Here is a 72,089-nt window from a genome sequence, read left to right as displayed (position 1 = left end):
CCATCGATAATCTCACGATGGGGCCTATTATCAAGGACGGCGTTAAAAATTATTGTTGATTTAGCGGCAGAAAACTGCCGCTAAACCGGCGATAATGGGCTTGATAATATGCTCTATGGAATTCCCATAGCAGCCAATGTTCACACCAGAACATGGGCTGCAATGGGAATTCCATAGAGCATATTATCAAGCCCATTATCGGCGTTTTAGCGGCAGTTTTCTGACGCTAAAGCGGCGATAATTTTATCGCCTGGCTTGATAATATGCCCCGTAATGTGGCGTTAGCTTGCTGATAGCAACTCACAAACTTAGCCATGATATCCACCTTCCATAGGATATCATGGCTAAGTCAGTCCTGAAGCAGGCGTAAGGAAAGTAGCGATAACAGGGGTTATCGCTATGATGAATACAGGCCCCAGCTAGGCCCGCAAAGCACAAGGGTTCGCTCTCCTGTAACGGAATCTATAAGGAAGTTGGCACGGAAACTGCAAAGTACAAAAACAACGTTTATTAACCCTTAAGGGTGGTCCTACAATCCACACAACACTCTTCAGTATTGCATGGAGTAGCACAAAGAACTTGCGTACACAGTCCCCTTTTATACACGACAGAGGGGCTCATAGTGGGTGGATACAACATGAGGTCGAAGAACATTACCATTTATGGTCATTCTCGATACTGAATCAATACATGGGCGGAGCTAACATACTCTTTGGGCCCGTGAAAACACATGGTCAAGCAAAGCTAATTATAACAGATGTGGTCAAGTCTGGGCATGCGCCAGACGGACAAGAGAGAGCTATTTATAAACTGTTGCTAGGCAGATTACAAGAGCAACTAACACAGAGGTCGGACTCTCCTCGTGACGAACACGTGGCAGCATGTCAATACAAAATGGAGTCCGGACTTCGGTCAACATAACCGAAGAAAACACGATAACAGGGGAAGCATTAATGTTTTCAGTAAATGCTTAATCACATTCTGCTTTAATTTACAACAGACGACCCTTTCAGCATTTACTGAAGACATCCGGTTTCCAAGAATAATCATCATATATATCAATTATCATCATTCCCTTAACCTCTTTAGCTAGACCCTTCCGGCGAGCAACATCGGCAATAGCTTTCTTATCTGGAATGCAGAATGAAATGCATACGGAACAGCACAATGGTCCACATTGAATGCACATACAGAGAAAAAACAGAATTGCTATAATAATGCAGAGACCAGTTAAGACCTTCCATCCCCAGGTAGTAACCAACGCCCAAAACCATCCAGAAAAGGACCAAGTGCCGTTTTCTGTATGGATTTCAGCTGCTATTTTATGCAGCTTGTTAATGGCATTATAGACGGATGGCGTATGATCAGGGATGAACACACAGCAGCTACTTCCAATAATTTTACAAGCTCCACCTCGATCAGCTAACATTACATCTAATACCATACGATTCTGTAATGCAACAATCCTAGTTATTTGTAACTCTTCCGTAAGATTCCCAAGAGCAGCGGCAGTCTGATTAGTCACAGCTTCTACCACTCTTGTTAATCTTCGGATCTTCCTACTATTCAAAGCGGCTCCAACAAAGAAAAACAGTCCTAAGTTAAAATCAATATACTGTTGCAAGCTGGTATCGGTCTGATCCACATCATCAATTGATAGAGTACGTTTATATCTATTTACAGTCACATTATTCAACAGTTTCAAATCCTTATGATATGACGTAGGTGCTAAGAATACAGGAGGTAATAGGAATGATACATAGCATACCCCAGACCACCCGGCCGGCAAACGGTAATAGCCTTTATTTCCACATACAAAGTAGGTATTATGGGATGCTAGGAAGGTACTATTATTTAACCCATCGATGTTTAATACGGTTATGCAATCACTGACACCAACAGGGATAAAACCCACACTCTGGACACACAGGTCCGCTTGGGCTTGTGCTACTTGGATTACGAATTTGTCCTTCCCCACAGTGTCTCTGGTGTTCGTGAAGATATAGGGGATGGATTCATTGTCCGGTCGGTACTCTTCCCATTCCCAAATGGTCCCATTCGCTTGTGGATATCCATTCTTGTCCTGATGGCATTCTTTATTAAGTCTGAAAAGCAATCGTCCCACGGTCGGTTTCCGAGTGGCAAAAAGCAAAGTGTACCATGCTCTACAAGAGCCATTGTGAGAGAAAGGAAGTGGTATGAATGGCGTACCTCCTTTCTTCTGATGGGCTGGCATCATCCCACATATCCAACAGTTCGTAGCGTTCGTAGCAACGTGGGTATGATGCAACATCTGGATGAAAGTGTTATTCAAATAGGATTGTCGATGCTTCAACTCTTGATATGGCAACGTATAAAAGTAGTGCTCCGCAGGCACTGGAGTCGTCAACACAAGCGTCTTTCGAGCAGGAGTTGCCTCCTCCACAAACCATGTGGTTATACCAACGATAGCTACTGTTAGCATGAACCCCAACGCACAAAGAATTTTCTTCTTCTCCATGTCAAAGGAAATAATACCCTGATATCTTCCTGAAACTAAAAAGTCTGTCAGAACTCTTCCCCTTGGGCAGCGGTTGATTTCTTCACCAGCGGGCCAAGACGGGTGTCACTACACTAATGCAGGGCTGATCCCCCCCCCTTGCCTCATCGGCTCTCCGTTTCACTAACCCAAGGGCCGTTCTGACAGTATGTCCCGGTACTGGAAACCTCACTTCCTTGGTCGCAGATGATATCGCCTTCCTCCAGAAGTCGTGTGGTCCGGAAAGAGCTCCTCAGTGTCGTTTGGCTCTGCAGCACGGCCTGTTTCTGCTGCTAGGATGTCTCGTTGATCGGTCAGCACGGCAGACTCCACCAATCCGGGCGGTACCTTTCGACAGTGTAAGGAATGGATCCAATTCTTCCTAGTCGAGACTCGCACTGCCGTCCTCGTTGCAAGGAGGACTTGCTCAGGTCCGACCCATCTCGGCTCCAAACTGTTCGTTCTGTCGAAGACCTTCAGCATGACATGATCCCCAGGCCGGAGACCATGTCCTTCGCCGGTAGACCGATCAGGGAGCGCCTCTCGGACCTGTTGATGAATAGAAACCAAATTATCCGTTAACTGTGCCAGATAATCGCTCATCATTACACAAGGTACATCATACACAGCCTTAGGCCTTGGTGGACCCCAAATGTTCATTGGGCGTCCAAATACAATTTCGTATGGCGTAAGGCCAGTTCGAGAGTGTGGCACTGATCTAATTGACAATAATGCCAGTGGCAGGGCATCTGGCCAAGTCAACGACGTTGAAGCTTGAATTTTGGCGATCTTAAGCTTCAGTGTACCATTATACTTCTCAACTAGTCCTGCAGACTGAGGGTGGAACACGGCGTGGAACTTCTGGGTGATGCCTAGGCCCTTCAAGACATATTTTATAACATCCGCTACAAAGTGAGGGCCATTATCACTCCACAGAAGTCTACAGACGCCGTATCGAGGGAAAAACTCTTTCAGCAATAGCTTCGCTGTAGTCATTGCAGTATTGTCTTTCGTAGGGTACGCCTCAACCCATTTACTGAAGGCGCAGACCACTACTAGAACATACTTCAAATTGTTACAGCGCTCAAGCTGGATGTAATCCATCTGCAGAACCTCAAAGGGTGCAGTGGGTGTCGCAAATCCTCCTGCTGGAGTTCGAGTGCCTTTCCCTGGGTTATACTTCAGACAGATCATACAGGTCTGCACCACCCTCTTTGCCGTGCTAGCAATCTCTGGATGCTCCCAGACTTGGGTAAGCAATTTCACAATTGCGGAAGCTCCAACATGTGCTAGCCCATGTGCCATCTGAACCATAGGTTGTACAAAGGCCGTGGGTAATTTCCATCTATCCATCTGCTTATTTCTCCAGCAACCCTCGTCATCCAGTTCTCCTTCGCTAGCCCATTGTTCCCGCTCTTTGCCAGAAGCGGTCTTTTGTATTTCTCGCACTTCCTCCTTCGCATCATGCCATCTCTCCACCTGTGACTTCACTACATACATGGCAGTAGTACCGGGCTGCATCGCAGTCTCCCGTGCTACTCGATCCGCTAACGCATTCCCTTCTCCAACCTTATCAACCACTTTCCTATGGGCGCTACACTTAACAATGGCGATTTTCTTTGGGTATGTCAATGCAGTTAAAAGATTATGAACTAATTCTCCATGCATTATCTGTACTCCATGTGACGTTAGAAACCCTCTCTCCTTCCAGAGTAGGCCGAAATCGTGCGCTACTCCGAAGGCATAGCGGCTATCTGTATAAACATTCACACATAATCCTGTGCTGAGCTCACATGCTCGTGTTAATGCTATCAGTTCCGCTGCTTGAGCTGATTTCTGTGGTATGCGTGCTGTCTCCACTATCGTGTGTAATGTGGTAATTGCATACGCTGCTGAAGTCGTACCATCTGGTAGCTTCAGGCATGATCCGTCTACCCACAACTCTCCATCTACATCTGAAAAGGGCGTATCTTGGAGATCAATACGACCCTTTGTTTGTTCCTCAGTCACAAGAATACAATCATGCGCTTTCTGTGCCTCAGGCTGGGTCTCGGGGTATGGCAACAATGTGGCCGGGTTTAATGTCACGCACCTTTTTAACGTAATATGAGGAGCCAAAAGCGTCAACTCATATCCCGTTAAACGGGCACTGGTCAAATGCTGCGTCTTTGTTTGATTAAGCAGGGCATCAACAGCGTGGGGGACTAACACCAACAGTTTATGGGATAACACAATTCCTTCACTCTGCCGTATTGACACAGCTGTCGCCGCAACCGAGCGAAAACACCCTGGCAATGCTCGGGCGACAGGATCAAGTACAGCCGAAAAGTATGCACAAGGGCGCTGCTTATCGCCGTGCATCTGCACTAAGACTGATAATGCACATCCATCTTTCTCATGCACATACAACGAAAAGGGTTTTGCATAATCAGGGGTCCCTAACACTGGTGCTGAACAAAGGGCCTGTCGTAGTTGCTGAAAAGCAGCATCACACTCATCTGACCAAGGGATTGGGATAGGCGTGTCTTTTGTCAAAAGCGCTAGTAATGGCTTAGCTATGTGTGAAAACCCCAATATCCACTGTCTACAAAAAGAAACAAGACCCAAAAATGCACGCACATCCTTCTGCGTGGATGGCCTTGGTGTGTCCAAAATTACTTGGATACGATCTGGTGTGAGTGCACGTCCCTCCTTAGACAAAAGGTGACCCAAATAAGTCACCTTTGGTCTACAGAATTGCAATTTCTTCCTAGACACCTTATGATTGTGAGATGCTAAAAAGGAAAGTAAGGATAGCATGCTTTTCTCACACAACTCCAGGGTGTCAGCCGCCAACAGGATGTCATCGACATATTGAATGAGGGCGACCCCCTCGAGTAAAACAAAGGAATCCAACTGTCGTTTCAAAGCCTGACTGTAAATACTAGGGCTTTCTGTATAGCCTTGGGGAATTCTACAAAAACGATAAGATCTATTGTTTAATGTGAACCCAAAAAGAAATCGGCTATCAGGGTGAATGGGAATAGAAAAGAAGGCATTTTTCAAATCAATCACTGAGAACATGGTCGCCGTAGGCGGGACCAAGGTAAGCAACGTCGTGATATCAGAAACCACCGGGTACTGAGGTATCACGATCTTGTTTACCTCCCTCAAATCAATTATGAACCGATAGACCTTTGCATCCGTGTCCTTTTTCAAAATTGGGAGAATCGGACTGTTACAGATATTATAGGGAACTTCTTCCACTACCCCTACTGCGATCAAGTCTTGCACAATCTGTATGAGAGCCTCCTCGCCCTCCTGGGAAATACGATACTGCGGGAGGCGTGGTAGCACCGCCCCCTCCTGGACACTAATGTGGACCGGAGGAATCACCATTTGTCCCACATCTGTGTCCGAAGTCGCCCATAAAGCTCGGGGGAGGGTAGCCAACAACGCATCCTCTGATATCGTACACATCCGCCCAGACCTGGGATAGTTGTCATTTAAGATCACCCTCACACCCTCAGGGGAACAGCGGATTGTAGCCCTAAAGTACTTTAACATATCAAGGCCCATAATGTTATCCGGTGTGTACGGAGCAAGCAGAAACGGACAGGGCGCAGAAAAACAATCAACTTTAAATGCAAGGGGCTGTGAAAGAGGGCTTCGGGAGAGTGTACCGTCAAACCCTACCGATGTAACTATTGAGCCGGATGGGGGAGCCCCCGGAACCAAGTACCTAGACAATGCACTACGTGTCGCTCCTGTATCCACTAGGAACTGATCAGTAGAACCTAAAACCTCAGCCGATACATAAGGACCCGTCTGATCGACCGGCACCTCAACTGATTCGGACCCCCATCCTACGCATTCCTATGCATGCTGAGAATCATGATATCCCGATCGATCGATGTCCGATACATGATACTGGTGCTGGCGATCGAAAACATTTGAGCTATCTCGGTGCTGTCCAGCAGTATCGAAACGGACATTATCGTTGGAATTCCCTCTAAAGTTCGAGAAGCCCCCTCTACCTCTCGGGCCACCCGGAGTGTGCCCCTGACGCGAAGCACGCAACGCTGGGCAATCCCTGGCCCAATGGCCCAACTGCTTGCAATACGCACACTGGTTCCTATTCAAATCAGATCGGCCCGAAGGGGGACCATAAGATCCGCCCCTTCCTCTATTATTATTACCCCGTCGGGGCGGGCCATATACCTGTGCTAACATCACCTTGGTTTTGAGATCTTTCGATTTCTTCTCTTCCTGGCCCTTCGCCTCGTGCTCCTGACGCTCATAATACTGAGCGATAGTCAGAAGGGCCGTCGGCGTCGCGGAGGACCAGGAACTCTCACTCGCTTTTAACCGGGCCGCAACTGCCGGTAGCAGATTAGCCACATATTTGTCCGCGAAAAGGTGGCGGCCTGTGTCGTCAGTAAGCGACTGGCCACTAAAATCATGAAACGTCTCCTCAAAGCGCGTAAAGAAGTCCGCGACTGACTCGTCAACTTTCTGTTTACATGCAGCTAACATATTCCAGTCAATCTTTTTAGGGGGGATAATCGTCTTCAACTTAGTCACAATTGCAGCGGGGAGATCTAAAATATTCTGGGGTGGTTTCTGTGCGGGCTTCCGTTCCCTATCCTCATCCTCAAGGTCAGACCACCGGGCCTTAAAGGCAACTATATCATCTACCTTTCGTACAGATCGCCACGTATCCGGCGGTAGGATAAGGCCAAAGAACAGGTCTATATCCGCTAAGGTCATAATGCAAGAATTCAAGGCCCCCTCGACTTCTTCATAGAAGGCCGCTGGATTCTTGCGGGGGTCAGGCAGCGCATTCTTTAATGCCATAACATCGGCCCTATGCCATGGAGTGTAAACCCAATTATATACAAAATATCCCCTTGCATCGGCGGAGTTAATATCCGAGCTAGTCCCTGCTCCCTTAGGAGGAACATACAAAGGCGCCGCCTCTCGCATCGGTTTAGCATGCACTATGTCGTCCTTATCTGACTGGGAGGCGGATGGGTGGCCCCCTGCTGCAGACGAATCCGACTGCTTCTCCTCCTCCGTTTGTTGACGTGCTTTCTCTCTAAGGGCCAGCACCTCGTCCCGCAAAGCGAACAGCCGCCGAGCCGCCTCAGGAGCCTTAGGGGGAGAAAAAACACCATTACGTAATGCTCCGGCATCCGAAGACACTTCGTCAGGCTCAAGGACACTAGAATATTTTCGGAAAGCAGCAATTACTTCATCTGCAAAATGAGACAGAAAATACACCCTCCCTCTATCTTGCCACGACCCCCAAGTATGGAACAACTCCTCCTTAGACATCTTGCCCTTAAGTGCACGGAGGGAAAGTTTCCGAAGCTCAGCCATATGCTCGGCCGATAACATGGACCGTGTGTCGACCTTACCCGGAGCCGGGCCAGAATCTTGCGGCCGCGGAGCAGATGCGCCAACATAAGGGGGCGGAGAGCGATCTAGTAAATAAAAATCGTCATCAGGATTATTAAGGACAGGATAAAGTGGCTGACGAACAACATATTGACCCGAAACTTGTAGCCTACGCTCTTTCTCTTGTCTGTCCGTTTGCTCTTTGTCCTCCCGACGCTTCGCTTCCTGCGCTCGCATATGATCATTCTTTCGTTGCTCCTTATCAAACAGCGCTTTCTCACGTTTCTCTCGCTCACGCACTTCCTTCACCCATAATCGCACACACTCAAACATATCCTGACGAGCACGTCGCTTACACATACACTGTTCCACATACTCAATCTTACGTATATCAAACGATCCATACAAAGGCCATCGCAACTCAGGATCCTTCTTCGTGTATTTCCTCCACAACGTGCTGTACATTATGGAAGAAAGACCATGCTTCACGTACATATCCCTATTAGGAGTCCCCTCTGGGGGAGCTGGAGCAGATTCCTCGAGGTTCAACCGGTTTCCAAAACAGCAGCACCACTTACGGAGTGCGCTAAAAGCAGGCATGCTAAGAATAATGCAAAATATGCAATATTATAAAGAAAATGGCACTTAATCGTTGCGCCGTTCAAAGTTTACACAGCTCCTGGAGAAATTTCTCCACATTACCTGCCTATATGTGTTGCAACGCATATATTTTCACAAAGACAAATTCAAAATATGACTAGTCACCATCAATCAAACTCAAATAGCCAGACCAGGCTTCAAAACTCGGAGCAAGTACCGTACAACGGTTCTTACCAGTCAAGAGTCCAGGTTCCAACTGCCAAGCTCCACAATCGCCCAAACGGCTCTCACGGCAGGACCGACAGAAGAGGTCTCAGTCGATGACCGGCGCCACCCAGACGGTCAGCTCGGAAGGGAAGGAAGAAAAACCTCGGGATGCCAGGGCTAAGACGCCGCTGGCAGTGATCACGTCCCCGGCCAAACTCCTCACCTTCGTCGCGACCAGTCCTTCGAGCATCCGAGTCGCCGATGAGCCCCACGTGACGGGCGCCAATTGATGAATACAGGCCCCAGCTAGGCCCGCAAAGCACAAGGGTTCGCTCTCCTGTAACGGAATCTATAAGGAAGTTGGCACGGAAACTGCAAAGTACAAAAACAACGTTTATTAACCCTTAAGGGTGGTCCTACAATCCACACAACACTCTTCAGTATTGCATGGAGTAGCACAAAGAACTTGCGTACACAGTCCCCTTTTATACACGACAGAGGGGCTCATAGTGGGTGGATACAACATGAGGTCGAAGAACATTACCATTTATGGTCATTCTCGATACTGAATCAATACATGGGCGGAGCTAACATACTCTTTGGGCCCGTGAAAACACATGGTCAAGCAAAGCTAATTATAACAGATGTGGTCAAGTCTGGGCATGCGCCAGACGGACAAGAGAGAGCTATTTATAAACTGTTGCTAGGCAGATTACAAGAGCAACTAACACAGAGGTCGGACTCTCCTCGTGACGAACACGTGGCAGCATGTCAATACAAAATGGAGTCCGGACTTCGGTCAACATAACCGAAGAAAACACGATAACAGGGGAAGCATTAATGTTTTCAGTAAATGCTTAATCACATTCTGCTTTAATTTACAACAGCTACTTTTCCTGACGCTATGCTTCATAGCGTGGAGCTTGATGATAGGAGAAATGTCGCTTAGCGGCATTTCTCCTGTCATGTTAGGTCAGGAACGCCCACTTTGTATCTCATTAGAGATGCAAAGCTGGGCGTTAAGAATCCGGGCGCTAATGCAAGGTTTCACACGATAGCGTGACCTTGCTAATTAGGCGATAAAATTATTGCCGCTTTTTGGGCGAAAACGGCCACAAAAGCGTCAATAATTTACTATCGCCGCCTTGTAAATATGCCCCATAGAACCTCAGTCAACCCTATCTCATTTTCAAATAACCAGTAGCTGATTACAGCTCCTTTGGCCTCTGTAACAGTGGAAGCGAAGGTGCAAACTGGGAATATATGTTCTGAACCTTTATGAGAATGAACCTCTGCTATTAATTGGTCTTTGTTTAAACCAGAATCTCTTTTTAGCACAAATTGTAATAAATCAACACAGGATCGATAATTTCAAAGTTGAATGTCTCATTTGCTTGACAAAAATTCTCAAGTGATGATGCCTTAGCGGGTTGGGTTGGGGGGGGGGGAAGGTTTTGGGAGAGGGTGGAAATGTGATGTGTGGTGGGGACTTGGAGGGCCAGACGTTTCTTTTTGTTGTACTGCTAAAAACAATAAAAACTTGTTTATCAAAAAAAATTCTCAAGTGATGAGAGCACTGCATTATAGCACTAAATGTTGACAGTTTTATCTAAAAAACTGATCATTAATCAAATGTGAAATACTTGCCACATTTGAAGAGTGCATGGCGTGGCACGCTGTCTGCACCTCCTCTTACTGTGACCGCACACAGCCTCCGGAGAACACTCCTGCCGCACCCCCGGCATGGGAAGCCAGCACGTGTTGAGGACTCCTCTCTCCTTCATTTTCTCAAATTATGGTAAACGTTGTTGTACCATACCCTCTATTGTTGATCGTGACAAGTTGCAGCCTCACACTAACATTATCAGGCAATCATATTTTTCGGTTTGAAGCAACACCCACTGTTTCTAATACTCTAAACCACGGGTACTCATAGTACGGCCCGCGGGCCGTCAGCGGCCCGGCAAGCCTTCCTTGGCGGCCCGCGGACCTTGCAGACATATTGCCTGTGCCCTGTGCTTGTCAGCGAACACCGCCGGTTACAGCAGCGCGGAGCTGTGAGGCCGGGCGATTCTTTTAAAGGCCATTTACTTGTTAATGAGGCTTTGTTGTATTTCACCTCTTCTTAGCGCCCCTGCATCTCCCCTCTGATTGAGTGGAGATGCAGGGGCGCTAAGAAGAGGTGAAATACAACAAAGTCTCATTAACAAGTGAATGGTCTTTAAAAGACCTGTGAAGTACTTGGGTGCGGCGACCTTGTGCGTTCCCTGGAAGCCGTCTCAGCGCAGGGTGAGGTGACAGAGGACAGCAGGGTGAGGTGATGGAGGGCAGCAGGGAGTGAGAGCAGGGGGTGAGGTGACAGCGGGAGGAAGACAGAGTGTGACAGAGGGAGGAAGAGGGAGGGAGAGAGAGGGAGAGGAGGAAGACAGGGAGAGGAGGAAGACAGGGAGAGGGGGGAAGACAGGGAGAGAGAGAGGGAGACAGAGGGAGGGGGAGGGAGGGAGGGAGAGGGAGACGGAGGGAGAACGGAGGAGGGAGGGAGGGAGACAGAGTGAGAGATAGATAGAGAGAGAGGGCGGGAGACAGAGTGAGAGATAGATAGATAGATAGATAGATAGATAGATAGATAGATAGATAGATAGATAGATAGATAGATAGATAGAGAGAGAGAGGGCGGGAGATAGATAGATAGATAGATAGATAGATAGATAGATAGATAGATAGATAGATAGATAGATAGATAGATAGATAGATAGATAGGGCGGGAGACAGAGTGAGAGATAGATAGATAGATAGATAGATAGATAGATAGATAGATAGATAGATAGATAGATAGATAGATAGATAGATAGATAGATAGATAGATAGGGCGGGAGACAGAGTGAGAGATAGATAGATAGATAGATAGATAGATAGATAGATAGATAGATAGATAGATAGATAGATAGATAGAGCGGGAGACAGAGTGATAGATAGATAGATAGATAGATAGATAGATAGATAGATAGATAGATAGATAGATAGATAGATAGATAGATAGATAGATAAGATAGATAGATAGATAGATATGTGTGCATACCGGGTCTGGTGGCTCAGTGGATGAAGGCGTCCGCTGCAGTGGCCTGTGTTCAACCTCATGGTCATAGTTTTTTTTTGCTCTAGCCCCGCCCCCTCCCCCACTGGCCCCGCCCCCACCGGTGCGGCCCTCAGCCAGAAACCACACTGTAAATTTGGCCCCCGAGAGAAAGTTTGTGAGTACCCATGCTCTAAACTATTCAAGGGTGATTTTTCCGTATCACTCAGGTATGGCTGGATGAATGTTCCTTTTAAACGGCTGACAGAGTGTAGCCGTCGCAGCACTGGAGGAAGTGACGTAGACCCAGAAGTGGGCGTGTCGGCGGTGCAACCGGAAGAGGGTCGAAGGAAAGAGTGAAGCAAAAGCCTCCAGGAAAAGCTGTGATTACAGACGGGTACCCGACCACTTCTAGTGCGATATATGCATACCCACAATCCTATACTCTATACGCTATACTTGTTTTATCTTCATTTCATTACAATAGCTCCAATTTTTAATGATAGAGAAATACACACCGGTCTGCATACTCTTCCACATTGCGTCCGTTTAACATAACTAATCCTAATATTCGTAAAAAAACATTTAAAGATGAAGCCTTGTGAAGAAAAACAAAACAGACACACGAATTAATGTATTGTATATTAGCAGGCGGATGTATTCCTTTTAGAAACATTAACATGTTTTGCAGTCAGCTGACGGTCAATCTAAACAACTCTCGAGGCCCAAAAACCTTATGCAACAGCCACTTCCCCCACAATCCTTTGCGAAATATCTGCATACAAACTCTCCTCGCATTTCTCATTTATCTCTACAGGCATTAATATTCTATTTTAATGAATTATGTTTTCGCAAATTATGGTAAACGCTTCTCGGCCTTTTGGCTCCTTTCAGGTGTAGTTCACTTGTTCTGTCCCTAGAGGGAGCGCAATCAGCTGGGATGCAATGAAACTCTCGAGCACGATGACGTCGCACGTTTTTAGTAGTTGGACTGCCGGGCGGCTCACTGCGAAGTGGGCTGACTGTCAGACTGGCTGGAGGGTGAGTTTTTTCACATAGGTCAGCCAGGCTGACGACCTCGGTGGAACGGCGGCTCCAACGGCACGGCTGCAAGGCTAAATCGACTCCCTGACCGGCTAATGGCCGGCCGCGGAAGGGTCCCGCAGTTCGGCTGGGCTGGCTGGCTCGACCGGCTGACTGAGGGCTTGACGGGAAGATCAAGAAAAAAACACAACCCAAAAAAAGTCTGCGGGTCCAAAAACCGTATGCAACAGCCACGTCCCCCACAACCCTTTGCGAAATATCTGCATACAAACTCTCCTGCATTTCTCTTATCTCTACAGGCATAAAAATATCTATTTTAAAATAAATTCTGTTTTCTCAAATTATGGTAAACCTTTTTATACCATACTCTCTATTGTTCATCGTCAAAAGTTGCAGTCTCGCACTAATATAATTAGGCGATTGTACTTCCTGGGTTCACGCAACGGATAAAAAGTACCTGAAGCGGTATCGTCGTGTGGAGTGTTATGATTCACTTGCACCTTGTGTGGCAGTGATGATTACGTGTTCCCAATTTTTGTAAGACTTTCCAGGAGGAAATGTCTGTATGTAGTTATGTTAGAAAGCTCTATACAAACATTGATGTCATTGGGTGTAGTTTTGGTGATTTGAAGATTACTTACTGGTATCTATTAATGTTGTACAATTATAAAAATATAGGGATATCTCATCTTGCGAGGTTTAATCACTGGTAATGTAGTGATAAAACTAATAAGAAAGGCTTATCCTTGTTGATAGCCCATGGTGGATAGATCAGCCCATGGTGGATAGATCGCTAATAACACCCGTTAGCGAGTAAATAAAACCTAATCCCAATGCATCAACCCAAATACAGAATCGCTATTTAAGGAATCCTTAAATAGCGATTCCTTAAATAGCGATTCATTAAATAGCGATTCCTTAAATTGCGATTGCATTTAAGGAATCCCAAATTGAGATTCCTGAAATGCAATGCATGAAAGTTAAAAAAATAGCGAATTCGCTAATAGGGGGAGCAAATTACCATGAAGATGAACTGCATGGTAATTTGCTAAAAGTTTGAAAAATGCACTTTTGTGCATTTTTCAAAGTTTCATGTTGCGCACACACATGCCCTTAGAGCATGTGTGTGTGCAACATATGTGCACATATCAATTTCAGGGGTGCAATAGGGTGTAATTTTGACACCCTTGCACCCTTGAAATTGCATGAGCAATTTGCGAGAACCTACTGGTACTCGCAATTTGCTCATGCAATCTCCAATTCATTCCTAAGGGCCTGGAGGCCCATAGGAATGATTGGGACGGCATTCCTTAATTGCTACTCGCAATTTGCTAGTCGCAATTAAGGAAAGTTAAGGAATCGCTATTTGAATAGCGATTCCTACATGCATAGCCTTTTGCTATTCCTTATTAGCGATTCCTTATTTTTCGCTAATAAGGAATCGCAAATGGCATTGTTGATGCATGTGCCCCAATATCTGAAAATTAGCAGACATAACCATGGTTAGTGCTGCTTTTTTTGTCTCTAACTGAAGCTTTTGCTCTGGAACGCCCACTTTGCATCTCATTAGAGATGCAAAGGGAAGCGTAGTGAAAATGGGTGCTAACATGCGTTAGCACCCTGTTGTTGATAGGGCGATATTTTTATCTCCGCTTCTTTGGCTTTTAAAGACACAAAAGCGGAGATAAAGCACTTGTTAATATGCCCCATAGAACCAGCCTAACAACCACGCTCTTGCTCTGGAAAGAATAAAAATGATTGAATAAAGAGAGAAGCCGCACGTTCCCTATGAGAAGGTACATCGGGCTTTCGAGAGCAGCAGCATGAAACGAGTGACCTGTATAGGCTCACCTGCTGTATAATAGGTCTCTATTCCTCATTTTATCCCTGTGTTGTAGAAGGCGCAATGCACCCGGCCCCATTTCACTCTTCTGCTCTCTAAGGGGCATATTATCAAGCCAGGCGATAAAATTATCGCCGCTATAGCGGCCGAAAACTGCCGCTAAAAAGGCGATCATGGGCTTGATAATATGCTCTATGGAATTCCAATTGAAGCCCATGTTAAATGTGAAGGACGTCTAACATGGGCTTCATTTGGAATTCCATAGAGCAGATTAACAAGCCCATTTTCGCCGTTTTAGCTGCAGTTTTCTGCCGCTAAAGCGGCGATAATTTTATCGCCTGGCTTGATAATATGCCCCTAAGTTACAGCTAGGCTTTTTCATCCTTTCCACCCCTCGCAGGGTCTTGAACCCATGGCCAAAAGCAGGAGCCTGTTTCTGTATCTGGTGGTGGCGGCGCAAGCGCTGAACCCACCGTGCTACCTGTTTGTACTGAAGGAGCCTGACCTCTAGCGGCGGCACAGAGCATTGCACCGCCCCAGCCCCTCACCTGAGATGAGCCCTGCGCCCCCTACTCTCCCTGAGATGAGCCCTGCACCCCCCTCCTCTCCCTGAGATGAGTATTTCAAATGTGGGGTTTGCTGAGTAGGCTGCCAACATCTTTCTCAGGTCAGTTACCTCTCACAGGCATGCGGGTGCTTCATCCATGAGCTCGTCAGCTCAATGACTCATGGGAGAACTATTAAACAGGAACATTGTTGGGAGCACACCACTTCACCTCCCAGCAAGGTTCGCCCCTGGCATTGTGTTAAATGTAGTTTCGGTTACTTGCTTGCTTCAAGAGTGTTCGAGTGTTTCGCCACAGTTGGCGTAGATAGTGCTGATCTCTAGACACGTGTTTCTGGTTCTTTAACCGTCATCAGTAGAGATTACAGTCTTTCAAATTTGGGGTTTCCTGAGTAGGCTGCCAACATCTTTCTCAGGTCTGGTACCTCTCACAGGCATGCGGGTGCTTCATTCACAAGCTCGTCAGCTCAATGACTCACGGGAGTACTATTAAACAGGAACAGGGTTCGGAGCACACCGCTTCACCTCCAGAAAGGTTCGCCCCTGGCATTGTGGTAAATGCAGTTTCGGTTACATGCTTGCTTCAAGAGTGTTCGAGTGTTTTGCCACAGTTGGCGCAGATAGTGCTGATCTCTAGACACGTGGGGGTAGATTTATGTTAGACTTGCGCCACTTTTACGCCGCCGTTGCATCACTTTTGTGACGCAGCGGCGGCGTAAACCCTGCACCACGTTGCACCCCATTTACATCGTGACGCATCTATGGAGATGCGTCACGGTGTAAAGCCCTGCGCACATTAAACCAGCGTCAGGTTTAATGTATGCAGGGTGGGCGTTCCTTCGGAAAAAGCCTCGGAAAAGTGACGTAGTGAAATCTACAAGATTTCACTCAGACACTTTTCCGACGCTGCTGCGTCAAAACCTAAGCAGGCGTAAGGCATGACGCAGCATGTTAGGTATGGGCAGCCACTAAACATTGCTGGAGTTGCGTCGTGCTTGCGACATGACTCCAGCAATGCGCCGCCCTTACGCCATCAGATGCGTCACGCATCTGTTTATCCTTGCGCCACGATGCGCTGCATTGTAAATGCGGCGCATCTGTGGTGGCGCAAGGGTAAACTTGCGTGACGCATCTTTCCTGGCGCATCCCTGCTGATTTGCAGGGATGTGCCAGGAAACATAAATCTGCCCCGTGGTTTCTGGTTCTATAACCGTCATCAGTAGAGATTACAGTCTTTCAAATGTGGGGTTTGCTGAGTAGGCTGCCAACATCTTTCTCAGGTCAGGTACGTCTCCCAGGCAAGCGGGTGCTTTATCCACAAGCTCGTCAGCTCAATGACTCACTGGAGAACTATTAAACAGGAACAAGGGTGGGAGCACACCGCTTCACCTCCCAGCAAGGTTCCCCCCTGGCATTGTGGTAAATGCAGTGTCAGTTACTTGCTTGCTTCAAGAGTGTTCAAGTGTTTCGTCACATTTGACGCAGATAGTGTTGATCTCTAGACACGTGGTTCTGGTTCTTTAACCATCATCAGTAGAGATTGCAGTCTTTCAAATGTGGGGTTTGCTGAGTATGCTGTCAACATCTTTCTCAGGTCAGGTAACTCTCACAGGCATGCGGGTGCTTCATTCACGAGCCCGTCAGCTCAATGACTCACAGGAGTACTTTTAAACTGGAACAGGGGTGGGAGCACACCACTTCACCTCCCAGCAAGGTTCGCCCTTGGCATTGTGGTTAATGTAGTTTCGGTTACTTGCTTGCTTCAAGAGTGTTTGAGTGTTTCGCCACAGTTGGCACAGATAGTGCTGATGTCTAGACACGTGTTTCTGGTTCTTTAACCGTCATCAGTAGAGATTACAGTCTTTGAAATTTTGGGTTTGCTGAGTAGGATGCCAACATCTTTCTCAGGTCAGGTACCTCTCTCAGGCATGCGGGTGCTTTATCCACGAGCTCGTCAGCTCAATGACTCACGGGAGTACTATTAAACAGGAACAGGGGTGGGAGCACACCGCTTCACCTCCCAGCAAGGTTTGCCCCTGGTATTGTGGTAAATGCAGTTTCGGTTACTTACTTGCTTCAAGAGTGTTCGAGTGTTTCACCACAGTTGGCGCAGACAGTGCTGATCTCTAGACACGTGTTTCTGGTTCTTTAACCATCATCAGTAGAGATTACAGTCTTTGAAATTTGGGGTTTGCTGATTAGGCTGCCAACATCTTTCTCAGGTCAGGTACCTCTCACAGTCATGCGGGTGCTTCATCCACGAGCTCGTCAGCTCAATGACTCACGGGAGTACTATTAAACAGGAACAGGATTGGGAGCACACCGCTTCACCTCCCAACAAGGTTCGCCCCTGGCATTGTGGTAAATGCAGTTTCGGTTACTTACTTGCTTCAAGAGTGTTCGAGTGTTTCGCCACAGTTGACGCTGATAGTGCTGATCTCTAGACACGTGTTTCTGGTTCTTTAACCGTCATCAGTAGAGATTACAGTCTTTCAAATGTGGGGTTTGCTGAGTAGGCTTCCTACATCTTTCTCAGGTCTGGTACCTCTCACAGGAATGCGGGTGCTTCATTCACAAGCTCATCAGCTCAATGACTCACGGGAGTACTATTTAACAGGAACCGGGGTGGGAGCACACCGCTTCACCTCCCAGCAAGGTTCACCCCTGGCATTGTGGTAAATGCAGTTTAGGTTACTTACTTGCTTCAAGAGTGTTCGAGTGTTTCGCCACAGTTGGCACAGATCGTGCTGATCTCTAGACTCGTGTTTCTGGTTCTTTAACCGTCATCAGTAGAGATTACAGTCTTTCAAATGTGGGGTTTGCTGAGTTGGCTGCCAACATCTTTCTCAGGTCAGGTACCTCTCACAGGAATGCGGGTGCTTCATTCACAAGCTCATCAGCTCAATGACTCACTGGAGAACTATTAAACAGGAACAGGGGTGGGAGCACACCGCTTCACCTCCCAGAAAGTTTTGCCCCTGGCATTATGGTAAATGCCGTTTCAGTTAATTGCTTGCTTCAAGAGTGTTCAAGTGTTTCGTCGCTGTTGGCGCAGATAGTGCTGATCTCTAGACTCGTGTTTCTGGTTCTTTAACCGTCATCAGTAGAGATTACAGTCTTTCAAATGTGGGGTTTGCTGAGTAGGCTGCCAACATCTTTCTCAGGTCAGGTACCTCTCACAGGCATGCGGGTGCTTTATCCACGAGCTCGTCAGCTCAATGACTCACGGGAGTACTATTAAACAGGAACAGGGGTGGGAGCACATCGCTTCACCTCCCAGCAAGGTTCGCCCCTGGCATTGTGGTAAATGCAGTTTCGTTTACTTACTTGCTTCAAGAGTGTTCGAGTGTTTCGCCACAGTTGGCGCAGCTAGTACTGATATCTAGACACGTGTTTCTGGTTCTTTAACCGTCATCAGTAGAGATTACAGTCTTTCAAAAGTGGGGTTTGCTGAGTAGGCTGCCAACATCTTTCTCAGGTCAGGTACGTCTCACGGGCATGCGGGTGCTTCAACCACGAGCTCGTCAGCTCAATGACTCACTAGAGAACTATTAAACAGGAACAGGGGTGGGAGCACACCGCTTCACCTACCAGCAAGCTTCCCCCCTGGCATTGTGGTAAATGCAGTTTCAGTTACTTGCTTGCTTCAAGAGTGTTCGAGTGTTTCGTCACAGTTGACATAGATAGTGTTGATCTCTAGACACGTGTTTCTGTTATTTAACCATCATCAGCAGAGATCGCAGTCTTTCAAATGTGGGGTTTGCTGAGTAGGCTGCCAACATCTTTCTCAGGTCAGGTACCTCTCACAGGCATGCGGGTGCTTCATCCACGAGCCCGTCAGCTCAATGACTCACAGGAGTACTTTTAAAGAGGAACAGGGGTGGAAGCACACCAGTTCATCTCCCAGCAGGGTTTGCCCCTGGCATTGTGGTAAATGCAGTTTCAGTTACTTGCTTGCTTCAAGAGTGTTTGAGTGTTTCGCCACAGTTGGCGCAGATAGTGCTGATCTCTAGACACGTGTTTCTGGTTCTTTAACCATCATCAGTAGAGATTACAGTCTTTGAAATTTGGGGTTTGCTGAGTAGGCTGCCAACATCTTTCTCAGGTCAGGTACCTCTCACAGGCATGCGGGTGCTTCATCCATGAGCTCGTCAGCTCAATGACTCACTGGAGAACTATTAAACAGGAACAGCGGTGGGAGCACACCGCTTCACCTCCCAGAAAAGTTCACCCCTGGCATTGTGGTAAATGCAGTTTCGGTTACATGCTTGCTTCAAGAGTGTTCGAGTGTTTCCCCACAGTTGGCGCGGATAGTGCTGATCTCTAGACACGTGTTTCTGGTTCTTTAACCATCATCAGTAGAGATTACAGTCTATGAAATTTTGGGTTTGCTGATTAGGCTGCCAACATCTTTCTCAGGTCAGGTACCTCTCACAGGCATGCAGGTGCTTTATCCACGAGCTCTAAACTTAATAGCACATGAAGGACGAGTAATCACTACCACACATTTCAAACCTACAGCAAGGAATTGCTTACTAGTCTATGACAGCTTTCATCCCAGAAGTCTGAAAGACAACCTTCCTTTCGGACAATTTTTGCGCCTGCGACGCAACTGTACAACACGTCAGGACTATAACATTCAAGCAAATGACTTGTCTAAAAAATTGTTACGAAGGCAATATCCACAATATCTTATATCCAGAGCACAAAAAAGAGCTTTAAACAACAACAGAGAGGCACTACTGGAAGACAAACCAGAGAACAGACAACCAGATCGCAAACGACAAATTTGTATTACCACCTTCAATATTGCATCAAATCAAGTAACTAAAATAATAAACAAACATTGGCGGACCCTGAACAGTGGAGGTTTAGACTTACAAAAACCCATGTTCAGCCATCGGAAAGCTAAGAACTTGAGGGACTTTTTAGTCCACACTCGCCCCAACCCCACAAGTACCATGGGCCCTTTACGTTTGTTACATCCACTGCCTCAGGGCCACTACCCATGCAGCAACTGCAGTGTATGTCATTTAACCAAAGTGGCAAAAACAGTAACCTACAACAACGGTAAGACATGGGACCTCCGATCCTTTACCAACTGCAACACGACGGGGGTAGTATACCTGATCACCTGTGTCTGCAACCTTCACTATGTGGGGATGACCACAAGGAAGGTAAATACCAGGATAATCGAACATCGGAGCAATTTCAGATGTAAACGCAACAACACCAAAATGACCACTCATTTTTTGGAAAAACAGCACACACCTAATGACCTTCATTGGGTCATTTTGGAACACGTAAACAATCAGCCAAATATTGAGAAAAAACTACACGAGAAGGAACAGCGATGGGTTTTTAAGCTACGTTCTGATAGCCACGGTTTGAATGACGATATACCCTGGGGACAATTCACATAAAAATTGATACCCACTATGATAGTCTTAAACTGTACCATTGGCACCGTCATGGCTTTTTTCCATTGCCTTTTTTCTATTTCCTGTTTCCATTTGAGATCCGATTAATTCTAATTTTCTTAAACATCATACCCCTACAGGTCCTGTCTTAACAACAATTTTGTAATTATTTAACAACAAATTTGGATTTTTTGAGCAGCCTATATGGATGTAAGCTTAACACAGCACTTTCACATCCCTCCCACTATGGCGGCGCGCTCTCTCTCTTCAGCATATTCTGCTGTCCAGATCCATTGGATGTTCCATTTTTCGTCCATTATATTTCCTTACAATTCCTCATTTCCCCTGGTAATTTTTCATTTAACTCCGAATATTGTTTGTTTTAACCGTCATGTCCCAATCCAAGATGGCCGCACCCGGACGTTACTCTGAGTACGAGTCCCTCCTTCACTTTCCACTGTATCAATCTACATAAACAATACCACACCGGAGACACGCCATAATGGATGTAAGCTTAACACAGTACTTTCACATCCCTCTCACTATGGCGGCGCGCTCTCTCTCTTCAGCATATTCTGCTGTCCAGATCCATTGGATGTTCCGTTTTTCGTCCATTATATTTCCCTACAATTCCTCATTTCCCCTGGTAATTTTTCATTTAACTACGAATATTGTTTGTTTTAACCGTCATGTCCCTATCCAAGATGCCCGCACCCGGACGTTACTCTGAGTACGAGTCCCTCCTTCACTTTCCACTGCATCAATCTACATAAACAACACCACACCGGAGACACGCCAGAATGCGGTCCGGTAGGTGTTGGCCCAAGTAGGTGTTCAGAAGCGTGGCTGTCCGAGTACAAGTAAGTGAACGCTCTGGGATAGTTTCTTCATTTCATCCTACCCGCCTTACGGAGAACATCGATTCTTTCCGTTTCTGTTTCCTAAAAGGGCGCGCATTGACCACGAAGCACACCACAGCTTTAACGGCAACCCTTACATTGTTTCTTTAGATGTACAAGACCGCCACTGCCCCTCCGCTGACCATGAGGCATATTAATGTCTTGTAAAAAGTATGTAAAACGCGTTTTTATGTCATCTATATGTTTGTGTATGTGTGTTCCGTGTTGTGTCAGACATGGTATTTTTATTGAATCACAATCACTTTTTCAGCACAAACACCGGCATGGAGAGAACGAATTAACATTAATTTGTTTCCTTCTTTTTTATAAAGAACCCACAACGAGGCACATCACAGACTGAAGTGATTGATCACTTGGGTGTAGTGTGCTCACATTTTTAAAGGATAACAGTACTTATGAATTACCTTTTTCCAAATAATTTGTATCTCATTATATCCTACAGATATCGTCTGACGTACATTACGTATGTCTAGCAAAGGAAGTGTTACCTGTTGTTCCTCAATGGAAAGAGGAGGTTAGGAGTGGATCATCAAGAAAAGTGGATTAGACTCCAAGTGTGATATGTACGGAGTGGGTAATCCTTTTGTTGGATTTTAATGCCCTCACACACCCTTTCAGGTGTCATGCTTCATCATCTGGGCTGCTCCTCGTCGGGCCGGCGGTGCAATGCCCAACGGGCTCCCTTAAAAAGGGGCACTTTGTCGGAGTTCTTTTATCCAACAGCCGTTTGGTGAAGTGCGGGTATGGGGGCCTGATTGATGTAGATTAGCAAAAGTGATTTAAAACAGGGTCGAGAGTACCAATACAGGGAATCAATTTTATTCTAGAGGTCTCCTTCCCTGATTAAAAAGGTGTGTTTAACACTCGGTAGAGTTTAATGTCTCTAATTAGAGTGTTTAAAATCAGTGTAAGTGGTCAACATGTTTCTCGCTTAGAGCTCGTGCACTCGCGATTCGTCAGGACCTATAAACAAAACTATCTACAAATGGGTGGGGACTATCTAAATAATTAGTCTCTGAATCACAACAAGTAATGTGATAAAGTCATTCATCTAAAAAACCTGTCATGGTCTGGTGCTACCTGTAAAAAAGGGGGAAGCGGTAGGTTAAACAGATCAAGGTTAAATCAAATTTGATCACAGGTAAACGATAAATGAGGAACCAACAAAAAGGCCGTCGAGGTGATCCGTCTCGGTCAAATCTAAAAGGATCAGTGGTGGTAACTGATGCAAGAAAGTCAGAAACTCTCTGGTTAAGTGGTGTACCAACAAAGTGAACTAAGTGACTATTCACCTGTGTGGAACATATAAAAACATTAAAACATAGCAGCAGAGAAAATCGAAGGACTCACCCTATTCAGTAGGACTGTGGACCACAACAGTGCTGGGTGGGCTCTGCATGAGCCGGGGAACCTCTAAAAGTAGGTCTGGACCAAAAAGTAGTGATGGACTTAATGGCATAAAACAGGGGAAGGGAGGGGGGATCACAAATCACAACATATAGATGGACGTGAAGACAAGAAGGGCATCAGCACAAAATCAATGATAAACAATAACCACATTGGTGGGCTAGGTCTCAGAGGGTGTGTGGGGGATAAAAAGTAGTTAAGCCCTTCTGTTAAATGGCTAACGTACAGATTATGTATTGTGATATGTTGGAATGATAGTAAGTGTGTTGTAGCGCTATTTTGCATATTTATACATCCCATGGTATTCATTTTACCGGAAGTCCAAAATGCTAAAAAGCTGTCAGTTAGCATACAAAGTAGAATAATCTCGCCCTCTGCCAGTCAAATGGAAAAACAGGAGGTTAAGGGGAAAAGCTACCCTTTGGTGGCTATCGTGTAGTAAATGTAACAAGGTCCGCTGGACCGAGCGCTAGTGTGTTGTAGCGCTATCTCGCATCTTGATACACAACATGATGTTCCTTCTTGGGAAGCCAAATCTGCTCTAACGCTGTCTGTGAGCATGTGAAATAGACTAATATCGCCCACTGTCAGTTGCGGGGGATTGATTTAAACATTGGGAAGCCAAATCTGCTCTAACGCTGTTAGTAAGCATGTGGAATAGACTAATATCGCCCACTGTCAGTTGCGGGGGAGAGCAGGAAGGGAAAGGAAAGGGCGTACGAGTAATCGGCGCTTAACATCAGTGGGAGCTAACCATCGCGGGTCGCGCAGAGTCTAACAAGGTATCTAAATGAGAGAGAGGGTGGTTGAGATACTCACGCCTGCCCCGCTTACGCCGTGCCTGTAGACCTACCCGAGCCACCGAGTCTGGGAGGTGGCGTCTAGGACGTACTACAGGGAATTTAAACATCCGGTGAAGTCACGTGATGATGTCACGTGATCGGAACTGGATTGCGAATATGCAAGGGTTTAAAAACAACTGTAATGCGCTACAAATGTAGGGGTAGTGGGCTGGATTGAAGACTGGACGTAACATGATCCCGCCCAAGGAAACATGAAAAAAGGAGAGGTAGATCTTGCTCCGGTGAAATCGGGCAGTGAAACCGTGTCGGCCATCTTGGGTTGGGAGACCAGATTGAGAAATGGGCTGTAATTAAGCATGACTGTCAGATATAGTGAATGCTTAAAAACAAAAGGGGGTGGAAATAGATGCCTGTATGGAAGGTGGCATGGTAAGAGGTGGGTGTAATGGTGCCTCAGAGTTTAACATAGGGAGGCCAAAGGTATTTGTAAATTATACAGGTGTCGTTGGACTTGGATAAAGCACAAAAAATGGACATCTGATACAGGAGGTCAATTGAGAGATGTCAATTCAGCACTTGAGTGACCCCCATGGGATATCGTCAATTAGCCCAATGACATTTGAAGACAGACGGTGTATCCATCTCTGTTCTTTCTTGAACAGATTAGGTTGAGATGAATGGGGGTTGGCTTCTAGAATAAGCCATTCAACCGAATCTGGTGAGTGTTGTTTTTCTAAGAAATGGGCACTGATCTTAGTATTCTGTTTATGGCATCGAAAATTGCTGCGATGTTCTGAAATCCGCAATTTTATCGGTCTGGTTGTCATCCCCACATAGTATACATTGCAGGGGCATTTAATAAGGTATATGCAATTGCTGGTATTGCAGTTTGTGTGTGACCTCAGTTCCCAGACGAAAGTATTGTTGAGGGTGACAGTTTTATGTACGGATGTGAACATGCACGCAGTACACATACCGCACGGATAATGTCCCTTAACTGCTGGTAGTTGCCAGAGTGTGCTCTGAGTAGGTTTCGTTTTAGGTCTGGGTCTAGTGCTGATAATCAAATCCTTAATATTTTTGGAACGTTTGTACGCGAACCGAGGTGGTTCAAGATTCATAGATCCTGTATTAAGGATGTTCCAGTGTTTCTTTAAAACCTTAGTCACTTGGTTGGTGTTAGGTGTGAAAGTTGTGACGCAGGTCAAGATGTCAGAGGTAGTTGTCGTGTTTGCTCTGGGTTCCAACAGGGCTTCTCTGTTATTATTTCTGGCCCTTTTTTTGGACTGAGTGATGCTCTTCATTGGGTATTGTCTTTCCCTTAGGTTACGGGATAGAGTTTCTGCCTCATGTTTGAAAGCATCTATGGTGCTGCAATTCCTCCTCAATCTGAGAAATTGCCCAAAGGGTAAGTTCTCTTTAAGTGCTCTGGGATGATGGCTGGTGAAATGTAGCAAGCTGTTACGATCTGTGGCTTTTCTGTAGAGAGTCGTTGAGAGAACACCCTGGGTCAGTCTAATGGTTAAATCAAGGAAAGCAATTTGAGAAGGAGATGCTGTAACCTCCTCTTTCCATTGAGGAACAACAGGTAACACTTCCTTTGCTAGTCTAGCTGTTGGGGCACCCTACTTGTTTGGACCTCCTGCTCCTTTTTGAGCAGAAAAAGCCCCCCCTTCTCCATCCCCCTTGTTTGAAACCAATGCTTTGCACGGTCTAAACCCCCGTGGGATTTCCTAATTGGTGGGTGAGATTTGTTCTATCCCCCGACCTATCTGATTTCCTCTCGACTTCTTGCGAGACCCAACAGTTATCCATTGTATAACTGGTTTTATATCCCTGGCTCCACCCTACCCATCCAGCCATGGAGGGACAGGGCTTGAGCTATGGGGATGATCAAGCAGCAGAGATTCTCCGGACCCCCTCCATACTAGGCCTCGACCACGAACTGGCCACAGGCAGTCAATCAGCTGAGTGGCAATCACTTTCAGACATGAAAAGAGAATGGGTACGTATCACCCTACACGGTGCCCTCATGACAGAGTACTTCAGGGCCAATATTTCTCCCAACAGCCTCATAGTGAAAAATGTCCCCAGAATTTTCTGGGAAGATGGCCAATTTAAAATTGAATGGTCCCAGATATCATGGAAGTGCACCAGGGACCTTTTGATCCTAATTGTGAATACTGCCAAGAGATTGGCAGATGAACTACTTTCGCGCATTCAGGCTATCGAAAGCAGTCTCAAACAAAGCAATCCTGGTGCCCAGTACAAATCTAAACTAACTGAACTCAACAACGAGATAGCCGAACACAGAGAATTTCTAATGAAACAAAAAGTTGTGAAGCTACAAAAAGACATTAAACGCTTCGATAAGGAGAAAGTATATCCCTATCTTAAGGCAGATTATGTCCCACCAAACACCAACTATCCATCAGATATTGATTCGGACTCCTCAAGGAGAGGATCCTCCACCAATAGTGACTCTAGCACTGAGAATATGAGACCGAATCAGTCTAGAGGGAAGAAAGGCAGACGGGGATATAACTTCTTTCCCCCAACACCTTATCAGGGACCTGCTTTCTGGCAATATCCAATGTACCCCCAGTGACCCCCTCAATTTGGCCCTCATGGCCTACCTCAATTCGTACCCCAGGGCATGAACCAGCCACCACCTTTTTTAGGCAGAGGTTGGGGCAGAGGGCGAGGGCGAAGAAGAGGGGCCCCACAAGAGAAAAGAGTACAATGGGAAGAACCACCTCAACGGGGAATGGAGACCAGGAGTCACACCAACAAAAAACAAACTTAGTTGTCAACTTGTCATCCCGACAACTGACAGCAATGGAAGATGATGTCCTTCAAAAAGGATTAGGATTCGTTCCCACTCCAAAAGTAGATCTCTTTACCCAAACTTGCGAATTACACCAATTCTTCCGCAAGATCCGGTTGAGATTTTTCTTTGAGGGGAAAGACTACATACCTGACAATGATTCAGGGTTACACAATCCCTCGACCTTTACTCCCCATGCAGGGATGGTACCTAATGAAGTACTGACATATGAACAGGCTGTACTCAAGGATATCACAACGATTTCTGGTAAGCAAAGCAGAGAGACTTGCCATCACATCTTTGGCCAATGATCCTACAATCACCATAAAACAGGCCGATAAAGGCGGCGCTACCGTCATAATGACTGCAATCGATTATGACAAAGAGTGTTTGAGACAACTGGGTAACAGACAATACTACACTCCCATTCCCAGTAACCCTACTGAACGCCTTAGAAAGACTATCACTGGTTTAGTCGACTCAGCAGAGAGTCAAGTCTGGCTAAGTGAGAAGGAGGCTTCCTTTCTAATCAAAAAAGAAAACCGAGGACCCCCTATTTCTACATTCTACCAAAGATTCACAAGGGGGTCACTCCGGTGCCTGGACGCCCCATAGTATCGGGCATTGACTCAATCCTTGAACCCTTGTCGCAATTTTACGATCATTTCCTGCAACCCTTGGTCAAGCGTACACCGTCATACGTACAAGACACAACCGACGTACTACGCATACTAGACCAAACCCACGATACCCATAACATCAGCTTCCTCATCACCCTTGATGTTGAAGCTCTTTATACAAACATCCCGCAAAAAGCGACCATTGATGTTGTTGAGGAAGTACTCGGACGCGACCCTTGGGAATCACCAACTCCACTGTCCTTTATCATTGAGTGTGCCACCTTAGCTCTCACAGAGAACTTTTTTGAATTCAAAGGTCAATTATACCACCAGACCCAAGGGACATCGATGGGGAGCACTTTTGCTCCGAGCCTGGCCTGTTTATACATGGCCTGGTTCGAGGGAGTACATATATTCTGTGACACGAATCCATATCGCCACAATATCCGATTATGGAAACGTTTCATAGATGACATCTTGATCTTCTGGACAGGAGATTCTACGAGCTATGAAGCATTTTTTACATGGCTTAATCATCTGAATCCTCATCTCAACTTCACGATCACAGCATCTCCTTCTCAAATTGCTTTCCTTGATTTAACCATTAGACTGACCCAGGGTGTTCTCTCAACGACTCTCTACAGAAAAGCCACAGATCGTAACAGCTTGCTACATTTCACCAGCCATCATCCCAGAGCACTTAAAGAGAACTTACCCTTTGGGCAATTTCTCAGATTGAGGAGGAATTGCAGCACCATAGATGCTTTCAAACATGAGGCAGAAACTCTATCCCGTAACCTAAGGGAAAGACAATACCCAATGAAGAGCATCACTCAGTCCAAAAAACGGGCCAGAAATAATAACAGAGAAGCCCTGTTGGAACCCAGAGCAAACACGACAACTACCTCTGACATCTTGACCTGCGTCACAACTTTCACACCTAACATCAACCAAGTGACTAAGGTTTTAAAGAAACACTGGAACATCCTTAATACAGGATCTATGAATCTTGAACCACCTTGGTTCGCGTACAAACGTTCCAAAAATATTAAGGATTTGATTATCAGCACTAGACCCAGACCTAAAACGAAACCTACTCAGAGCACACTCTGGCAACTACCAGCAGTTAAGGGACATTATCCGTGCGGTATGTGTACTGCGTGCATGTTCACATCCGTACATAAAACTGTCACCCTCAACAATACTTTCGTCTGGGAACTGAGGTCACACACAAACTGCAATACCAGCAATTGCATATACCTTATTAAATGCCCCTGCAATTTATACTATGTGGGGATGACAACCAGACCGATAAAATTGCGGATTTCAGAACATCGCAGCAATTTTCGATGCCATAAACAGAATACTAAGATCAGTGCCCATTTCTTAGAAAAACAACACTCACCAGATTCGGTTGAATGGCTTATTCTAGAAGCCAACCCCCATTCATCTCAACCTAATCTGTTCAAGAAAGAACAGAGATGGATACACCATCTGTCTTCAAATGTCATTGGGCTAATTGACGATATCCCATGGGGGTCACTCAAGTGCTGAATTGACATCTCTCAATTGACCTCCTGTATCAGATGTCCATTTTTTGTGCTTTATCCAAGTCCAACGACACCTGTATAATTTACAAATACCTTTGGCCTCCCTATGTTAAACTCTGAGGCACCATTACACCCACCTCTTACCATGCCACCTTCCATACAGGCATCTATTTCCACCCCCTTTTGTTTTTAAGCATTCACTATATCTGACAGTCATGCTTAATTACAGCCCATTTCTCAATCTGGTCTCCCAACCCAAGATGGCCGACACGGTTTCACTGCCCGATTTCACCGGAGCAAGATCTACCTCTCCTTTTTTCATGTTTCCTTGGGCGGGATCATGTTACGTCCAGTCTTCAATCCAGCCCACTACCCCTACATTTGTAGCGCATTACAGTTGTTTTTAAACCCTTGCATATTCGCAATCCAGTTCCGATCACGTGACATCATCACGTGACTTCACCGGATGTTTAAATTCCCTGTAGTACGTCCTAGACGCCACCTCCCAGACTCGGTGGCTCGGGTAGGTCTACAGGCACGGCGTAAGCGGGGCAGGCGTGAGTATCACAACCACCCTCTCTCTCATTTAGATACCTTGTTAGACTCTGCGCGACCCGCGATGGTTAGCTCCCACTCATGTTAAGCGCTGATTACTCGTACGCCCTTTCCTTTCCCTTCCTGCTCTCCCCCGCAACTGACAGTGGGCGATATTAGTCTATTCCACATGCTTACTAACAGCGTTAGAGCAGATTTGGCTTCCCAATGTTTAAATCAATCCCCCGCAACTGACAGTGGGCGATATTAGTCTATTTCACATGCTCACAGACAGCGTTAGAGCAGATTTGGCTTCCCAAGAAGGAACATCATGTTGTGTATCAAGATGCGAGATAGCGCTACAACACACTAGCGCTCGGTCCAGCGGACCTTGTTACATTTACTACACGATAGCCACCAAAGGGTAGCTTTTCCCCTTAACCTCCTGTTTTTCCATTTGACTGGCAGAGGGCGAGATTATTCTACTTTGTATGCTAACTGACAGCTTTTTAGCATTTTGGACTTCCGGTAAAATGAATACCATGGGATGTATAAATATGCAAAATAGCGCTACAACACACTTACTATCATTCCAACATATCACAATACATAATCTGTACGTTAGCCATTTAACAGAAGGGCTTAACTACTTTTTATCCCCCACACACCCTCTGAGACCTAGCCCACCAATGTGGTTATTGTTTATCATTGATTTTGTACTGATGCCCTTCTTGTCTTCACGTCCATCTATATGTTGTGATTTGTGATCCCCCCTCCCTTCCCCTGTTTTATGCCATTAAGTCCATCACTACGTTTTGGTCCAGACCTACTTTTAGAGGTTCCCCGGCTCATGCAGAGCCCACCCAGCACTGTTGTGGTCCACAGTCCTACTGAATAGGGTGAGTCCTTCGATTTTCTCTGCTGCTATGTTTTAATGTTTTTATATGTTCCACACAGGTGAATAGTCACTTAGTTCACTTTGTTGGTACACCACTTAACCAGAGAGTTTCTGACTTTCTTGCATCAGTTACCACCACTGATCCTTTTAGATTTGACCGAGACGGATCACCTCGACGGCCTTTTTGTTGGTTCCTCATTTATCGTTTACCTGTGATCAAATTTGATTTAACCTTGATCTGTTTAACCTACCGCTTCCCCCTTTTTTACAGGTAGCACCAGACCATGACAGGTATTTTAGATGAATGACTTTATCACATTACTTGTTGTGATTCAGAGACTAATTATTTAGATAGTCCCCACCCATTTGTAGATAGTTTTGTTTATAGGTCCTGACGAATCGCGAGTGCACGAGCTCTAAGCGAGAAACATGTTGACCACTTACACTGATTTTAAACACTCTAATTAGAGACAATAAACTCTACCGAGTGTTAAACACACCTTTTTAATCAGGGAAGGAGACCTCTAGAATAAAATTGATTCCCTGTATTGGTACTCTCGACCCTGTTTTAAATCACTTTTGCTAATCTACATCAATCAGGCCCCCATACCCGCACTTCACCAAACGGCTGTTGGATAAAAGAACTCCGACAAAGTGCCCCTTTTTAAGGGAGCCCGTTGGGCATTGCACCGCCGGCCCGACGAGGAGCAGCCCAGATGATGAAGCATGACACCTGAAAGGGTGTGTGAGGGCATTAAAATCCAACAAAAGGATTACCCACTCCGTACATATCACACTTGGAGTCTAATCCACTTTTCTTGATGATCCACTCCTAACCTCCTCTTTCCATTGAGGAACAACAGGTAACACTTCCTTTGCTAGTCTAGCTGTTGGGGCACCCTACCTGTTTGGACCTCCTGCTCCTTTTTGAGCAGAAAAAGCCCCCCTTCTCCATCCCCCTTGTTTGAAACCAGTACATTACGTATGTATCATAAATTACGCATGCCTTACAATTGCAGCGTCTCACATTTTGCACCTTATTAAGGTTGACTAGGAGTGGCACAATCTCACTGGGCTGGTCCCGGTGTTGTCCTGACGAAGAGCTGGGGAAGCTCGAAACTAGTTGACCTGACAATATGCTAGGTACACCTATTCATTACAATTAGGGACTTTAGCATATCACCCCATTTTTAATTTTTTCAGCTTAGAGCATCAATAAAGTTTATTTGGCCCACTAGCTGATTAATTTTAAATTCCACTCCACCTTTTCACTTGCACTACACATAGTCTGATTTTAGTGCTCCTACGTAATTCGCAAGTTGCAGCACGCCTCAGTCCGTAGAGGACTGGGAGGACCCCAATGATGAAGCATGTCACCGTGGGGAAACCCTGGTGAGTGTGGGGACTCAAGAAAAATAATTTTTTTTCCTTTTTCTACATTTGGTGTATTTCAGAATCAAGATTGTTTTCTGACACCTCCCATCCCCCTAGGTTAGGTTCTTCTACTTGACTAGTTCAGGCTGTTCTTTTATCCACGAGCTCGTCAGCTCAATGACTCACGGGAGTACTATTAAACAGGAACAGGGGTGGGAGCACACCACTTCACCTCCCAGCAAGGTTCGCCCCTGGCATTGTGGTAAATGCAGTTTTGGTTACTTACTTGCTTCAAGAGTGTTCGAGTGTTTCGCCACAGTTGGCGCAGCTAGTACTGATATCTAGACACGTGTTTCTGGTTCTTTAACCGTCATCAGTAGAGATTACAGTCTTTCAAATGTGGGGTTTGCTGAGTAGGCTGCCAACATCTTTCTCAGGTCAGGTACGTCTCACCGGCATGCGGGTGCTTCAACCACGAGCTCGTCAGCTCAATGACTCACTAGAGAACTATTAAACAGGAACAGGGGTGGGAGCACACCGCTTCACCCACCAGCAAGGTTCCCCCCTGGCATTGTTGTAAATTCAGTTTCAGTTACTTGCTTGCTTCAAGAGTGTTCGAGTGTTTCATCACAGTTGGCGCAGATAGTGCTGATCTCTAGACACGTGTTTCTGTTCCTTAACCTTCATCAGCAGAGATTACAGTCTTTCAAATGTGGGGTTTGCTGAGTAGGCTGCCAACATCTTTCTCAGGTCAGGTACCTCTCACAGGCATGCGGTGCTTCATCCACGAGCCCGTCAGCTCAATGACTCACAGGAGTACTTTTAAACAGGAACAGGGGTGGGAGCACACCAGTTCATCTCCCAGCAAGGTTCGCCCCTGGCATTGTGGTAAATGCAGTTTCAGTTACTTGCTTGCTTCAAGCGTGTTTGAGTGTTTCGCCACAGTTGGCGCAGATAGTGCTGATCTCTAGACACGTGTTTCTGGTTCTTTAACTATCATCAGTAGAGATTACAGTCTTTGAAATTTGGGGTTTGCTGATTAGGCTGCCAACATCTTTCTCAGGTCAGGTACCTCTCACAGTCATGCGGGTGCTGTTAGGTTCTAGATCTGGAGTTCCACGTGGAACCTTCGCATGGAGGTTCGACGGGAGTTCCAGAAGCCGGGAGTTAGACGGTTGAGAAGGAGAAAGAAGGAGGGAGCTGGAACAGTAATTTGAGTTTTGTCGCTGACGACACACTGCATACAATCCCTAACAAAATGTTCAACATCTTTGTCAAGGCCCGGCCACCAGAATTGCTCCCTAACCCTTCTTTTCATAGCACGTATCCCTATATGTCCTTCGTGAGCCAGGGTAAGAACCTTATTTCTCATAGCTGTAGGAACCACCAGAGAAGTGGAACGAAATAACCAACCATTAATGATTGACAACTCCTCAAAAACGTGTTTAAATTTACTGATAGAATCACAAAGAGATAATCCATTATTCCATCCAGTGTGAATAGTGTTCATTACCTCCTTGATGTCCACATCACTAGCATAAGCCTCTCTCCACTCCTCTTGCGAAATTGCACTACATGGATTAAAAATGGCAAAACAAAATACATCACCTTCCTCCACCTCTTCTACTTCTTTTATTTTCTCACTATTTGGCAACCTAGACAGGCAGTCCGCCACTATATTCTTTTTCCCTGGAACATACTCCACATCAAAATTATGTTCCAACAACCTATATTGCCATTTTGCAATACGGGGTGTTGCTTTCTCACCTCCTTTCGTGGTGAAGAGTTGTACCAAAGGCTTGTGATCAACCCTCACCGTAAATTTGGAGCCCCACAAATAGTGCTTAAAGTGAACAATTCCCCACCAACAAGCTAGAGCTTCACGCTCTATTACCGAGTATGTTCCTTCTGCACCTTTGAGGCTTCTCGAAGCAAAGGCTACAACATCCTCCCTTCCATCCCTGCGTTGCATCAACACAGCACCAAGACCTTTCTGACTGGCATCTGTCATTAATATGGTCTTATCATTTATGTCAAAAGGTTTCAGAGGAATGGCATGAGCAACCTCATGTTTAATCATCTGAAATTCCCTGTTGCATTCCTCACACCATTTGAAAAGTACACTTTTCTTAAGAAGATTCCTCATGTGAAACGTTTTAGATGAGCAATTAGGAACGAACCTTGCATAAAACTCAATGAGTCCCATGAAAGATCTTAATTGATCCTTGTCAATTGGAATACTGAAGTTTTCTATGGCTTTGATTAGGCTATCCTTAGGTTCAATTCCTTTATCAGATAACCTATACCCCAAATAATCCACAGAAGCTACATCCATTTTACACTTGCTCACACTTAAGGTAACACCTTTTTCCTTTAGAATATTGAGTACCTTAGACAAGGTCTCATCATGTTGTTTTTGATCCGAACCATAAACCAAAACGTCATCCTGAAACGCCATCACCCCAGGAATGCTCTTGAACATACTTTCGACGATTCTTTGGAAAACCGCCGAAGCGGATGCAAGACCGAATGGCATACGTTTAAATTGGAACAATCCTTCAGGGGTGATGAAAGCAGTGTAATGCCGCGAATCAGGATGCAACTCAACTTGGTGGTAGGCTGAGGTCATGTCTAACAAACTGAACTTTTTCCCATTTTTGAGGGTGCTGGTCATTTCGGTAATGTTTGGTAAGGGATGCTGATCTATCCAAATGTTTCGGTTTAATTCTCGAAGGTCCACACACATCCGAAGAGAACCATTGGCCTTACGCGCCAAAACTATGGGAGACACCCAATCCGAAGATTCTATGGACTCGATGACATCACTCGCGCAGAGTTTGTCAAGTTCTTTTTTGAGAGCTTCACGTAGAGCCAATGGTACTCTCCGAACTTTATGCACCACAGGTTTGCTTCCCTCAATTAGTTTGATTCTGTGTTTGAAACCTTTAATTAAGCCTAGTTTGTCATTAAAAATCTCAGGGTGAGTATTCACCCACGTTTCATCCGTGAGTGCATGTACCCGAACTAAGTCTTTTTTTAATATTACCTGTTCAGGGTCATTTGGATCTAATATAATTCCCAAATTACCTTTGTCTTTCCAACTCAAAAGACATGTGTCATCTTTAGCAACATACACAATTGTACTAGCATTATTACCCTTAAAACATAAGTTAGCATCAAATTCACCTATAACATTTATGTTTTTACCACCATACGCTATAGGTTTTACTAACGAATGTCTCAAAACATGCCCTTGAGCTTCGAACAGTTCTTCCCAAATTTTGACTGAAATTAAGGTAAATGGAGATCCAGAATCAGCTAGTACTTTGATGTTGACATCATTTACAGTTAGCATGCATGTGGGTCGTTTAGCCTCTGACTCAATTATAGCAATGATGATGAATACAGGCCCCAGCTAGGCCCGCAAGACACAAGGGTTCGCTCTCCTGTAACGGAATCTATAAGGAAGTTGGCACGGAAACTGCAAAGTACAAAAACAACGTTTATTAACCCTTAAGGGTGGTCCTACAATCCACACAACACTCTTCAGTATTGCATGGAGTAGCACAAAGAACATTCGTACACAGTCCCCTTTTATACACAACAGAGGGGCTCATAAGTGGGTGGATACAACATGAGGCCGAAGAACATTACCATTTATGGTCATTCTCGATACTGAATCAATACATGGGCGGAGCTAACACACTCCTTGAGCCCGCGAAAGGACATGGTCAAACAAAGCTAATTATAACAGATGTGGTCAAGTCTGGGCATGCGCCAGACGGACAAGAGGGAGCTATTTATAAACTGTTGCTAGGCAGATTACAAGAGCAACTAACACAGAGGTCGGACTCTCCTCGTGGTGAACACATGGCAGCATGTCAATACAAAATGGAGTCCGGACTTCGGTCAACATAACGAAGAAAACATGATCTAAAGGGAAAGCATTAATGTTTTCAGTAAATGCTTAATCACATTCTGCCTTAATTTACAACAGACGACCCTTTCAGCATTTACTGAAGACATCCGGCTTCCAAGAATAATCATCATATATGTCAATTATCATCATTCCTTTAACCTCTTTAGCTAGACCCTTTTGGTGAGCAACATCAGCAACAGCTTTCTTATCTGGAATGCAGAATGAAATGCATACAGAACAGCATAATGGTCCACATTGAATACACATACAGAAAAGGAACAGAACTGCTATAATAATGCAAAGACCAGTTAAGACCTTCCATCCCCAGGCAGTAACCAACGCCCAAAACCATCCGGAAAAGGACCAAGTGCCGTTTTCTGTGTGGATTTCAGCTGCTATTTTATGCAGCTTGTTAATGGCGTTATAGACGGATGGCATATGATCAGGGATGAACACACAGCAGCTACTTCCAATAATTTTACAGGCTCCACCTCGATCAGCTAGCATTACATCTAATACCATACGATTCTGCAATGCAACAATCCTAGTTATTTGTAACTCTTCCGTAAGATTCCCAAGAGCAGCAGCAGTCTGATTTGTCACAGCTTCTACCACTCTTGTCAATCTTCGGATCTTCCTACTATTCAAAGCAGCTCCAACAAAGAAAAACAGTCCTAAGTTAAAATCAATATACTGTTGCAAGCTAGTATCGGTCTGATCCACATCATCAATTGATAGAGTACGTTTATATCTATTTACAGTCACATTATTCAACAGTTTCAAATCCTTATGATATGACGCGGGTGCTAGGAACACAGGAGGTAATAGGAATGATACATAGCATACCCCAGACCACCCAGCGGGCAAACGGTAATAACCTTTATTTCCACATACAAAATAGGTATTATGGGACGCTAGGAAGGTACTGTTGTTCAGCCCGTCGATGTTCAGTACAGTTATACAATCACTGACACCAACAGGGATAAAACCCACACTCTGGACACACAGGTCCGCTTGAGCTTGTGCTACTTGGATTACGAACTTGTCCTTCCCCACAGTGTCTCTTGTGTTCGTGAAAATATAGGGAATGGATTCATTGTCCGGTCGGTACTCTTCCCATTCCCAAATTGTCCCATTTGCTTGTGGATATCCATTTTTATCTTGATGACATTCTTTATTGAGTCTGAAAAGCAATCGTCCCACTGTTGGTTTCCGAGTGGCAAACAGCAAAGTGTACCATGCTCTACAAGAGCCATTATGAGAGAAAGGAAGAGGTATGAATGGCGTTCCTCCTTTCTTCTGATGGGCTGGCATCATCCCACATATCCAACAGTTTGTAGAGTTCGTAGCAACGTGGGTGTGATGCAGCATCTGAATGAAAGTGTTATTCAAATAGGACTGTCGATGCTTCAACTCTTGATATGGCAGTGTATAAAAGTAGTGCTCCGCAGGCACTGGAGTCGTCAACACAAGTGTCTTTCGAGCAGGAGTTACCTCCTCCACGAACCATGTGGTTATCCCAACAATAGCTACTGTTAGCATGAACCCCAACGCACAAAGGATTTTCTTCTTCTCCATGTCAAAAGAAACAATACCCTGATATCTTCCTGAAACTAAAAGTCTGTCAGAACTCTTCCCCTTGGGCAGCGGTTGATTTCTTCACCAGCGGGCCAAGACGGGTGTCGCTACACTAATGCAGGGCTGATCCCCCCCCTTGCCTCATCGGCTCTCCGTTTCACTAACCCAAGGGCCGTTCTGACAGTATGTCCCGGCACTGGAAACCTTACTTCCTTGGTCGAAGATGATATCGCCTTCCTCCAGACGTCGTGTGGTCCGGAAAGAGCTCCTCAGTGTCATTCGGCTTCGCAGCACGGTCTGTCTCTGCTGCTAGGATTTCTCGTTGATCGGTCAGCACGGCAGACTCCACCAATCCGGGCGGTACCTTTCGACAGTGCAAGGAATGGATCCAATTCTTCCTGTTCGAGACTCGCACTGCCGTCCTCGTTGCAAGGAGGACTTGTTCAGGTCCTACCCATCTCGGCTCCAAACTGTTCGTTCTGTCGAAAACCTTCACCATAACATGATCCCCAGGCCGGAGACCATGTCCTTCACCGGTAGACCGATCAGGGAGCGCCTCTCGGACCTGTTGATGAATAGAAACCAAATTATCCGTTAACTGTGCCAGATAATCGCTCATCATTACACAAGGTACATCATACACAGCCTTAGGCCTTGGTGGACCCCAAATATTCATTGGGCGTCCAAATACAACTTCATATGGCGTAAGGCCAGTTCGAGAGTGTGGCACCGACCTAATTGACAATAACGCCAGTGGCAGGGCGTCTGGCCAAGTCAAAGATGTTGAAGCTTGGATTTTGGCGATCTTAAGCTTCAGTGTACCATTATACTTCTCGACTAGTCCTGCAGACTGGGGGTGGAATACGGCGTGGAACTTCTGGGTGATGCCTAGGCCCTTCAAGACATATTTTATAACATCCGCTACAAAGTGAGGCCCATTATCACTCCACAGAAGTCTACAGACGCCGTATCGAGGGAAAAACTCTTTCAGCAATAGTTTCGCTGTAGTCATTGCAGTATTGTCTTTCGTAGGGTACGCCTCAACCCATTTACTCAAGGCGCAGACCACTACTAGAACACACTTCAAATTGTTACAGCGCTCAAGCTGGATGTAGTCCATCTGCAGAACCTCAAAGGGTGCAGTGGGCGTCGCAAATCCTCCTGCTGGAGTTCGAGTGCCTTTCCCTGGGTTATACTTCAGGCAGATCATACAGGTCTGCACCACCCTCTTTGCTGTGCTAGCAATCTCTGGATGCTCCCAGACTTGGGTAAGCAATTTCACAATTGCGGAAGCTCCAACATGTGCTAGCCCATGTGCCATCTGAACCATAGGTTGTACAAAGGCCGTGGGTAATTTCCATCTATCCATCTGCTTATTTCTCCAGCAACCCTCGTCATCCAGCTCTCCTTCGCTAGCCCATTGTTCCCGCTCTTTGTCAGAAGCGGTCCTTTGCATTTCTCGCACTTCCTCCTTCGCATCACGCCATCTTTCCACCTGTGACTTTACTACATACATGGCAGTAGCGCCGGGCTGCATCGCAGTCTCCCGTGCTACTCGGTCTGCTAACGCATTCCCTTCTCCAACTTTATCAACTACTTTCCTATGGGCACTACACTTAACAATGGCAATTTTCTTCGGGTATGTCAATGCGGTTAAGAGATTGTGGACTAACTCCCCATGCATTATCTGTACCCCATGTGACGTTAAGAACCCTCTCTCCTTCCAGAGTAGGCCGAAATCGTGCGCTACTCCGAAGGCATAGCGGCTATCTGTGTAAACATTCACGCACAATCCTGTACTGAGCTCACATGCTCGTGTTAATGCTATCAGTTCCGCTGCTTGAGCTGATTTCTGTGGTATGCGTGCTGTCTCCACTATCGTGTGTAATGTGGTAATTGCATACGCTGCTGAAGTCGTACCATCTGGTAGCTTCAGGCATGATCCGTCTACCCACAACTCTCCATCTACATCTGAAAAGGGCGTATCCTGGAGATCAATACGACCCTTTGTTTGTTCCTCAGTCACAAGAATACAATCATGCGCTTTCTGCGCCTCAGGCTGGGTCTCGGGGTATGGCAACAATGTGGCCGGGTTTAATGTCACGCACCTTTTCAACGTAATATGAGGAGCCAAAAGCGTCAGCTCATATCCCGTTAAACGGGCACTGGTCAAATGCTGCGTCTTTGTTTGATTAAGCAGGGCATCCACAGCATGGGGAACTAACACCAACAATTTATGGGACAACACAATTCCTTCACTTTGGCGTATTGACACAGCTGTCGCCGCTACCGAGCGAAAACACCCTGGTAATGCTCGGGCGACAGGATCAAGCACAGCCGAAAAGTATGCACAAGGGCGCTGCTTGTCGCCATGCATCTGTACTAAGACTGACAATGCACACCCATCTTTCTCATGCACATACAACGAAAAGGGTTTTGTATAATCAGGGGTCCCTAACACTGGTGCTGAACAAAGGGCCTGTCGTAGTTGCTGAAAAGCAACATCACACTCATCTGACCAAGGGATTGGGATAGGCGTGTCTTTTGTCAAAAGAGCTAGTAATGGCTTAGCTATGTGTGAAAACCCCAATATCCACTGTCTACAAAAAGAAACAAGACCCAAAAATGCACGCACATCCTTCTGCGTGGATGGTCTCGGTGTGTCCAAAATTACTTGGATACGATCTGGTGTGAGTGCACGTCCCTCCTTAGACAAAAGGTGACCCAAATAAGTCACCTTTGGTCTACAGAATTGCAATTTCTTCCTAGACACTTTATGATTGTGCGACGCTAAAAAGGAAAGGAGGGATAACGTGCTCTTTTCACACAACTCCAGGGTGTCAGCCGCCAACAAGATGTCGTCGACATATTGAATGAGGGCGACCCCCTCGAGTAAAACAAAGGAATCCAACTGTCGTTTCAAAGCCTGACTGTAAATACTAGGGCTTTCTGTATAGCCTTGGGGAATTCTACAAAAACGATAAGATCTATTGTTTAATGTGAACCCAAAAAGAAATCGGCTATCAGGGTGAATGGGAATGGAAAAGAAGGCATTTTTCAAATCAATCACTGAGAACATGGTCGCCGTAGGCGGGACCAAGGTAAGCAACGTCGTGATATCAGAAACCACCGGGTACTGAGGTATCACGATCTTGTTTACCTCCCTCAAATCAATTATGAACCGATAGACCTTTGCATCCGTGTCCTTTTTCAAAATTGGGAGAATCGGACTGTTACAGACATTATAGGGAACTTCTTCCACTACCCCTACTGCTATCAAGTCTTGCACAATCTGTATGAGAGCCTCCTCGCCCTCCTGGGAAATACGATACTGCGGGAGGCGTGGTAGCACCGCCCCCTCCTGGACACTAATGTGGACCGGAGGAATCACCATTCGTCCCACATCTGTGTCCGAAGTCGCCCATAAAGCTCGGGGGAGGGTAGCCAACAACGCATCCTCTGATATCGTGCACATCCGCCCAGACCTGGGATAGTTGTCATTTAAGATCACCCTCACACCTTCAGGGGAGCAGCGGATTGTAGCCCTAAAGTACTTTAACATATCAAGGCCCATAATGTTATCCGGTGTATACGGAGCAAGCAGAAACGGACAGGGCGCAGAAAAACAATCAACTTTAAATGCAAGGGGCTGTGAAAGAGGGCTTCGGGAGAGTGTACCGTCAAACCCTACCGATGTAACTATTGAGCCGGATGGGGGAGCCCCCGGAACCAAGTACCTAGACAATGCACTACGTGTCGCTCCTGTATCCACTAGGAACTGATCAGTAGAACCTAAAACCTCAGCCGATACATAAGGACCCGTCTGATCGACCGGTGCCTCAACTGATTCGGACCCCCATCCAACGCATTCCTATGCATGCTGAGAATCATGATATCCCGATTGATCGATGTCCGATACATGATACTGGTGCTGGCGATCAAAAACATTTGAGCCATCTCGGTGCCGTCCGGCAGTATCGAAACGGACATTATCGTTAGTATTCCCTCTAAAGTTCGAGAAGCCCCCTCTACCTCTCGGGCCACCCGGAGTGTGCCCCTGACGCGAAGCACGCAACGCTGGGCAATCCCTAGCCCAATGGCCCAACTGCTTGCAATACGCACACTGGTTCCTATTCAAATCAGATCGGCCCGGAGGGGGACCATAAGATCCGCCCCTTCCTCTATTATTATTACCCCGTCGGGGCGGGCCATATACTTGTGCTAACATCACCTTGGTTTTGAGATCTTTCGATTTCTTCTCCTCCTGGCCCTTCGCCTCGTGCTCCTGACGCTCATAATACTGAGCGATAGTCAGAAGGGCCGTTGGTGTCGCGGAGGACCAAGAACTTTCACTCGCTTTTAACCGGGCCGCAACTGCCGGTAGCAGATTAGCCACATATTTGTCCGCGAAAAGGTGGCGGCCCGTGTCGTCAGTAAGCGACTGGCCACTAAAATCGTGAAACGTCTCCTCAAAGCGCGTAAAGAAGTCCGCCACTGACTCATCAGCTTTCTGTTTACATGCAGCTAACATATTCCAGTCAATCTTTTTAGGGGGGATAATCGTCTTCAACTTAGTCACAATAGCAGCAGGGAGATCTAAAATATTCTGGGGCGGTTTCTGTGCGGGCTTCCGTTCCCTATCCTCATCCTCAAGGTCAGACCACCGGGCCTTAAAGGCAACCGCATCATCTACCTTTCGGACAGAGCGCCACGTATCCGGCGGTAGGATAAGCCCAAAGAACAGATCTATATCCGCTAAAGTCATAATACAAGAATTCAAGGCCCCCTCGACTTCTTCATAGAAGGCCGCTGGATTCTTGCGGGGGTCAGGCAACGCATTCTTTAGTGCCATAACATCGGCCCTATGCCATGGAGTATAAACCCAGTTATATACAAAATATCCCCTTGCATCGGCGGAGTTAATATCCGAGCTAGTCCCTGCTCCCTTAGGAGGAACATACAAAGGCGCCGCCTCTCGCATTGGTTTAGCATGCACTATGTCATCCTTATCTGACTGGGAGGCGGATGGGTGGCCCCCTGCTGCAGACGAATCCGACTGCTTCTCCTCCTCCGTTTGTTGACGTGCTCTCTCTCTAAGGGCCAGCACCTCGTCCCGCAAAGCGAACAGCCGCCGAGCCGCCTCAGGAGCCTTAGGGGGAGAAAAAACACCATTACGTAATGCTCCGGCATCCGAAGACACTTCGTCAGGCTCAAGGACACTAGAATATTTTCGGAAAGCAGCAATTACTTCATCCGCGAAATGAGACAGAAAATACACCCTCTCTCTATCTTGCCACGACCCCCAAGTATGGAACAAGTCCTCCTTAGATATCTTGCCCTTAAGGGCACGGAGGGAAAGTTTCCGAAGCTCAGCCATATGCTCGGCCGATAACATGGACCGTGTGTCTACCTTACCCGGAGCTGGGCCAGAATCTTGCGGCCGCGGAGCAGATGCGCCAACATAAGGGGGCGGAGAACGATCTAGTAAATAAAAATCATCGTCAGGATTATTAAGGACAGGATAAAGTGGCTGACGAACAACATATTGACCCGAGACCTGTAGCCTACGCTCTTTCTCTTGTCTGTCCGTTTGCTCTTTGTCCTCCCGACGCTTCGCTTCCTGCGCTCGCACATGGTCATTCTTCCGTTGCTCTTTATCAAACAGCGCTTTCTCACGTTTCTCTCGCTCACGCACTTCCTTCACCCATAATCGCACACACTCAAACATATCCTGACGAGCACGTCGCTTACACATACACTGTTCCACATACTCAATCTTACGTATATCAAACGATCCATACAAAGGCCATCGCAACTCAGGATCCTTCCTCGTGTATTTCCTCCATAGCGTGCTGTACATTATGGAAGAAAGACCATGCTTCACATACATATCCCTATTAGGAGTCCCCTCTGGGGGAGCTGGAGCAGATTCCTCGAGGTTCAACCGGTTTCCAAAACAGCAGCACCACTTACGGAGTGCGCTAAAAGCAGGCATGCTAGGAATAATGCAAAATATGCAATATTATAAAGAAAATGGCACTTAATCGTTGCGCCGTTCAGAGTTTACACAGCTCCTGGAGAAATTTCTCCACATTACCTGCCTATATGTGTTGCAACGCATATATTTTCACAAAGACAAATTCAAAATATGACTAGTCATCATCAATCAAACTCAAATAGCCAACCAAGGCTTCAAAAACTCGGAGCAAGTACCGTACAACGGTTCTTACCAATCAAGAGTCCAGGTTCCAACTGCCAAGCTCCACAATCGCCCAAACGGCTCTCACGGCAGGACCGACAGAAGAGGTCTCAGTCGATGACCGGCGCCACCCAGACGGTCAGCTCGGAAGGGAAGGAAGAGAAACCTCGGGATGCCAGGGCTAAGACGCCGCTGGCAGTGATCACGTCCCCGGCCAAACTCCTCACCTTCGTCGCGACCAGTCCTTCGAGCATCCGAGTCGCCGATGAGCCCCACGTGACGGGCGCCAATTGATGAATACAGGCCCCAGCTAGGCCCGCAAGACACAAGGGTTCGCTCTCCTGTAACGGAATCTATAAGGAAGTTGGCACGGAAACTGCAAAGTACAAAAACAACGTTTATTAACCCTTAAGGGTGGTCCTACAATCCACACAACACTCTTCAGTATTGCATGGAGTAGCACAAAGAACATTCGTACACAGTCCCCTTTTATACACAACAGAGGGGCTCATAAGTGGGTGGATACAACATGAGGCCGAAGAACATTACCATTTATGGTCATTCTCGATACTGAATCAATACATGGGCGGAGCTAACACACTCCTTGAGCCCGCGAAAGGACATGGTCAAACAAAGCTAATTATAACAGATGTGGTCAAGTCTGGGCATGCGCCAGACGGACAAGAGGGAGCTATTTATAAACTGTTGCTAGGCAGATTACAAGAGCAACTAACACAGAGGTCGGACTCTCCTCGTGGTGAACACATGGCAGCATGTCAATACAAAATGGAGTCCGGACTTCGGTCAACATAACGAAGAAAACATGATCTAAAGGGAAAGCATTAATGTTTTCAGTAAATGCTTAATCACATTCTGCCTTAATTTACAACAATGACATCAGCATTTTGGGCATCAAATAGTGTACAAATCTGTTCTTCATCACTAGAAGAAGATGTGTCCGAGGATTGTTCAATGTTCATGACTTTTTTAGTGGATGACGTGTTGGATAGGCTCACAGACATCTTGCTATTGGATCTGCAAGCACTTGCAAAATGTCCCTTCTTTTGACACTTGCTGCAGATTTTATTAAGAGCGGGACAAAACTTGGCATTGCCCAGGTGGGAACTGCTCCCGCAACGGTAACACTCCCAACGTTTATTAGCTCTGGAATTTTTCACAGTGTTGCGTTGTCCCTCTTTTTTCTCTTTGCGTCTATCTTTAGAAAAGGAATTTTGTTTGGTTTTTAGCGAAGAGACTGCTTGCGCTTGACCTTCTGAACTGGTTATGGACATTTGCTCTAAATGAGAAGAAGTACTTTCAATCCTTGTGGCTATTTTGAGCGCCTTCTGTAGAGACAAATTAGGTTTGTTTAAAAGGGCTTCTTGAACCTTTTTACTGTTGGTCTTTTCTACCAACTGGTCCCTAATCATCTCTTCTTCAACATTTTTGTAATCACATGACTCAGCTAAAATACGCAAAGCGCCAACATAAGTAGTAGCAGATTCACCAGAGAGCTGAGCTCTTTTCCTGAATTTATGTCTTTCTAGTGTTATGTTCTTGCATGCTTTGAACCTATTATCTAAAGATTTAATAGCAGTAGAATAAGGATCTTCCGCACCATGAGCTTCATCTCCGCTTCCTTCGTCTGCACTTAAAAAAACTACAACTTTTGTTGTATGTTTAAGGATGGTGCGACCTTCAGATCCGAGACAGTGCCTTAAAATCGAAAATTTCCTCTTTTGTGTAAAGGAATCGCCATCAAGAGCACCAAGATATGCTTCAAAACTTTCTTTCCATTTCTCCCAGTCTAATTCCGGAGAAGATGAGCTTGGAGAAAACGCTGGAGGGGCAGATATAGATTGTTGCATTTTTAGTGGCAGCAATTAAATGGTTAAGGTGGTTGAGAACAAACAGGTGCAGAACAAAGCACAGATTTCAAAGTTTCAACTTTTGTTGGCAATACTGTTAATTTGTTACAAATTGAAGTATGAAAGTTCTTCAATATATCAGCATGCGCGCTGTATTACAAATGCGCTATTGCCCGTACACAGTTCAAAGTATTAGCGTGCGCATCGCTGTATTAGAAATGCGCAATTGTCTGAACACAGTTTAAGCTTCAGCGCGCGTTGCTCAGCAACGAGTAAACACGCAGAGAGTTCCGATGGAAGCGTGTGCGTCAAGCGTTGCTCAGCATACGCTTCTATTGGAACTTTCAGCGTGTTTACTCGTTGCTGAGCAACGCTTGACGCACACGCTTCCATCGGAACTCTCTGCGTGTTTACTCGTTGCTGAGCAATGCGCGCTGAAGCTTAAACTGTGTTCAGACAATTGCGCATTTCTAATACAGCGATGCGCACGCTAATACTTTGAACTGTGTACGGGCAATAGCGCATTTGTAATACAGCGCGCATGCTGATATATTGAAGAACTTTCATACTTCAATTTGTTACAAATTAACAGTATTGCCAACAAAAGTTGAAACTTTGAAATCTGTGCTTTGTTCTGCACCTGTTTGTTCTCAACCACCTTAACCATTTAATTGCTGCCACTAAAAATGCAACAATCTATATCTGCCCCTCCAGCGTTTTCTCCAAGCTCATCTTCTCCGGAATTAGACTGGGAGAAATGGAAAGAAAGTTTTGAAGCATATCTTGACGCTCTTGATGGCGATTCCTTTACACAAAAGAGGAAATTTTCGATTTTAAGGCACTGTCTCGGATCTGAAGGTCGCACCATCCTTAAACATACAACAAAAGTTGTAGTTTTTTTTAAGTGCAGACGAAGGAAGCGGAGATGAAGCTCATGGTGCGGAAGATCCTTATTCTACTGCTATTAAATCTTTATATAATAGGTTCAAAGCATGCAAGAACATAACACTAGAAAGACATAAATTCAGGAAAAGAGCTCAGCTCTCTGGTGAATCTGCTACTACTTATGTTGGCGCTTTGCGTATTTTAGCTGAGTCATGTGATTACAAAAATGTTGAAGAAGAGATGATTAGGGACCAGTTGGTAGAAAAGACCAATAGTAAAAAGGTTCAAGAAGCCCTTTTAAACAAACCTAATTTGTCTCTACAGAAGGCGCTCGAAATAGCCACAAGGATTGAAAGTACTTCTTCTCATTTAGAGCAAATGTCCATAACCAGTTCAGAAGGTCAAGCGCAAGCAGTCTCTTCGCTAAAAACCAAACAAAATTCCTTTTCTAAAGATAGACGCAAAGAGAAAAAAGAGGGACAACGCAACACTGAGAAAAATTCCAGAGCTAATAAACGTTGGGAGTGTTACCGTTGCGGGAGCAGTTCCCACCTGGGCAATGCCAAGTTTTGTCCCGCTCTTAATAAAATCTGCAGCAAGTGTCAAAAGAAGGGACATTTTGCAAGTGCTTGCAGATCCAATAGCAAGATGTCTGTGAGCCTATCCAACACGTCATCCACTAAAAAAGTCATGAACATTGAACAATCCTCGGACACATCTTCTTCTAGTGATGAAGAACAGATTTGTACACTATTTGATGCCCAAAATGCTGATGTCATTGCTATAATTGAGTCAGAGGCTAAACGACCCACATGCATGCTAACTGTAAATGATGTCAACATCAAAGTACTAGCTGATTCTGGATCTCCATTTACCTTAATTTCAGTCAAAATTTGGGAAGAACTGTTCGAAGCTCAAGGGCATGTTTTGAGACATTCGTTAGTAAAACCTATAGCGTATGGTGGTAAAAACATAAATGTTATAGGTGAATTTGATGCTAACTTATGTTTTAAGGGTAATAATGCTAGTACAATTGTGTATGTTGCTAAAGATGACACATGTCTTTTGAGTTGGAAAGACAAAGGTAATTTGGGAATTATATTAGATCCAAATGACCCTGAACAGGTAATATTAAAAAAAGACTTAGTTCGGGTACATGCACTCACGGATGAAACGTGGGTGAATACTCACCCTGAGATTTTTAATGACAAACTAGGCTTAATTAAAGGTTTCAAACACAGAATCAAACTAATTGAGGGAAGCAAACCTGTGGTGCATAAAGTTCGGAGAGTACCATTGGCTCTACGTGAAGCTCTCAAAAAAGAACTTGACAAACTCTGCGCGAGTGATGTCATCGAGTCCATAGAATCTTCGGATTGGGTGTCTCCCATAGTTTTGGCGCGTAAGGCCAATGGTTCTCTTCGGATGTGTGTGGACCTTCGAGAATTAAACCGAAACATTTGGATAGATCAGCATCCCTTACCAAACATTACCGAAATGACCAGCACCCTCAAAAATGGGAAAAAGTTCAGTTTGTTAGACATGACCTCAGCCTACCACCAAGTTGAGTTGCATCCTGATTCGCGGCATTACACTGCTTTCATCACCCCTGAAGGATTGTTCCAATTTAAATGTATGCCATTCGGTCTTGCATCCGCTTCGGCGGTTTTCCAAAGAATCGTCGAAAGTATGTTCAAGAGCATTCCTGGGGTGATGGCGTTTCAGGATGACGTTTTGGTTTATGGTTCGGATCAAAAACAACATGATGAGACCTTGTCTAAGGTACTCAATATTCTAAAGGAAAAAGGTGTTACCTTAAGTGTGAGCAAGTGTAAAATGGATGTAGCTTCTGTGGATTATTTGGGGTATAGGTTATCTGATAAAGGAATTGAACCTAAGGATAGCCTAATCAAAGCCATAGAAAACTTCAGTATTCCAATTGACAAGGATCAATTAAGATCTTTCATGGGACTCATTGAGTTTTATGCAAGGTTCGTTCCTAATTGCTCATCTAAAACGTTTCACATGAGGAATCTTCTTAAGAAAAGTGTACTTTTCAAATGGTGTGAGGAATGCAACAGGGAATTTCAGATGATTAAACATGAGGTTGCTCATGCCATTCCTCTGAAACCTTTTGACATAAATGATAAGACCATATTAATGACAGATGCCAGTCAGAAAGGTCTTGGTGCTGTGTTGATGCAACGCAGGGATGGAAGGGAGGATGTTGTAGCCTTTGCTTCGAGAAGCCTCAAAGGTGCAGAAGGAACATACTCGGTAATAGAGCGTGAAGCTCTAGCTTGTTGGTGGGGAATTGTTCACTTTAAGCACTATTTGTGGGGCTCCAAATTTACGGTGAGGGTTGATCACAAGCCTTTGGTACAACTCTTCACCACGAAAGGAGGTGAGAAAGCAACACCCCGTATTGCAAAATGGCAATATAGGTTGTTGGAACATAATTTTGATGTGGAGTATGTTCCAGGGAAAAAGAATATAGTGGCGGATTGCCTGTCTAGGTTGCCAAATAGTGAGAAAATAAAAGAAGTAGAAGAGGTGGAGGAAGGTGATGTATTTTGTTTTGCCATTTTTAATCCATGTAGTGCAATTTCGCAAGAGGAGTGGAGAGAGGCTTATGCTAGTGATGTGGACATCAAGGAGGTAATGAACACTATTCACACTGGATGGAATAATGGATTATCTCTTTGTGATTCTATCAGTAAATTTAAACACGTTTTTGAGGAGTTGTCAATCATTAATGGTTGGTTATTTCGTTCCACTTCTCTGGTGGTTCCTACAGCTATGAGAAATAAGGTTCTTACCCTGGCTCACGAAGGACATATAGGGATACGTGCTATGAAAAGAAGGGTTAGGGAGCAATTCTGGTGGCCGGGCCTTGACAAAGATGTTGAACATTTTGTTAGGGATTGTATGCAGTGTGTCGTCAGCGACAAAACTCAAATTACTGTTCCCAGTCCGGTTCAGGCTGTAGAAGTTCCTTCAAAACCATGGTCCAAATTGGCCATTGATCTCATAGGTCCCTTAAAGTTGTCAGATCATGGTGTGTCAGAGTATGGTATCGTGGTCATGGATTATTACAGCCGTTGGCCTGAATTAAAGTTTGTGAAGGTCCCCACATCTTCTTGTATTATAGAGTTCTTAGAGTTCCTTTTTGCAAGAGACGGTGTTCCTGATGAAATTGTTTCTGACAATGGCGGCCAGTTTACCTCCTCGGAGTTTGAGGAGTTTTTAAAATTCATCGACATAAAACATACCAAGACTTCTCTTTATCACCCTAGGAGTAATGGCCTGGTGGAAAGGTTTAATAGGGTGATTAAGGACAACATTCAACTTTCTAAGGCTAGTCGTCTTGATTGTAAGAAAGAACTTAAGAATCTGTTATGGGCTGTACGCACTACTCCGAACTCGGATACAGGAGTTTCTCCTTTTGTTTTACTCAGGGGTCGAGTTCCTTCTTCTAAAATGTTGAGAGGATGGATGGGGGTATTTAGTGTGCCTATAACGAAATTGCAAGAGGTTGATAAGAAAAGACACGATGCTCAAGAGAAGTACGTTCAATCAAGCACTAGACAGCTGAATGTCAAAGTGGGGGATTGGGTGCGTGTTAAATGTTCTAGAATTTTACCCAAAGGTTCATCTAAGTTTTCTCAACCTCAACTTGTGGTGAGAACGAATAAGAGTGCAGTACAATTGGAAGATGGAAAGTGGTGGAATAAGGGCAAGATTTCTGTTTCTAACCACTGTAACTCATCTCGTGTTAAAAGGCCTGTTACTGATTCTAGCCAAACTAGTACATCTATAGATTCCCATCTTCGAGAGCGTTCGTCCAGGTCAACAAAATTGCCTTGCAAATTTCGTGATTATGAAATGTATTAATGTACAACGTGACATATTAAGTTTGGGTGGATGTGCTGTTTTAGAGGAACATGGACGTATGTAATTTGTTTTAAACTGTATAGGGGAAAGATGTGTTAGGTTCTAGATCTGGAGTTCCATGTGGAACCTTCGCATGGAGGTTCGACGGGAGTTCCAGAAGCCGGGAGTTAGACGGTTGAGAAGGAGAAAGAAGGAGGGAGCTGGTATTGTGTATGTCCGTGTGTCCTGCTGCCTAATAAAGAAGTATCTTACCGTACGAGGACTCCACTTCTTTTCAGGTGCTTCATCCACGAGCTCGTCAGCTCAATGACTCACGGGAGTACTATTAAACAGGAACAGGGGTGGGAGCACACCGCTTCACCTCCCAACAAGGTTCGCCCCTGGCATTGTGGTAAATGCAGTTTCGGTTACTTACTTGCTTCAAGAGTGTTCGAGTGTTTCGCCACAGTTGGCGCTGATAGTGCTGATCTCTAGACACGTGTTTCTGGTTCTTTAACCGTCATCAGTAGAGATTACAGTCTTTCAAATGTGGGGTTTGCTGAGTAGGCTTCCTACATCTTTCTCAGGTCTGGTACCTCTCACAGAAATGCGGGTGCTTCATTCACAAGCTCATCAGCTCAATGACTCACGGGAGTACTATTTAACAGGAACCGGGGTGGGAGCACACCGCTTCACCTCCCAGCAAGGTTCACCCCTGGCATTGTGGTAAATGCAGTTTAGGTTACTTACTTGCTTCAAGAGTGTTCGAGTGTTTCGCCACAGTTGGCACAGATAGTGCTGATCTCTAGACTCGTGTTTCTGGTTCTTTAACCGTCATCAGTAGAGATTACAGTCTTTCAAATGTGGGGTTTGCTGAGTAGGCTGAGTCGGGGTGACAAATGCAAAAACAACAGTTGATGGACAGAATGCAGAACAATGTCATACATTCACCCCAGTACAGAGATCTGGGCCTAAATCCATCATTTTTTTGCTCACCATGCCATTCCAGTTTGAACCCAGCCATATGCAAATCAGTCTTGACCCTGTGCCTCATGGGAACAGTCCAGCCCGAACTGCCAAGCCAGGTCCTCCCTGGACTGGAAACAAGCATCCCAGGACCGGTTTCGGGGTTTCACCCCTCTTCAGCCAGGATAGCTTGATTTCAGTGGCATGGAGAGCACGGGACTCACGTCTGAGCATACCCATCCCACTCGGGGTGACTAATGCAAAAACAACAGTTGATGGACAGAATGCAGAACAATGTCATACATTCACCCCAGTACAGAGATCTGGGCCTAAATCCATCGTTTTCTTGCACACCATGCCATGCCAGTTTGAACCCAGCCATATGCAAATCAGTCTTGACCCTGTGCCTCATGGGAACAGTCCTCCCTGGACTGGAAACAAGCATCCTAGGACTGGTTTCGGGGTTTCACCCCTCTTTAACCAGGATAGCTTGATTCCAGTGGCATGGAGAGCACAGGACTCACGTCTGAGCATACCGTCTCACTCGGGTGACAAATGCAAAAACAATAGTTGATGGACAGAATGCAGAACAATGTCATACATTCACCCCAGTACAGAGATCTGGGTCTAAATCAATCGTTTTTTTGCTCAACATGCCATTCCAGTTTGACCCCAGCCATATGCAAATCAGTCTTGACCCTGTGCCTAATGGGAACAGTCCAGCCCGAACTGCCAAGCCAGGTCCTCCCTGGACTGGAAACAAGCATCCTAGGACCTGTTTCGGGGTTTCACCCCTCTTTAGCCAGGATAGCTTGATTCCAGCGGCAAGGAGAGCACGGGACTCACGTCTGAGCATACCCGTCCCACTCAGGGTGACAAATGCAAAAACAATAGTTGATGGACAGAATGCAGAACAATGTCATACATTCACCCCAGTACAGAGATCTGGGTCTAAATCCATCGTTTTTTTGCTCAACATGCCATTCCAGTTTGAACCCAGCCATATGCAAATCAGTCTTGACCCTGTGCCTCATGGGAACAGTCCAGCCCGAACTGCCAAGCCAGGTCCTCCCTGGACTGGAAACAAGCATCCTAGGACCGGTATCGGGGTTTCACCTCTCTTCAGCCAGGATAGCTTGATTCCAGTGGCATGAAGAGCATGGGACTCCCGTCTGAGCATACCCGTCCCACTCGGGGTGACAAATGCAAAAACAACAGTTGATGGACAGAGTGCAGAACAATGTCATACATTCACCCCAGTACAGAGATCTGGGCCTAAATCCATTGTTTTTTTGCTCACGATGCCGTTCCAGTTTGAACCCAGCCATATGCAAATCAGTCTTGACCCTGTGCCTCATGGGAACAGTCCAGCCCGAACTGCCAAGCCAGGTCCTCCCTGGACTGGAAACAAGCATCCTAGGACCGGTTTCGGGGTTTCACCCCTCTTCAGCCAGGATAGCTTGATTTCAGAGGCATGAAGAGCACGGGACTCACGTCTGAGCATACCCGTCCCACTCGGGGTGACAAATGCAAAAACAACAGTTGATGGAGAGAATGCAGAACAATGTCATACATTCACCCCAGTACAGAGATCTGGGCCTAAATCCATCGTTTTCTTGCACACCATGCCATGCCAGTTTGAACCCAGCCATATGCAAATCAGTCTGGACCCTGTGCCTCATGGGAACAGTCCAGCCCGAACTGCCAAGCCAGGTCCTCCCTGGACTGGAAACAAGCATCCTAGGACCGGTTTCAGGGTTTCACCCCTCTTCAGCCAGGATAGCTTGATTCCAGTGGCATGGAGAGTACGGGACTCACGTCTGAGCATACCCGTCCCACTCGGGTTGACAAATGCAAAAACAGCAGTTGATGGACAGAATGCCAAACAATGTCATACATTCACCCCAGTACAGAGATCTGAGCCTAAATTCATCTTTTTTTGCTCACCATGCCATTACAGTTTGAACCCAGCCATAGGCAAATCAGTCTTGACCCTGTCCCTCATGGGAACAGTGCAGCCCGAATTGTCAAGCCAGGTCCTCCCTGGACTGGAAACAAGCATCCTAGGACAAGTTTTGGGGTTTCACCCCTCTACAGCCAGGATAGCTTGATTCCAGTGGCATGGAGAGCACGGGACTCACGTCTGAGCATACCCATCCCAGTCAGGGAGACAAATGCAAAAACAACAGTTGATGGACAGAATGCAGAACAATGTTATACATTCACCCCAGTACAGAGATCTGGGCCTAAATCCATCGTTTTTTTGCTCACCATGCCATTCCCGTTTGAACCCAGCCATATGCAAATCAGTCTTGACCCCGTGCCTCATGGGAACAGTCCAGCCCGAACTGCCAAGCCAGGTCCTCCCTGGACTGCAAACAAGCATCCTAGGACTGGTTTCGGGGTTTCACCCCCCTTTAGCCAGGATAGCTTGATTCCAGTGGCATGGAGAGCACAGGACTCACGTCTGAGCATACCGTCTCACTCGGGTGACAAATGCAAAAACAACAGTTGATGGACAGAATGCAGAACAATGTCATACATTCACCCCAGTACAGAGATCTGGGCCTAAATCCATCGTTTTTTTGCTCACCATGCCATGCCAGTTTGAACCCAGCCATATACAAATCAGTCTTGACCCTGTGGTTCATGGGAACAGTCCAGCCCGAACTACCAAGCCAGGTCCTCCCTGGACTGGAAACAAGCATCCTAGGACCGGTTTCGGGGTTTCACCCCTCTTCAGCCAGGATAGCTTGATTCCAGTGGCATGGAGAGCACGGGACTCACGTCTGAGCCAACCCATCCCACTCAGGGTGACAAATGCAAAAACAACAGTTGATGGACAGAGGACCGAACAATGTCATACATTCACCCCAGTACAGAGATCTGGGCCTAAATTCATCGTTTTTTTGCTCAACATGCCAATCCAGTTTGAACCCAACCATATGCAAATCCGTCTTGACCCTGTCCCTCATGGGAACAGTGCAGCCCGAACTGCCAAGCCAGGTCCTCCCGGAACTGGAAACAAGCATCCTAGGACCGCTTTGGGGGTTTCACCCCTCTACAGCCAGGATAGCTTGATTCCAGTGGCATGGAGAGTACGGGACTCACGTCTGAGCATACCCGTCCCACTCGGGTTGACAAATGCAAAAACAACAGTTGATGGACAGAATGCCGAACAATGTCATACATTCACCCCAGTACAGAGATCTGAGCCTAAATTCATCTTTTTTTGCTCACCATGCCATTCCAGTTTGAACCCAGCCATAGGCAAATCAGTCTTGACCCTGTCCCTCATGGGAACAGTGCAGCCCGAATTGTCAAGCCAGGTCCTCCCTGGACGGGAAACAAGCATCCTAGGACCAGTTTTGGGGTTTCACCCCTCTACAGCCAGGATAGCTTGATTCCAGTGGCATGGAGAGCACGGGACTCACGTCTGAGCATACCCATCACAGTCAGGGTGACAAATGCAAAAACAACAGTTGATGGACAGAATGCAGAACAATGTTATACATTCACCCCAGTACAGAGATCTGGGCCTAAATCCATCGTTTTTTTGCTCACCATGCCATTCCCGTTTGAACCCAGCCATTTGCAAATCAGTCTTGACCCCGTGCCTCATGGGAACAGTCCAGCCCGAACTGCCAAGCCAGGTCCTCCCTGGACTGCAAACAAGCATCCTAGGACCGGTTTCGGGGTTTCACCCCTCTTCAGCCAGAGTAGCTTGATTCCAGTGGCATGGAGAACACGGGACTCACGTCTCAGCATACCCGTCCCACTCGGGGTGACAAATGCAAAAACAACAGTTGATGGACAGTATGCAGAACAATGTCATACATTCACCCCAGTTCAGAGATCTGGGCCTAAATCCATTGTTTGTTTTGCTCACCATGCCATTCCAGTTTGAACCCAGCCATATGCAAATCAGTCTTGACCCTGTGCCTCATGGGAACAGTCCTCCCTGGACTGGAAACAAGCATCCTAGGACTGGTTTCGGGGTTTCACCCCCCTTTAGCCAGGATAGCTTGATTCCAGTGGCATGGAGAGCACAGGACTAACGTCTGAGCATACCGTCTCACTCGGGTGACAAATGCAAAAACAACAGTTGATGGACAGAATGCAGAACGATGTCATACATTCACCCCAGTAAAGAGATCTGGGCCTAAATCCATCGTTTTTTTGCTCATCATGCCATTCCAGTTTGAACCCAGCCAAATGCAAATCAGTCTGGACCCTGTGCCTCCTGGGAACAGTCCAGCCCGAAGTGCCAAGCCAGGTCCTCCCTGGACTGGAAACAAGCATCCTAGGACCGGTTTCGGGGTTTCACCCTTCTTCAGCCAGGATAGCTTGATTCCAGTGGCATGGAGAGCACGGGACTCACGTCTGAGCATACCCGTCCCACTCGGGGTGACAAACGCAAAAACAACAGTTGATGGACAGAATGCAGAACAATGTCATACATTCACCCCAGTATAGAGATCTGGGTCTAAATCCATCGTTTTTTTGCTCAACATGCCATTCCAGTTTGAACCCAGCCATATGCAAATCAGTCTTGACCCTGTGCCTCATGGGAACAGTCCAGCCCGAACTGCCAAGCCAGGTCCTCCCTGGACTGGAAACAAGCATCCTAGGACCGGTTTCGGGGTTTCACCCCTCTTCAGCCAGGATAGCTTGATTTCAGAGGCATGAAGAGCACGGGACTCACGTCTGAGCATACCCGTCCCACTCGGGGTTACAAATGCAAAAACAACAGTTGATGGAGAGAATGCAGAACAATGTCATACATTCACCCCAGTACAGAGATCTGGGCCTAAATCAATCGTTTTTTTGCTCATGATGCCATATAAGTTTGAACCCAGCCATATGCAAATCAGTCTTGACCCTGTGCCTCATGGGAACAGTCCAGCCCAAACTGCCAAGCCAGGTCCTCCCTGGACTGGAAACAAGCATCCTAGGACCGGTTTCGGGGTTTCACCCCTCTTCAGCCAGGATAGCTTGATTTCAGTGGCATGGAGAGCACGGGACTCACGTCTGAGCATACCCATCCCACTCGGGGTGACAAATGCAAAAACAACAGTTGATAGACAGAATGCAGAACAATGTCATACATTCACCCCAGTACAGAGATCTGGGCCTAAATCCATCGTTTTCTTGCACACCATGCCATGCCAGTTTGAACCCAGCCATATGCAAATCAGTCTGGACCCTGTGCCTCATGGGAACAGTCCAGCCCGAACTGCCAAGCCAGGTCCTCCCTGGACTGGAAACAAGCATCCTAGGACCGGTTTCAGGGTTTCACCCCTCTTCAGCCAGGATAGCTTGATTCCAGTGGCATGGAGAGTACGGGACTCACGTCTGAGCATACCCGTCCCACTCGGGTTGACAAATGCAAAAACAGCAGTTGATGGACAGAATGCCAAACAATGTCATACATTCACCCCAGTACAGAGATCTGAGCCTAAATTCATCTTTTTTTGCTCACCATGCCATTACAGTTTGAACCCAGCCATAGGCAAATCAGTCTTGACCCTGTCCCTCATGGGAACAGTGCAGCCCGAATTGTCAAGCCAGGTCCTCCCTGGACTGGAAACAAGCATCCTAGGACAAGTTTTGGGGTTTCACCCCTCTACAGCCAGGATAGCTTGATTCAAGTGGCATGGAGAGCACGGGACTCACGTCTGAGCATACCCATCCCAGTCAGGGAGACAAATGCAAAAACAACAGTTGATGGACAGAATGCAGAACAATGTTATACATTCACCCCAGTACAGAGATCTGGGCCTAAATCCATCGTTTTTTTGCTCACCATGCCATTCCCGTTTGAACCCAGCCATATGCAAATCAGTCTGGACCCTGTGCCTCATGGGAACAGTCCAGCCCGAACTGCCAAGCCAGGTCCTCCCTGGACTGGAAACAAGCATCCTAGGACCGGTTTCGGGGTTTCACCCCCCTTTAGCCAGGATAGCTTGATTCCAGTGGCATGGAGAGCACAGGACTCACGTCTGAGCATACCGTCTCACTCGGGTGACAAATGCAAAAACAACAGTTGATGGACAGAATGCAGAACAATGTCATACATTCACCCCAGTACAGAGATCTGGGCCTAAATCCATCGTTTTTTTGCTCACCATGCCATGCCAGTTTGAACCCAGCCATATACAAATCAGTCTTGACCCTGTGGTTCATGGGAACAGTCCAGCCCGAACTACCAAGCCAGGTCCTCCCTGGACTGGAAACAAGCATCCTAGGACCGGTTTCAGGATTTCACCCCTCTTCAGCCAGGATAGCTTGATTCCAGTGGCATGGCGAGCACGGGACTCACGTCTGAGCCAACCCATCCCACTCAGGGTGACAAATGCAAAAACAACAGTTGATGGACAGAGGACCGAACAATGTCATACATTCACCCCAGTACAGAGATCTGGGCCTAAATTCATCGTTTTTTTGCTCAACATGCCAATCCAGTTTGAACCCAACCATATGCAAATCCGTCTTGACCCTGTCCCTCATGGGAACAGTGCAGCCCGAACTGCCAAGCCAGGTCCTCCCGGAACTGGAAACAAGCATCCTAGGACCGCTTTGGGGGTTTCACCCCTCTACAGCCAGGATAGCTTGATTCCAGTGGCATGGAGAGTACGGGACTCACGTCTGAGCATACCCGTCCCACTCGGGTTGACAAATGCAAAAACAACAGTTGATGGACAGAATGCCGAACAATGTCATACATTCACCCCAGTACAGAGATCTGAGCCTAAATTCATCTTTTTTTGCTCACCATGCCATTCCAGTTTGAACCCAGCCATAGGCAAATCAGTCTTGACCCTGTCCCTCATGGGAACAGTGCAGCCCGAATTGTCAAGCCAGGTCCTCCCTGGACGGGAAACAAGCATCCTAGGACCAGTTTTGGGGTTTCACCCCTCTACAGCCAGGATAGCTTGATTCCAGTGGCATGGAGAGCACGGGACTCACGTCTGAGCATACCCATCACAGTCAGGGTGACAAATGCAAAAACAACAGTTGATGGACAGAATGCAGAACAATGTTATACATTCACCCCAGTACAGAGATCTGGGCCTAAATCCATCGTTTTTTTGCTCACCATGCCATTCCCGTTTGAACCCAGCCATTTGCAAATCAGTCTTGACCCCGTGCCTCATGGGAACAGTCCAGCCCGAACTGCCAAGCCAGGTCCTCCCTGGACTGCAAACAAGCATCCTAGGACCGGTTTCGGGGTTTCACCCCTCTTCAGCCAGAGTAGCTTGATTCCAGTGGCATGGAGAACACGGGACTCACGTCTCAGCATACCCGTCCCACTCGGGGTGACAAATGCAAAAACAACAGTTGATGGACAGTATGCAGAACAATGTCATACATTCACCCCAGTTCAGAGATCTGGGCCTAAATCCATCGTTTGTTTTGCTCACCATGCCATTCCAGTTTGAACCCAGCCATATGCAAATCAGTCTTGACCCTGTGCCTCATGGGAACAGTCCTCCCTGGACTGGAAACAAGCATCCTAGGACTGGTTTCGGGGTTTCACCCCCCTTTAGCCAGGATAGCTTGATTCCAGTGGCATGGAGAGCACAGGACTAACGTCTGAGCATACCGTCTCACTTGGGTGACAAATGCAAAAACAACAGTTGATGGACAGAATGCAGAACGATGTCATACATTCACCCCAGTAAAGAGATCTGGGCCTAAATCCATCGTTTTTTTGCTCATCATGCCATTCCAGTTTGAACCCAGCCAAATGCAAATCAGTCTGGACCCTGTGCCTCCTGGGAACAGTCCAGCCCGAAGTGCCAAGCCAGGTCCTCCCTGGACTGGAAACAAGCATCCTAGGACCGGTTTCGGGGTTTCACCCTTCTTCAGCCAGGATAGCTTGATTCCAGTGGCATGGAGAGCACGGGACTCACGTCTGAGCATACCCGTCCCACTCGGGGTGACAAACGCAAAAACAACAGTTGATGGACAGAATGCAGAACAATGTCATACATTCACCCCAGTACAGAGATCTGGGCCTAAATCCATCGTTTTTTTGCTCGCCATGCCAGTTTGAACCCAGCCATATACAAATCAGTCTTGACCCTGTGGTTCATGGGAACAGTCCAGCCCGAACTACCAAGCCAGGTCCTCCCTGGACTGAAAACAAGCATCCTAGGACCGGTTTCGGGGTTTCACCCCTCTTCAGCCAGGATAGCTTGATTCCAGTGGCATGGAGAGCACGGGACTCACGTCTGAGCCAACCCGTCCCACTCGGGGTGACAAACGCAAAAACAACAGTTGATGGACAGAATGCAGAACAATGTCATACATTCACCCCAGTACAGAGATCTGGGCCTAAATCCATCGTTTTCTTGCACACCATGCCATGCCAGTTTGAACCCAGCCATATGCAAATCAGTCTGGACCCTGTGCCTCATGGGAACAGTCCAGCCCGAACTGCCAAGCCAGGTCCTCCCTGGACTGGAAACAAGCATCCTAGGACCGGTTTCAGGGTTTCAACCCTCTTCAGCCAGGATAGCTTGATTCCAGTGGCATGGAGAGTACGGGACTCACGTCTGAGCATACCCGTCCCACTCGGGTTGACAAATGCAAAAACAGCAGTTGATGGACAGAATGCCAAACAATGTCATACATTCACCCCAGTACAGAGATCTGAGCCTAAATTCATCTTTTTTTGCTCACCATGCCATTCCAGTTTGAACCCAGCCATAGGCAAATCAGTCTTGACCCTGTCCCTCATGGGAACAGTGCAGCCCGAATTGTCAAGCCAGGTCCTCCCTGGACTGGAAACAAGCATCCTAGGACCAGTTTTGGGGTTTCACCCCTCTACAGCCAGGATAGCTTGATTCCAGTGGCATGGAGAGCACGGGACTCACGTCTGAGCATACCCATCCCAGTCAGGGAGACAAATGCAAAATCAACAGTTGATGGACAGAATGCAGAACAATGTTATACATTCACCCCAGTACAGAGATCTGGGCCTAAATCCATCGTTTTTTTGCTCACCATGCCATTCCCGTTTGAACCCAGCCATATGCAAATCAGTCTTGACCCCGTGCCTCATGGGAACAGTCCAGCCCGAACTGCCAAGCCAGGTCCTCCCTGGACTGCAAACAAGCATCCTAGGACTGGTTTCGGGGTTTCACCCCCCTTTAGCCAGGATAGCTTGATTCCAGTGGCATGGAGAGCACAGGACTCACGTCTGAGCATACCGTCTCACTCGGGTGACAAATGCAAAAACAACAGTTGATGGACAGAATGCAGAACAATGTCATACATTCACCCCAGTGCAGAGATCTGGGCCTAAATCCATCGTTTTTTTGCTCACCATGCCATGCCAGTTTGAACCCAGCCATATACAAATCAGTCTTGACCCTGTGGTTCATGGGAACAGTCCAGCCCGAACTACCAAGCCAGGTCCTCCCTGGACTGGAAACAAGCATCCTAGGACCGGTTTCGGGGTTTCACCCCTCTTCAGCCAGGATAGCTTGATTCCAGTGGCATGGAGAGCACGGGACTCACGTCTGAGCCAACCCATCCCACTCAGGGTGACAAATGCAAAAACAACAGTTGATGGACAGAGGACCGAACAATGTCATACATTCACCCCAGTACAGAGATCTGGGCCTAAATTCATCGTTTTTTTGCTCAACATGCCAATCCAGTTTGAACCCAACCATATGCAAATCCGTCTTGACCCTGTCCCTCATGGGAACAGTGCAGCCCGAACTGCCAAGCCAGGTCCTCCCGGAACTGGAAACAAGCATCCTAGGACCGCTTTGGGGGTTTCACCCCTCTACAGCCAGGATAGCTTGATTCCAGTGGCATGGAGAGTACGGGACTCACGTCTGAGCATACCCGTCCCACTCGGGTTGACAAATGCAAAAACAACAGTTGATGGACAGAATGCCGAACAATGTCATACATTCACCCCAGTACAGAGATCTGAGCCTAAATTCATCTTTTTTTGCTCACCATGCCATTCCAGTTTGAACCCAGCCATAGGCAAATCAGTCTTGACCCTGTCCCTCATGGGAACAGTGCAGCCCGAATTGCCAAGCCAGGTCCTCCCTGGACGGGAAACAAGCATCCTAGGACCGCTTTGGGGGTTTCACCCCTCTACAGCCAGGATAGCTTGATTCCAGTGGCATGGAGAGTACGGGACTCACGTCTGAGCATACCCGTCCCACTCGGGTTGACAAATGCAAAAACAACAGTTGATGGACAGAATGCCGAACAATGTCATACATTCACCCCAGTACAGAGATCTGGGCCTAAATCCATCGTTTTTTTGCTCACCATGCCATTCCCGTTTGAACCCAGCCATTTGCAAATCAGTCTTGACCCCGTGCCTCATGGGAACAGTCCAGCCCGAACTGCCAAGCCAGGTCCTCCCTGGACTGCAAACAAGCATCCTAGGACCGGTTTCGGGGTTTCACCCCTCTTCAGCCAGAGTAGCTTGATTCCAGTGGCATGGAGAACACGGGACTCACGTCTCAGCATACCCGTCCCACTCGGGGTGACAAATGCAAAAACAACAGTTGATGGACAGTATGCAGAACAATGTCATACATTCACCCCAGTTCAGAGATCTGGGCCTAAATCCATCGTTTGTTTTGCTCACCATGCCATGCCAGTTTGAACCCAGCCATATGCAAATCAGTCTTGACCCTGTGCCTCATGGGAACAGTGCTCCCTGGACTGGAAACAAGCATCCTAGGACTGGTTTCGGGGTTTCACCCCCCTTTAGCCAGGATAGCTTGATTCCAGTGGCATGGAGAGCACAGGACTAACGTCTGAGCATACCGTCTCACTCGGGTGACAAATGCAAAAACAACAGTTGATGGACAGAATGCAGAACAATGTCATACATTCACCCCAGTAAAGAGATCTGGGCCTAAATCCATCGTTTTTTTGCTCATCATGCCATTCCAGTTTGAACCCAGCCAAATGCAAATCAGTCTGGACCCTGTGCCTCCTGGGAAAAGTCCAGCCCGAAGTGCCAAGCCAGGTCCTCCCTGGACTGGAATCAAGCATCCTAGGACCGGTTTCGGGGTTTCACCCTTCTTCAGCCAGGATAGCTTGATTCCAGTGGCATGGAGAGCACGGGACTCACGTCTGAGCATACCCGTCCCACTCGTGGTGACAAACGCAAAAACAACAGTTGATGGACAGAATGCAGAACAATGTCATACATTCACCCCAGTACAGAGATCTGGGCCTAAATCCATCGTTTTTTTGCTCACCATGCCATGCCAGTTTGAACCCAGCCATATACAACTCAGTCTTGACCCTGTGGTTCATGGGAACAGTCCAGCCCGAACTACCAAGCCAGGTCCTCCCTGGACTGAAAACAAGCATCCTAGGACCGGTTTCGGGGTTTCACCCCTCTTCAGCCAGGATAGCTTGATTCCAGTGGCATGGAGAGCACGGGACTCACGTCTGAGCCAACCCATCCCACTCAGGGTGACAAATGCAAAAACAACAGTTGATGGACAGAGGACCGAACAACGTCATACATTCACCCCAGTACAGAGATCTGGGCCTAAATTCATCGTTTTTTTGCTCAACATGCCAATCCAGTTTGAACCCAGCCATATGCAAATCCGTCTTGACCCTGTCCCTCATGGGAACAGTGCAGCCCGAACTGCCAAGCCAGGTGCTCCCGGAACTGGAAACAAGCATCCTAGGACCAGTTTTGGGGTTTCACCCCTCTACAGCCAGGATAGCTTGATTCCAGTGGCATGTAGAGCACGGGACTCACGTCTGAGCATACCCATCCCACTCAGGGTGACAAATGCAAAAACAACAGTTGATGGACAGAATGCAGAACAATGTTATACATTCACCCCAGTACAGAGATCTGGGCCTAAATCCATCGTTTTTTCCTCACCATGCCATTCCCGTTTGAACCCAGCCATTTGCAAATCAGTCTTGACCTCGTGCCTCATGGGAACAGTCCAGCCCGAACTGTCAAGCCAGGTCCTCCCTGGACTGCAAACAAGCATCCTAGGACCGGTTTCGGGGTTTCACCCCTCTTCAGCCAGAATAGCTTGATTCCAGTGGCATGGAGAACACGGGACTCACGTCTCAGCATACCCGTCCCACTCGGGGTGACAAATGCAAAAACAACAGTTGATGGACAGTATGCAGAACAATGTCATACATTCACCCCAGTTCAGAGATCTGGGCCTAAATCCATCGTTTGTTTTGCTCACCATGCCATTCCAGTTTGAACCCAGCCATATGCAAATCAGTCTTGACCCTGTGCCTCATGGGAACAGTCCTCCCTGGACTGGAAACAAGCATCCTAGGACTGGTTTCGGGGTTTCACCCCCCTTTAGCCAGGATAGCTTGATTCCAGTGGCATGGAGAGCACAGGACTCACGTCTGAGCATACCGTCTCACTCGGGTGACAAATGCAAAAACAACAGTTGATGGACAGAATGCAGAACAATGTCATACATTCACCCCAGTAAAGAGATCTGGGCCTAAATCCATCGTTTTTTTGCTCATCATGCCATTCCAGTTTGAACCCAGCCAAATGCAAATCAGTCTGGACCCTGTGCCTCCTGGGAACAGTCAAGCCCGAAGTGCCAAGCCAGGTCCTCCCTGGACTGGAAACAAGCATCCTAGGACCGGTTTCTGGGTTTTACCCTTCTTCAGCCAGGATAGCTTGATTCCAGTGGCATGGAGAGCACGGGACTCACGTCTGAGCATACCCGTCCCACTCGGGGTGACAAACGCAAAAACAACAGTTGATGGACAGAATGCAGAACAATGTCATACATTCACCCCAGTACAGAGATCTGGCCCTAAATCCATCGTTTTTTTGCTCACCATGCCATGCCAGTTTGAACCCAGCCATATACAAATCAGTCTTGACCCTGTGGTTCATGGGAACAGTCCAGCCCGAACTACCAAGCCAGGTCCTCCCTGGACTGGAAACAAGCATCCTAGGACCGGTTTCGGGGTTTCACCCCTCTTCAGCCAGGATAGCTTGATTCCAGTGGCATGGAGAGCACGGGACTCATGTCTGAGCCAACCCATCCCACTCAGGGTGACAAATGCAAAAACAACAGTTGATGGACAGAGGACCGAACAATGTCATACATTCACCCCAGTACAGAGATCTGGGCCTAAATTCATCGTTTTTGTGCTCAACATGCCAATCCAGTTTGAACCCAGCCATATGCAAATCCGTCTTGACCCTGTCCCTCATGGGAACAGTGCAGCCCGAACTGCCAAGCCAGGTCCTCCCGGAACTGGAAACAAGCATCCTAGGACCGCTTTGGGGGTTTCACCCCTCTACTGCCAGGATAGCTTGATTCCAGTGGCATGGAGAGCACGGGACTCACGTCTGAGCATACCCATCCCATTTGGGGTGACAAATGCCAAAACAACAGTTTATGGACAGAATGCAGAACAATATCATACATTCACCCCAGTACAGAGATCTGGGCCTAAATCCATCGTTTTTTTGCTCATCATGCCATTCAAGTTTGAACCCAGCCATATGCAAATCAGTCTTGACCCTGTGCCTCATGGGAACAGTCAAGCCCGAACTGCCAAGCCAGGTCCTCCCTGGACTGGAAACAAGCATCCTAGGACCGGTTTCGGGGTTTCACCCCTCTTCAGCCAGAATAGCTTGATTCCAGCGGCATGGAGAGCACGGGACTCACGTCTGAGCATACCCGTCCCACTCAGGGTGACAAATGAAAAAACAACAGTTGATGGACAGAATGCAGAACAATGTCATTCATTCACCCCAGTACAGAGATCTGGGTCTAAATCCTTTGTTTTTTTTGCTCAACATGCCATTCCAGTTTGAACCCAGCCATATGCAAATCAGTCTTGACCCTGTGCCTCATGGGAACAGTCCAGCCCGAACTGCCAAGCGAAGTCCTCCCTGGACTGGAAACAAGCATCCTAGGACCGGTTTCGGGGTTTCACCTCTCTTCAGCCAGGATAGCTTGATTCCAGTGGCATGAAGAGCATGGGACTCACGTCTGAGCATACCCGTCCCACTCGGGGTGACAAATGCAAAAACAACAGTTGATGGACAGAATGCAGAACAATGTCATACATTCACCCCAGTTCAGAGATCTGGGCCTAAATCCATTGTTTGTTTTTCTCACCAAGCCATTCCAGTTTGAACCCAGCCATATGCAAATCAGTCTTGACCCTGTGCCTCAAGGGAACAGTCCAGCCCGAACTGCCAAGCCAGGACCTCCCTGGACTGCAAACAAGCATCCTAGGACCGGTTTCGGGGTTTCACCCCTCTTCAGCCAGAATAGCTTGATTCCAGTGGCATGGAGAACACGGGACTCACGTCTCAGCATACCCGTCCCACTCGGGGTGACAAATGCAAAAACAACAGTTGATGGACAGTATGCAGAACAATGTCATACATTCACCCCAGTACAGAGATCTGGGCCTAAATCCATCGTTTTTTTGCTCATCATGCCATTCAAGTTTGAACCCAGCCATATGCAAATCAGTCTTGACCCTGTGCCTCATGGGAACAGTCCAGCCCGAACTGCCAAGCCAGGTCCTCCCTGGACTGGAAACAAGCATCCTAGGACCGGTTTTGGGGTTTCACCATTCTTCTGCCAGGATAGCTTGATTCCAGTGGCATGGAGAGCACGGGACTCACGTCTGAGCATACCCGTCCCACTCGGGGTGACAAATGCAAAAACAACAGTTGATGGACAGAATGCAGAACAATGTCATACATTCACCCCAGTACAGAGATCTGGGCCTAAATCCATCGTTTTCTTGCTCACCATGCCATGCCAGTTTGAACCCAGCCATATAAAAATCAGTCTTGACCCTGTGGCTCATGGGAACAGTCCAGACCGAACTGCCAAGCCAGGTCCTCCCTGGACTGGAAACAAGCATCCTAGGACCGGTTTCGGGGTTTCACCCCTGTTCAGCCAGGATAGCTTGATTCCAGTGGCATGGAGAGTACGGGACTCACGTCTGAGCATACCCGTCCCACTCGGGTTGACAAATGCAAAAACAACAGTTGATGGACAGAATGTCGAACAATGTCATACATTCACCCCAGTACAGAGATCTGAGCCTAAATTCATCTTTTTTTGCTCACCATGCCATTCCAGTTTGAACCCAGCCATATGCAAATCAGTCTTGACCCTGTCCCTCATGGGAACAGTGCAGCCCGAATTGCCAAGCCAGGTCCTCCCTGGACTGGAAAAAAGCATCCTAGGACCAGTTTTGGGGTTTCACCCCTCTACAGCCAGGATAGCTTGATTCCAGTGGCATGGAGAGCACGGGACTCACGTCTGAGCATACCCATCCCACTCAGGGTGACAAATGCAAAAACAACAGTTGATGGACAGAATGCAGAACAATGTCATACATTCACCCCAGTACAGAGATCTGGGCCTAAATCCATCGTTTGTTTTGCTCACCATGCCATTCCAGTTTGAAACCAGCCATATGCAAATCAGTCTTGACCCTGTGCCTCATGGGAACAGTCCTCCCTGGACTGGAAACAAGCATCCTAGGACTGGTTTCGGGGTTTCACCCCTCTTTAGCCAGGATAGCTTGATTCCAGTGGCATGGAGAGCACAGGACTCACGTCTGAGCATACCGTCCCACTCGGGGTGACAAATGCAAAAACAACAGTTGATGGACAGAATGCAGAACAATGTCATACATTCACCCCAGTAAAGAGATCTGGGCCTAAATCCATCAATTTTTTGCTCATCATGCCATTCCAGTTTGAACCCAGCCAAATGCAAATCAGTCTGGACCCTGTGCCTCATGGGAACGGTCCAGCCCGAAGTGCCGAGCCAGGTCCTCCCTGGACTGGAAACAAGCATCCTAGGACCGGTTTCTGGGTTTCACCCCTCTTCAGCCAGGATAGCTTGATTTCAGAGGCATGAAGAGCACGGGACTCACGTCTGAGCATACCCGTCCCACTCGGGGTTACAAATGCAAAAACAACAGTTGATGGAGAGAATGCAGAACAATGTCATACATTCACCCCAGTACAGAGATCTGGGCCTAAATCAATAGTTTTTTTGCTCATGATGCCATATGAGTTTGAACCCAGCCATATGCAAATCAGTCTTGACCCTGTGCCTCATGGGAACAGTCCAGCCCGAACTGTTAAGCCAGGTCCTCCCTGGACTGGAAACAAGCATCCTAGGACCGGTTTCGGGGTTTCACCCCTCTTCAGCCAGGATAGCTTGATTTCAGTGGCATGGAGAGCACGGGACTCACGTCTGAGCATACCCATCCCACTCGGGGTGACAAATGCAAAAACAACAGTTGATGGACAGAATGCAGAACAATGTCATACATTCACCCCAGTACAGAGATCTGGGCCTAAATCCATCGTTTTCTTGCACACCATGCCATGCCAGTTTGAACCCAGCCATATGCAAATCAGTCTGGACCCTGTGCCTCATGGGAACAGTCCAGCCCGAACTGCCAAGCCAGGTCCTCCCTGGACTGGAAACAAGCATCCTAGGACCGGTTTCAGGGTTTCACCCCTCTTCAGCCAGGATAGCTTGATTCCAGTGGCATGGAGAGTTCGGGACTCACGTCTGAGCATACCCGTCCCACTCGGGTTGACAAATGCAAAAACAACAGTTGATGGACAGAATGCCGAACAATGTCATACATTCACCCCAGTACAGAGATCTGAGCCTAAATTCATCTTTTTTTGCTCACCATGCCATTCCAGTTTGAACCCAGCCATAGGCAAATCAGTCTTGACCCTGTCCCTCATGGGAACAGTGCAGCCCGAATTGTCAAGCCAGGTCCTCCTTGGACTGGAAACAAGCATCCTAGGACCAGTTTTGGGGTTTCACCCCTCTACAGCCAGGATAGCTTGATTCCAGTGGCATGGAGAGCACGGGACTCACGTCTGAGCATACCCATCCCACTCAGGGTGACAAATGCAAAAACAATTGATGGACAGAATGCAGAACAATGTTATACATTCACCTCAGTACAGAGATCTGGGTCTAAATCCATCGTTTTTTTGCTCAACATGCCATTCCAGTTTGAACCCAGCCATATACAAATCAGTCTTGACCCTGTGGCTCATGGGAACACTCCAGCCCGAACTGCCAAGCCAGGTCCTCCCTGGACTGGAAACAAGCATCCTAGGACCGGTTTCGGGGTTTCACCCCTCTTCAGCCAGGATAGCTTGATTCCAGTGGCATGGAGAGCACGGGACTCACGTCTGAGCATACCCATCCCACTCGGGGTGACAAATGCAAAAACAACAGTTGATGGACAGAGGACCGAACAATGTCATACATTCACCCCAGGACAGAGATCTGGGCCTAAATTCATCGTTTTTTTGCTCACCATGCCAATCCAGTTTGAACCCAGCCATATGCAAACCCGTCTTGACCCTGTCCCTCATGGGAACAGTGCAGCCCGAACTGCCAAGCCAGGTCCTCCCTGAACTGGAAACAAGCATCCTAGGACCGGTTTGGGGGTTCCACCCCTCTACAGCCAGGACAGCTTGATTCCAGTGGCATGGAGAGCACGGGACTCACGTCTGAGCATACCCATCCCACTCGGGGTGACAAATGCCAAAATAACAGTTGATGGACAGAATGCAGAACAATGTCATACATTCACCCCAGTACAGAGATCTGGGCCTAAATCCATCGTTTTTTTGCTCATCATGCCATTCAAGTTTGAACCCAGCCATATGCAAATCATTCTTGACCCTGTGCCTCATGGGAACAGTCCAGCCTGAACTGCCAAGCCAGGTCCTCCCTGGACTGGAAACAAGCATCCTAGGACCGGTTTCGGGGTTTCACCCCTCTTCAGCCAGGATAGCTTGATTCCAGCAGCATGGAGAGCACGGGACTCACGTCTGAGCATACCCGTCCCACTCAGGGTGACAAATGAAAAAACAACAGTTGATGGACAGAATGCAGAACAATGTCATTCATTCACCCCAGTACAGAGATCTGGGTCTAAATCCATCGTTTTTTTGCTCAACATGCCATTCCAGTTTGAACCCAGCCATATGCAAATCAGTCTTGACCCTGTGCCTCATGGGAACAGTCCAGCCCGAACTGCCAAGCCAAGTCCTCCCTGGACTGGAAACAAGCATCCTAGGACCGGTTTCGGGGTTTCACCTCTCTTCAGCCAGGATAGCTTGATTCCAGTGGCATGAAGATCATGGGACTCACGTCTGAGCATACCCGTCCCACTCGGGGTGACAAATGCAAAAACAACAGTTGATGGACAGTATGCAGAACAATGTCATACATTCACCCCAGTTCAGAGATCTGGGCCTAAATCCATTGTTTGTTTTTCTCACCATGCCATTTCAGTTTGAACCCAGCCATATGCAAATCAGTCTTGACCCTGTGCCTTATGGGAACAGTCCACCCTCGACTGGAAACAAGCATCCTAGGACTGGTTTGGGGGTTTCACCCCTCTTTAGCCAGGATATCTTGATTCCAGTGGCATGGAGAGCACGGGACACACGTCTGAGCATACCGTCCCACTCGGGGTGACAAATGCAAAAACAACAGTTGATGGACAGAATGCAGAACAATGTCATACATTCACCCCAGTACAGAGATCTGGGTCTAAATCCATCGTTTTTTTGCTCAACATGCCATTCCAGTTTGAACCCAGCCATATGCAAATCAGTCTTGACCCTGTGCCTCATGGGAACAGTCCAGCCCGAACTGCCAAGCCAGGTCCTCCCTAGACTGGAAACAAGCATCCTAGGATCGGTTTCGGGGTTTCACCTCTCTTCAGCCAGGATAGCTTGATTCCAGTGGCATGAAGAGCATGGGACTCACGTCTGAGCATACCCGTCCCACTCGGGGTGACAAATGCAAAAACAACAGTTGATGGACAGAATGCAGAACAATGTCATACATTCACCCCAGTACAGAGATCTGGGCCTAAATCCATCGTTTTTTTGCTCACCATGCCATTCCAGTTTGAACCCAGCCATATGCAAATCAGTTTTGACCCTGTGCCTCATGGGAACAGTCCAGCCCGAACTGCCAAGCCAGGTCCTCCCTGGACTGGAAACAAGCATCCTAGGACCGGTTTCGGGGTTTCACCCCTCTTCAGCCAGGATAGCTTGATTTCAGAGGCATGAAGAGCACGGGACTCACGTCTGAGCATACCCGTCCCACTCGGGGTGACAAATGCAAAAACAACAGTTGATGGAGAGAATGCAGAACAATGTCATACATTCACCCCAGTACAGAGATCTGGGCCTAAATCCATCGTTTTTTTGCTCATCATGCCATTCAAGTTTGAACCCAGCCATATGCAAATCAGTCTTGACCCTGTGCCTCATGGGAACAGTCCAGCCCGAACTGCCAAGCCAGGTCCTCCCTGGACTGGAAACAAGCATCCTAGGACCGGTTTCGGGGTTTCACCCTTCTTCTGCCAGGATAGCTTGATTCCAGTGGCATGGAGAGCACGGGACTCATGTCTGAGCATACCCGTCCCACTCGGGGTGACAAATGCAAAAACAACAGTTGATGGACAGAATGCAGAACAATGTCATACATTCACCCCAGTACAGAGATCTGGGCCTAAATCCATCGTTTTCTTGCTCACCATGCCATGCCAGTTTGAACCCAGCCATATACAAATCAGTCTTGACCCTGTGGCTCATGGGAACAGTCCAGACCGAACTGCCAAGCCAGGTCCTCCCTGGACTGGAAACAAGCATCCTAGGACCGGTTTCGGGGTTTCACCCCTGTTCAGCCAGGATAGCTTGATTCCAGTGGCATGGAGAGTACGGGACTCACGTCTGAGCATACCCGTCCCACTCGGGTTGACAAATGCAAAAACAACAGTTGATGGACAGAATGCCGAACAATGTCATACATTCACCCCAGTACAGAGATCTGAGCCTAAATTCATCTTTTTTTGCTCACCATGCCATTCCAGTTTGAACCCAGCCATATTTATTTATTTATTTATTTTATTTATTTTATGCGATTTTTAGAGCGCGCAAATACCCTTAGGGTGTCTCGGCGCTGTAGTTGCAGAACTCTCCGGAGGAGGGGGGTGAGGGGAATTAGGCAGGGAACAACCATGTCTTTAATTGCTTTCTGAAGTTAAGAAGTGTCGGAGCGATCTTAATGTTTAGAGGAAGGGCGTTCCACATTTTGGCCGTGGCAACAGCAAAGCGTTTGTCGCCCCAGTTGGCCCTTCTTGTACGGGGTACCATGAGTAGGTGCGCTGCGGATGATCGCAGAGTTCTGGTATGTTCGAGCCGTCGAAAGGCTTTTCTTAAGAATAAGGGTCCTTGATTGTGAATGGCCTTATATGCAATGCATAAAGCCTTAAACTTGATGCGGCTCCTCACCGGTAGCCAATGTAATTGTCTGATGTAGGGGGAGACTGATGCAAATCTCGGGATTGATAGCAGTGTTCTAGCGGCAGCGTTTTGAACAGTTTGCAGTTTATTAAGAACCTTTTGTTGTGTATTGAGTAACAGTGCATTGCAGTAATCAGTTTTGGAGAATACTAATGTACTGACCAAGGTTTTACCTGCATGTGACGGAAGGTATGGGATTAGTTTTTTTATCCTTTTTAGTACGTGGAAGGAAGAAGAAACCACAGCATTGACGTGTTGCCGGAATGTCAATTTGTTATCGAAGATAACGCCCAAATTGCGTACCTTCGTCACAGGTTCTGGCGGTTGTCCCATCTGGTGAGGCCACCATTGAGGGGACCAGGCGGGTTGAAGCCTCACGAATGTCATCACTTCTGTCTTATCGGAGTTGAGTTTAAGACAGTTGGATGACATCCAGGAGCTTATTGCCTTCATTCCCATTTGGAAATTGGCTGCTACTGAGATTCCGTCATTATGTATCGATAATACCAATTGGGTATCGTCAGCATAGGTAGTGAGGGAGATTCCACAGGAATTTATGACCCTCGCCAGGTCCGACACATAGATATTAAATAGTGTCGGACTTAGCGAGGATCCCTGAGGTACTCCACATGGCAAGGAGAAGGTCTGGGATGTGAATTTGCCTAATTTCACTGTTTGTGGACGGTTCGACAGGAATGAGGCCAAGAGGTTTTTTGCTTTGCATGTGATTCCTATGGCTTCGACACGGTCGATCAAGGTGGCGTGATCGACCGTGTCGAAGGCCGCAGATAAGTCCAGGACCATGCCATTCAGTCTTGACCCTGTCCCTCATGGGAACAGTGCAGCCCGAA

This window comes from Triturus cristatus, chromosome 2_2 (assembly GCF_964204655.1).
Source record: "Triturus cristatus chromosome 2_2, aTriCri1.1, whole genome shotgun sequence".
Classification (NCBI taxonomy): Eukaryota; Metazoa; Chordata; class Amphibia; order Caudata; family Salamandridae; genus Triturus; species Triturus cristatus.
Note: the sequence above shows the minus strand (reverse complement) of the source record.